The 72,089-nt window shown below is 33.3% G+C and overlaps 1 protein-coding gene and 1 pseudogene across 2 annotated transcripts; one reads left to right on the top strand and one right to left on the bottom strand.

Annotated features, from left to right (window-relative positions):
• Positions 1–34,762: 34,762 nt before the first annotated feature.
• Positions 34,763–65,117, bottom strand: FTSH12 (FTSH protease 12). Of its 2 annotated transcripts, XM_018125173.2 has the most exons (19): positions 64,485–65,117; positions 57,853–58,037; positions 56,814–57,040; positions 56,194–56,471; positions 54,392–54,469; positions 54,061–54,303; positions 53,832–53,972; positions 53,576–53,743; positions 49,630–49,742; positions 49,014–49,230; positions 43,454–43,525; positions 41,373–41,492; positions 40,756–40,872; positions 40,467–40,643; positions 38,670–38,789; positions 38,495–38,569; positions 37,355–37,462; positions 35,833–35,913; positions 34,763–35,470 (listed from the first exon to the last, which is right to left on the bottom strand). In XM_018125173.2, the coding sequence occupies exons 1-19, from the start codon at positions 64,881–64,883 to the stop codon at positions 35,393–35,395; spliced, it is 2,997 nt and encodes a 998-aa protein (XP_017980662.2). In that variant the 5' UTR covers positions 64,884–65,117; the 3' UTR covers positions 34,763–35,392. The 2 variants fall into 2 exon arrangements, with proteins under 2 accessions (XP_017980662.2, XP_088664606.1); XM_088808480.1 differs by lacking the exon at positions 54,061–54,303 and having other exon boundaries at positions 64,485–65,116.
• Positions 59,074–62,235, top strand: LOC148761829 (uncharacterized; annotated as a pseudogene).
• Positions 65,118–72,089: the final 6,972 nt, after the last annotated feature.

Here is a 72,089-nt window from a genome sequence, read left to right as displayed (position 1 = left end):
GTTTTTATCAAAAGATAATAGAGGCCTTATGTTTAAAAGCCTTTTATGTGTACTATAAGATCCTTATAGTAAAAGCCTTATATGTTTACTATAAGATCCAAATTCAAATCCAATTTGACATTGTTACAAAAAGTTAATAATTTGAATTCATCCAATTCAAACTTGAAAATTATTTAAATTCAAAATGACACAAACATAAAATTACATGAACTTAAAAAGATCATAAAAACCTTATTTTTACTTTAGATGAAATTCTGTAACTTGTATCATCCATTTGTCTGCATCATAAAAATCCAAATTATTTGCTAAATATGTTTATATGTGTACTAAATTAGTTAATATGTCCATAAAAATCCAAATTAGTTACTATATATGTTTATATGTTTACTAAATTATTTACTGAATATGTCTGTATTATCCATTTGAAGTTTATATGTTTACTATGCATTCATTTTACTAAATATATTAATTTAATAATCCAATTTTGATTTCTTTATTTATAATTAAATGTGCACTTTGTAACTAGACAAATTTACTTGCAAAATTTTTGAATTTTACCAACTGGACAAACATAACCTTTTTTCTTGTTAATTATTTGGTTACTTTTAGCTTATTATAACTTTACTTTTAATTATTTATTTCTTTATTTTAAATCTTAAGAAAAAATAAACAATAAATAGAAGTATCAAAAGTTGGAATATAAGAGAGTGCAAGGGGTCGATTATTTAAATATAAATTTTAGTTAAAGGGAATTAAAATCTTCATTTAAACTACAAAAGTTTAAAGAAAAGCTTTATATCCAAAAGAGTAATAATCGTGCTAAACTAAAGCTCTTTTTTTTCTTCTTCCCTATTTCCATAGTAAAAAATATAAATAAAAAATAGAAAGAATTGATAATTCTTGTCCATGTAATTGAAATTTCATCTAGTCATGTAGTCCATATTTTACTTTTGCATTTTTTCCATTTGAAATTTAGATGCTAGCAATTAATTGTAATTTAAAATTACTATTTGTATTTCGTTGTATTCCTTTGCTTTAAAGATGTAGTAGCAAGTATTATGATTTTATTAAAATTCATTCTAATATGTTCAACTAAGAAACTTTTGGGAATTTAGGATTCAAATGCAAGAAAAAAGATTTTTAAATGTAAAGGTCTTATTGTTTTTTTTTTTATGTAAAAAATTTAACACCATTAGTTTTTGTGGGAATACAAGTAATGCACAAGAGTTTATATGAGAAAACAAAAAAACCTCAGGGTGTTATGTGAAAAATTATCATACCACAAGGGGTTATGTAGATTAAAGTTAAGAAATATAGGAAATAGCCTTAAAGAGGAAATTTTAGAAGTAAAAATACTATTTTACCTCTTTTTAAATTTGTGAAAACAACAAGAAGTATCGATACTTTGAGTTGAAGTATTGATACTTTAGTTTCTAGGTTTCATGATACTTGTTCTTCAAAATCCTTTTTAAAAGTATTCTAGGCAGCAAGTACTATGAGAATCGATATTCAGCCCAATAATGTAAATTTCATTTCAAAATATACTCATTTTGACACATATCTCTATTATACTCTAAATCAACTTACTAGTTTAAAATGCAAGATTTTTCTAAGATGGAAGTTCAAAATATTATCTTAAACATGAAAACTTTCAAGTTCACTTAAGGATTTACTAAACTAACCTCCTATAAAAGTTGAAATTTCACAGTATTGTGGGCTGTAATATAATTGTTGGGTTGCAATACATTTTTTTGAAATATTTGGCATATGTGCCTTATTACATGATCCCAAGTAGTGAGGTGTTAAGCACTACTCTTGGGTTTTAATACCCTTGTCTAAATTCAGGTGTTAAGCACTACTCTTGAGTTTTAATACCCTTGTCTAAATTCAAGTTCTAAAAGGCTGCATGTCACGACCCAAATCTTAAGCCATGACCGGCATAAGGGCCCAATAGACATAGCCCACTAAGCCCAAGTAAGCCTATCTATATTATCCTACTCATTATTCCATTGAAGTTACTAAAGTCACATTTCATAATTTCGAACCAAAATAATGCTAACCATTTCCAACTCTTAGGGGCATACCAATCCAAATATACAGACATAGTCTAAAATATATATCTTAACAGTTTACATCAGGTTTGTCTATACATATAAAAAGGAAGACTCGATTTTCAGCGGAGAAACTCAGACAAATGTACAATTATTGAATGCTAAGACACCTACCAAGGGTCGAATATATGAAGACACCTCGACCTAGTTACCAGCTGCCTCTTGATCTAAAAACATGAATTTGAAAACGGTGAGTATAAACCCAGTGAGTGAACAAGGAAGGGAACAAGCAACAACAAGGAAAATTTAAAGAAATCATGATGCATTTATCTTTAAAACAATGCAATTTAGTTTAGCTCTTATCAAAACCCCTCATGTAAACCCCAAATGAGTAAATCACTTGATAAAAAGGTCCATGCTCAAAAAAAGATTTGAAGAGTGAAAACCTTAATAGCCTTTATGCAAATTAATTCAAGTAAACGACAGGTCGCTATAGCGAGAATGCCTTTTCGTTGCAGCGAAGTTTGGATTCAAGTCATTAGTCGAACGAGGGTTTCTCAATTGGCCGAGAGTTTCTCACCAAACCTCCTCATTTCAAACTTAACTAATTAATTCCTTAATGTTAGAAGTCCATGCTCAACTATGATACCAAAGAAGTGGAAAATAAGACAACAACCGAACAAAATGAGAAGCAAAAATAGAAAGTTTTTTTGCTGCAGCAAGAATCTATTCTCGCTGCAGTGAAATTTCTGCCATGAAACAGAATGTTTTTTGCTGCAATGAGAATGAATCTCGCTGCAGCAAGAAGCTACAGTAAATTTCTCGCTGCAACGAGATTTCGGCCAGCATTACCCTTCCAAACCCGAAAGTTTCTCGCTGTAGCGAGAAACAAAGCAGCAAGAAAAAGTTTCCTTTCTTTCAAGAAAAAGCCATCCTACTAAAATGTCAAAAATCAACATGAAACGTATAATAATTCCCAAAGTTCAACATGCAAGGTTCACATGTGCAAAACCACATACCATACCCATGAACTTTCTATAACACACATGTAAAACCCGACCCTATAAATACATGTCATGACATACATGCACTGAGTAGCATGTTATTATGCTAGGAAAGCACATAAGAAAAGACGAAACCCGATATCGTACCTAACGGTATACTTAAATTGATTTAACTTCGAACTAGTTCAAATAGGAATTGTAGGATGAAATTTAATATTTTATACTCCAGGAATGACTAAAAATGATTGTTCGGAGTTCGAGGGTTCATTTGGGGTAAAATTAGAAATTTTGATATTCAAGGGCAAAATCGTCATTTTACCACCTAAGATAATAATTTGATCATGGAGTGAAATTTTTGACCAAGATTAACTATTTGGAGTATAATTTAATGATAGGAAGTGAAAAAGTTTAATTCTGGTGATTTTTGGAGTGTAGGGGCAAAATCGTAATGTTGCCACCCACGGACAAAATTTGAGATTTTGAGAGAATTTAGATCAAATTTGACAAATTGGAGAATGGTATGAGTATAAGGGATGAAAAATATGTCTATGGGCAATTTTTCAATTTTTGGGGCAAAAATGTAATTTTTGACTTTTATGGGGGCAAAAGTGTAAATTTCGAAAAATTACTCCACCGAGACTTTGGATGAGTCTGAGAATTTTATCTAAGCTATGAATATATGAGACAAGTGTATGGTGAAAATTTGGAAACAAATGGATGAAATTTTAAAAATGGGCCAATGGGAAAGTGACACGTGGCATTTTTAAAATGAAATAATATTATTTTAATAAAAAGTCAGCCATTTAAACCCAAATTTTGAGTGCTGGCCGGCCATAAGGAAGAACAAGAGAGGAAATAGAGAGGAAAGGAAGAAAAAAAGAAAAACCAAAGAGAAACAAGAAAATTCAAAGAGAAATTCACGGTTTTCGACCGTTTACGCGTCTAATGGTAAGATTTTTCGATTTTAGCTTGATTTCTACCTTTCCTATGCCTTTATTTCCATTTAGCATGCTTGAGGAGAGAGATCAAAAAGTGATATCAAGGGCTGGACGAAATTCTAGGGGAGAGAAATTGAAATTTTTAGGTTTTGATTTTTAGTTAAATTGATAGTTTTAGTTAGTTAAATGTGTTTAGAAATTAAATTGGGCAAGAAATCATTAAATTTTCACAATACCCACTCTTGGCTGGATGCTCAATGCTGTACAATGATGATGAATTGATTTTATTCTAAGGGAAATGAAAAGAAAATGATGAAAAACGATTAAACGTGATAGAAAAACAAAGTAGAAAATTAACCGAGTTAATGTCCCATTTTTGGCTGAATTTTCCAAGGAAGGGAGTGAGCTGATTTTGTTGTTTTTAGAAGGTTATTGGCTGATATTTAATGGTTAGAAATGTTGGAGAGAGAATGGGATGATTTAGAGCTAAAATGGAACGCGTTAGCAATTTATCGGGCAAAGTGCCAAAAATAGGTTAATACCGCGTTTAAGCCGTTTTAGGCTATTGCATTTCATACCATGCATTAGTATAGGATTTAAGTTAATTATATAGTGATTTAGCATCAATGTGATGAATTGTGTAAATTTTTGTAATGTGTCTAGGAGGAGAGCCTTCCGGAAAAGGCAAAGAAGTCATACCCGACGAGTAGTGATCGGGACGCTTAGAAAGCTTTTAGTTTGTACAAACGGTGAGTAAACTTATTATTATTGTAAATTATCTAGAGTTTATTTTTAAATGCCCTTTATGTATTTTATGAAATGAAAACGGGATTTTTGATGTTTTAGGAATAAATGTGATAAATAAAAATATATTGTATTGATTATGAAATTGAGTAATTGGAGGCTGCAAACTGATTTGAAAAATATATATTTTCCTAGGAATGGCTTATGAGAAATGAGTATATGTGGCTATATTTTGTGAGTGCATTTGGAAAAGTTATGTAAGTTGTTTTACTATGCAGGCTGGATAAATAAATAAAAGCCACGTTATACTGTCGAAATTTTATTAAAATTGGTGGGTTAGTCACTACAGTGACGGGTTTCCGTGGATTGCCTATTAGAGGGGCACGGTAAATCCAGTTATATAGTTACTCTGGTTGTAGAGGCGAGGAGGGTAACTCCTGGGGTAGTATTAGAGCTCACTTCACGTCGAACCCCCACGTGAATGTGTAACTCGGCCAACGCCAAGGAACGGCTGGTTTTTAAAAATAAAAATGTGTTTCACGTGTGAATATTTTAACACCCTTGGCGGACTCGGTTAGATGCCTCGGCCAAGGTATCCCCAAGGATTAGTTTTGGCTTGAGCCTTGTTTTAATAAAAGACATAAGCCTTAACAATTGTTTTGGTAAATTACAAATATTTTATGGTTTAAGAAATTAATTGAAAACATTATGAAATGGGTTGAAATTTATTGTTTAAACTTGCCTCTATTTTACTCGCCTTTAGATATTTATGATAATGTCTGTTTACTCATTGGGATTGCAAAATCTCACCCAACTCCTTTCCACCCATTTTAGGTTCAGTATAGACTGTAGATAGCTGATCTCATCGAGGACTACCATTGGATCTGCATTTTTCAAATCGTAGGTTCACAGTCCTCTTTACTTTTGTTTATTCGGGGGCCCTCTTGTTATTGTAAATTAAATTAAATATTTTGGCTTACTGTATTTCAGTATGTATAAATTTATTTAGCTTTTACGCTATAAAAATTATTCACGTATAACTCTATAAATATTGTTTTATAAGAAAATAGAATATTTTCCTTAATATTTCTTTTATTTTCTTATTATATTCAAATAACCGTAATTTCGTTTTAAATGAAGATTTTAGACTTTTAAACTCATTTTGAATATGAATTATGTGTTTTGTACTTGTATATTACGTTTTAGCCAGTTTCAAAATTTTTGAGAAAAAAATGACCAAAATACCCCTGTGTGGCGAAAATTTTATTTTGATTGTTTTTGATCTAAAATAGTATATATTCTCTAAAAACTCGATATTTAACAATGATTGCTCACAGGAAAGGAAAGAAACTGATATGTAAGCCTTGCGGGGTTCCGGTTGGCATTTCGGATAATGAGTGTCAATCGGGACGTCGCGGCGATTGTCATGAGCCTGAGGGAGGTTCTGGGTCGTGACAACACATATATATATATTTATATATATATATATATATATATATATATATATATATATATATATATATATATATTCATCACCATGCACATCATCCCATCATCATCAGCTCATGTGCACTCCCTACTCGCACATAGCTGGGTCAGCATCGGCTTATGCGCACTCCCACTCGTACATAGCCGGGGTCAATATCATCACAGAACAGATATTCGTATATATATATATATATATATCAACAAAATGTAGTAGTGCATGAATCCATAATAGCCACATGTCACAACATAGAGACAATTTATCAAGGGCTTGTTCCCAAGGCACTCATTTTTGAGAAAATTTGGATAAAATCGTTCAAATGTTTTGTGTAAACACATTCACATTCCCAAGGCAATTTTGAAATGCAAGTTCACTCACCAGTATTTTGTTGAGCCTTTAGCCGACTCTAACTTCCTTAATAGTCCAATTGAGGCTGTGGGACTTCGTTGGGACCTATCATGCACAACAACATCACCATTAACCCAACTTGGCATTAATACTATTCCAAAGCTACTTTCTAAATTGGGTTCTACTAGTCATTCTTAACTAGTTTCCAACTACCATTAAATGGCTATTGTTTGCAATACTCTAATCACACTTAAATGAATAACACTCCCAACAAATAAACTCTCACAAATCTAATTAGTAGACATTCTCAACACTTAAAACTCAACTCCAATTTACTACTCACCTTGATAGCTTTCTAACTTTGAAATTCTTTCCTCCAATTTTCCAAGCTGTTATGAGAGTTTTCTCTTTCTCTCTCTACACACCTAGCTAGTGAGAGAAAGTATGGAAGTAGGATTTTTTCAAGGGTTTTAAAGTGAGAGAGTGAAAGAGCACAAAGGTTCTTTGAAAGGGTGGACATAAGCATGAAAATTGGAGCTAGAGAGAGAAAGTTATGGAGGCTTGATATCAAGCTTCTATGGAGGATGAAAGCAATGTGATATGGAGGGAAGAAGAAGGGGAAGAAGCTGCTAGAGAATGTAGAAGCTGCTGGAAGAAAAAGATATTTATAGCCCAAGCTTATCCATTCCACTTGAATTTACAAAAATGCCCTTAGCAAGTTAACTTGTTCTCCTTCGATCCTTGGTGTAATCAATTTACTCTTTTAATATCAAGACAAGGTCCATAATAGTCTAGCAGTACTCGAGTCCACGAAACTTAAAAATTTTGACCTAAAATGAAAAATGACCATTTTGCCTCTACCTCGAGAATCATCATTATTTTTATTTCCTTTGCCATTTTACCCATATTTCATCATTCATTTATGCCTTAGGCCTACTTGGGCCATAATATTATTTAAAAACTTACTTTTAGGGGCTTAATAAGGAAATGTCGAAACTACCCATGGCCCGTGTTATCGCGTCTATGCCTAGTTACGAGCCTATAGAGGTCAAGGTCTCACACTCCAAAAGAATGTTATGATGGTAAGTATGATTTGAATCGTTGAGGGAATATAATTTGATTTAGATTTCAAGCTTGAGATTAAGCTTACTATGATTTTGTGATATGACTTTGTATTTGAACTGGTTTAATAGTTTATTATATGTTAATAATTATGAGAATGAGTTAAGGAATGAATAGACAAAGTAAGGAGGCCAAATTCTGGAAATGTTGGCTTGAAATCTGAAAATTTTGAAGAAAGTATCAATACCCCATGAATGAGGTATCGGTATTTTGCCAATAGAATGCCCTAGGAAACATCCTATGTTATAAGTATTAATACTTTCAAAAAAAAAATTGATACTTGTAAGTCAGTAAACATACTGTTTGGAAATTATTGATACTTTTGAGTAAGGTACTGATGTAGAAGGCATACATATGAGAATTTTAGCCCTTTTGAAGGGTATATGGACACTTTTTGTCATATTACACTGATGCAAACCTCTAAGAGGTTTGGTATGTCTTTGATACTATTGGAATGACACTGAAAATGTCTTTATTACATGATTTATATACAATTCTAATTCTTACTTTAAGAATACATGTTTTGATGAAATTGTGATTTAAGTAAACACTCCTCCCTTTAGCTTGTTTCTCCTCTTCGTGTCTACTCACTAGGTTTTGTAACTCACAAATATAAGTTGCATTTGTTTGAATTATATTCATAGCTTGTTGAGTAGTTCTTAAAAGGGAGGCCACCGTATGTTGTGTTGGTTGGTCCATGGCATGTCAATTGATCTTATCTTTTCTTAGTCCATTCCGTTATCAGAGTTAAACTTTTATTTACATTTATAAATATTGGTTATAATTTACTTTTGGCCAATGTATGGCACATACTTTCTGGTATTGTAAATAAGTATTACTATGTGAATGCTCCTGCCAATTTTGTTATATGTATTTGTCTTACGAGATAATATTTTATTGATTTCAGTGTATGGTGGTTTCATATTAACGTATAATAGTTGTCTATTTCTGTTGCTTGTTATTTAAGGGTTGCTTTGGTCAAGTGGGTTTGCCCATTAGACTTTTTGCACCAGTTATGTCCTTAAAATTGAGATGTGACAAAGTTGGTATTAAAGCCTTAAGTTTGTTTAAGTCTTAGACTTTCTTAATTGTTTCAAGGAAATGTCTAGTCTTTATATGAAATTTTGTTTGTGATATACGTACTGCAGTGTAAATAGAGAACAAGAGACTACATAGATTTCCATATCTATTTAGAACCTCACTTGTATATTTATTTTGAGTTGAGATAGTGTTTGCTCTTGTCTAGGTAAGAGTGTGGCTCAAAACTCAAGCAACAGTTAAGGGCACGGTAGAACAGGATTGTTAGCCTTAAGTTATATTATGTTTGGATTTGACAAAAATCACATGTTATCTTGAATTTAATGTCAAGCATTTGAAATTGTCTCAAATACATTTAATCCACTAAGGTTACATAATTGTTTGAAAAGCCATGCATAATTAAAAAACATCATATAAGCTTTCAAATAATGCATATTCATCAAAGAAAGCAAGAACAAACATGCCTTGAAATGTCATTTGAATGTAGGAACAAGGCAAAGAAGAAATAACTGAAGAGAACTGCCAAAAAGCTAAGGAAACCTTAAAACACAAGTCAAGAATTGATCCTAGAGAAGCTCAAGTCAATCCAAAAGCAAAAAAATGCAAAACTTGAAGAATATAAAACCATATTCGACCTTAGAGTGCCTATAGTCGATCTTGTTCTAGAAAGCTCAAGAAAATGAAAATTTGAACGTACATAGTCGACCTTGGCTCGAGTATAGTTGACCTTTACAAGTTAAAAAGATGAAAAGTTGACTTTGCATAAACATAGTCGACTATAAAGAAGGCATAGTTGTCTATAGCAGTTCAGACTTGCAAAAAACACACTATTGAGAGTTGGATCGAATAAAGGAAGATTATACTCTACTATGGAGCCTTAATTTGAAAAATTTGAAGAACATAGTTGACCCTAGAAGCATTATGGTTAACCTTTAAGCTTCAACAACGGTCAGATTTGATTCAACCTTGTGTCTAACAGCTCCAAACTTCACACCATCTATAAAAAGCCCCATTTAAGTTATTTGAGAGTAAGATTAGACTTAAGCCAAAGCTCTAAACCCTAGAGAGACCTTTAAAAATTTATCCTCACTCTTTAGCTTCATTTTAACCTTCTACCAAGCTTACAAAAGTTGAATATTTACTTCATTATAGTTGATATTTCTTCTCTCACTACACTCAAACTTAAAGTCTTAGCACCCAACTTTTGTAGAGGTATTTTCTTGCTGAAATTTGTACCCCACTGTAAAGGTTCTAGCTTAACTTTGAAAAGCTATTTCTAAAAGTTTGTGGTTGAACTTGTAAAAGTCATTATTGGTGGATTATCACTTGATCTTGTTAAAAAGAAAGAATTCCTTTATGGATTGTGTAAGGTTTATCACTTGATCTCATGAAAAAGCTGGTGTAAATGTTATTGGTTGATCTTGTTAAAAAAACAAAGAATCTTTTTCTTGGAATGGAAATTCCTTGGTTGTCAAAGGAGTGGATATAAGCATCGAAAAGGAGCACAATTATATAATCTTTGTGTCTCTTTTTAATTTTTTGCATTATTATTCATTGCTTATATTTTCCTGAAGAAACTAGTTTTACATTGATTTATTGCTTTTACACTTAAGAAAATATTTTCACTTTATTATTCATAGCTAGCATTTAACTTTAGAAAATATTTTACTTGGGTATATTATTTTTATATTTAGTGATTTATTGTTGAAAACTTGCTTTTAATATTAGAAAATATTTTTGGGTGAAAAAGTTTTGATTTTTATGCTTACTTTTTTTAAAAAGAATTTGTAAATGCCAATTCACCTTCTTTTAGTATATTGCCCTTTGAGACTTCTACACTAACAAGGATGCTCCCGTTGAGTTACCTTTGAGGTCGCATACACCTATTCTCTTGTTGATTTGGAACAAGATTTTAAAATCATTTTATTAAATCATGTTTATTTACACCATTTGTTATTCACTAACTATGTGTTTTAATGTCTTTTGTAAATGGATCATTCCTGCATATTTTAAGTAAACTAGTTGTGTCTCAAATACTCATCCGTTGGCTTGTTCCTCTTCTTATTATTTGCTCACAAAGTCTTGTACTTTTCCCTTTTATCTTTTTTTTTTTTTCAGATTCATAGGTTGCTTGGGTCGTTATTCTTAAGGGGAATTCTCTAACCACACTTTTGGTATATTTTAGCTAGAGGCATTTGTTTTGTAGCCATTAGATATCCTTGTGTAGACGCTTCGTTGTCCATGTCAAGTCTATGTTTTGCATATGTTGTGTATGGTATACATTATGTTATAGCCATAAATTTTTGGAACATGATATAGACTTATAATATGAATTTTATGATATGGATTAGTTCAGCATATATATGTTCATGTCTTTTAGGTTGCTTTTGAGGCTTACTTAGTATAGTGGGCTTTAGACTGCTTAGGCCCTGTCGTTGATCATGGCTTGAAATTTGAGTCAAGGCAAAAGACTAGTTGATATTGCATCACATACCTTCCGTAATGTGTGTGTGTGTGTGAATAGGTATGCACATATATGTTTATGTCTGCTAGGCTGCTTTTGAGGATTGCTTAGGTCTAGTAGGCCTTAGTCTACTTAGGCCTTACTGTCTATCATGGTCGAAAATTTGGGTCATGACAAAAGACTAGTTGATATTACATCAATGCAGTATAATTAAAGTCAAACCATTATGATGCTTTTGAGAGTTATGACATAATTATGAATATAAGATGTAATGTGAGATAATTTAAATATGCTCGATAAAGGATTTGAGACACTAAATCTAATAACAAAAAGGTCTAGGCGATATAATAAACTTTATGGTTAAACTACCTAAAAAGTCCTTGTATTATAATGTTTTTGGCAATTTAGTCCATCTACAAAAAAATTGGTCAATTTAGTCTTTCTACTTTGACATTGTGTGCAGTTGGGTCCTTATGAGTAATTTTGTTCAAATTGATCATTAACAATGCTGACACGCTGTTGATGTGGTAAACGATGCTAACGTGGTGATAACATGTCAGATCAAAATTTTTAGATGAAAAAATTGACCGCACAATTTTTCTTTTTTTTTTCTTCTACCCTTTATCCAAAACTACATTATTTTGATGAGACTATTTAAAATACATTTAGTTCTTTTTCTTTTCCCATTTTGCTATTTCTCCTTGTCCCTCTGGCTCTTCTTTCTCTCTCACTTGCCTTTTTTTCCCAAGACTCTCCCCTCAAACCTAGATTTTGGTCATTGTTGTTGTTGCCACCGATGACATGTTGCCAATTATTGGTTGTCAAAAATTCAAAAAAAAAAAGAAACACCACAAACTCCTTTTTTCACCATATTTCCTTTAATCAAATAGCTTTTTTGAAAATGTATCCCAATTTTCCTAGATAAAAAAAAAATTCCCAAAAAAGAAAATTTCTAGAAAAAAAAAACCCTTGTTCTTTTTTTAGCAAAGAAAAAAAACCATAAAGTTTGAAACCTCATAAGCTAGAAAAGTGGTGACAAAAGCTTTTGGAGTAAGTGACAGGACATAATTAAATTTTGGAGTATGAGGATTACAACGCACTTTATCTAATAAATTGCTTGCCTATTATTTTACATTATTGTTTTTTTAATGTTCTTACTAGTGCTGTGATATTTTGTTGGTTATGATTTTTATTATTGTATAGGGGAGATTAATTTATTTCTGTAAATACCACCATCATTCTTAACTGTATGGGAAAAGTTGTACTAACCTCTGTGTCTAATTGTAGAATGTAAATACTATTTTTTGTGGATTCTAAGAAGGATGGTGTTTTTAATTGTGACTTTTTTTTGTGGAATATCATTGGGATTTTAAGTTGCTATATGCTGAGGCGGGTTGTTGTTTCATTTTGGTTTTCATGGCCATTGAATAGTTGAATGTTGTTTGGCCCAATTTTGTAGGCAACCAAGTTTCCTTTTAGTTTTCCTATGGTTTTCTTTTCATGTATTTCACAACCATGCCAAAACTTGTTTTATTTTCCTAATGAAGTGTTGCCGTTACCATGTTGGGTAGTATTGGAGGATTTTTAATTTCCATTTTCATACATACAATTATGAGGATTATTCTCTTATGTAATTTTTTCTTATTAACCTTTTTCTTTACTTGCACTCCAAGGAACTTTAGGATTAGAAAACTTCCTTTCATAATATTCACACACACACACACACACACACACATATATATATATATATGTCTTCATCTTGTTAATGAAGAGCAGAGTTTTTCTAACTCTATTCTTTTAAGATATTTTATTTTTCATGGTATCAAAGTAAGTTATGTGTAGTACCCCGTACTTTGATATGGTGGCTAATAAGGCTTACGGATGCTAATTGAGGTTAATTACTAAGTTAAAAAGGTGATTTGGAAGTGAACTTGTGAAACCTTAACCTCCATAGACATGTAACTAAGAGTAGATGCGATAACACGGATTAGGGGTAATTTCGTCATTTCTCAGGGTGAGCTCCTGGAAGTAGCTTTCAAATGTTATTGTGGTCTAAATAGACCCAAGAAATAAGTGAATGATGGTAAAATGAATGAAGAAGATAGAATTACTGATAATTTTCATGGTAGGGGTAAAACGGTCATTTTGCATCTCAAGTCAAAATTTTTAAGTTTTTATGAACCCTAGTATTTCTAGACCCTTATGGACCTTGTCTCAGTATCAAAGAAGTAAAAAGATTGTATAAAGGTAATGGAAAGAAAAAAATGACCTTATTAAGGGCATTTTGGTAATTACGTGAGAAAATGGATAACATAAGGCATAAATATCTAAGTTTCTAGCAAGTTCTTCAAATTTCCAACAACTTCTTCTTCCTTTCTCACATTTTCTCACCTTCCATGGAAGCTTGCTTTGAAACTTCCATAGATTTTCTCGAGTTAACCTTGATTTTCATGTTTTTATGCACCCTTTCACAAAGTTCTTTGTGCTCTTTTACTTTTTTACCATAAAACCCTCAAAAGCCTTTCCTTAATTCTTTCTCTCACTAGCTGGACATTATAAAGAGAGAAAGAGAGAAAGGAAGAAAAGCGTGGTTTTGTAATTCAAGCAAGCTAAGGTAAGGATTTTTATGTTTTAAGCTCATGGTTGGTTAAATCTTGGGAGAAATAATGTGTGAATAATTTTGGCAGCTTTATGATTAATGTCTTGAAGGAATATTGGAGTGCAAGTATGGGTCAAGCAACCATAAAGGTAAAAACAAATGATATTTTAAGTGTAGTTAAGGAATCTTGAGAAAATGGGTATTGTTATGTAGTTGACATTTTAAGTGGCATATTATGAGAAATTGTGATTGTTGTGGAAAGGATGGTTAAACTTGATAAATATCCTTAGACAAGATTAATTTATGTGTTGGAGTTATAAATAAGTTGCCGATATCTATAATCAAAGAATTACGCAAGTAAAGGATAAAGGCAACTTTTGTAAAAATGTGTCAAGATATAAGTTAGTTGAATAAGGATTCATGATTGAATGAAAAAGGGAAGTATAAATGACGTACACTAAAGATATTGAATTAGGATTGTTGTTAGGAAGTGCAATAGTAAAGGTAAAGTATTGTGGTGGCGTGTCGAAGGAATTAACGAGCGACAAGCAAGCAGGAATAGCTAGATACGCCTCTAAGCAAATAACGATGTAAAATCTCACTACCGTAAGGTGAGTGAACTTGCATTTCAAAATTTGTTTTAGGAAATGTAAATATATTTGGGTGAAACATTTGAATGATTTTGTATATTCTTTCTTTAAAAATGTGTGCTGGGGAACATGCCCTTGATAAAAATGGCTTGATGTTGTGAAAATGTGAAATATGTAAAATGATGAATCCATGTGTTCCTATATGATGTTGATATATGTACGTTGTGTATTGATAGTTAATATTGTGTAATAAATATAACCGTGCGTGTGCACGATGTGGGAGGATGCACATGCTGGTGTTGACGGGGTGCAAAAGTGTGGATGATGATATTGCTTGTGCAAGATGTGGGGGGATGCACACGATGATGATATCGCTTGTGCATGATGTGGGGGGATGCACAAAGTGATGATATTGCTTGTGCACGATGATTCGGCTATGTGCACGATGATTCGGCTATGTGCACGATGTGGGGGGATGCACATGAGCTAGGTGAGATAGGGTGTCCGGCTATGTGCACGATGTGGGGGGATGCACATGAGTTGGGTGAGATGGGGTGTCTGGCTATGTGCATAATGTGGAGGGATGCACATGAGTTGGGTGAGGTGATGGTGGTGCCTGTGCTTATATATACATATATATATATATATATATATTTACTATATAGAGATGTTTGGATTTAATATGTGATTGCATTGACTGTTGAAAACTTGAGTATTGTCAATGTGTTCAATTTAATGTGCAATATGGCATGAGTGGATTTCTTGGTAGCAGTGAAAGCCCCTTAGATTTTATCTGGGCAAAATTTCGTTGTAGCGAGAATGCCTTTTCGCTGCGATGAGAGTCAATCTATTATGCTTGACTTGGTTGAAGTCTACTAAAGTTTTCACTTCTCAACTTCTTTGTTGTTCATGAGTCTTTCGTCATCAAGTGACTAAACGACTAAGGGTTTGAATGAGGGGTTTTTAAATAGAAATAAACTAAATTGCATTGTTTTGAACTTAAGTGCATCATAATTTCTAAACCTTCCTTAACGTTGCTTGTTCCCTTCCTATGTTCATTCACTGGGTTTATACTCACATTTTTAAACTTCATGTTTTTAGATTCAGAGGTAGTTGGGACCTAGATTGAGTGTCCACGTATGCTTGTCTTCTTGGTAGGTACTATGACATCTCAGTAGTAATACCTTCACTTAAAGTCACTTCGCTGATGGTTAAGAGTCTTTTGTCTGTGTCCATGTATATGTAATGTAAACTACTATGAGTCATGTTATAAATGAAGTATGTATATGTTGGATTGATGATGATGACCTTATGAGACGGCAATGAATGACAGTACCTTGAGATAATACAAATATGAATATTCGGTTGTTACAAGATATTACTGAAACATTCATCGTTGAGAATTACAACACATGGTTTTAAAGATGATGGATGGAAATGAGGAATAGGATCTCATAAAGAGGCTTACATAGGCCTAGTGGGTTATGCCCATTGAGCCCATGCACCAGTCATGGCTCGAAATTTGGGCTGTGACATTACGAACCCTAAGTTTTTTTTAATGCCAAGAGATGATGCTAACAATAACATAGGCAAAAGTATTGAAAATTGGTGTTGAGTGCAAGTACTAATCAAAACAAGTCCATTGATACCACTTCTTCATACTACTTGCATTCATTTGATCATCTAGGCTTGATTTTTATGACACACCCTCTGAGTGAAAGTGGAGATAATTATTTCAAGTGGAGGTGTAGCTTTATAAATGCTCTTGTAGATGCTATATTTTGGCTAACTATAATTCTTGAATTATTGTGCTACAAAATAAGAACAAGTGTGGAATATTTATTTCATATAGTCTGCTACAGTATAGGAACAAGTGTGGAATAGCTATCTCATATGAAGAAGTGAAAGTAACTAAGAATGAGTGATAAGGTTCATAAGTTATCTTCATGTTTGGGATGTTCTAGATAGCTTGGGTTGGTGGCTTAATTATAGAGATAGTTAAGAAGACTTTTTCTTAACCTTTCTTTGAAGTACATGTGCTTTACCCTTTTTGTTCTTTCTTCCAATAGAGTACACGTGATGCACTATCAAGTGCCACTACTCCACTACCCAAAACTTACACCCACTACCCAACTACATGGTTATTCTCTTAATATCTTATAAGCCGTTCTTTAATATGCTTTTTCATGACAAGAACATTCTCTTGTAATTGAATGTGTTTTCCCAACTGCTCCTAAGAAAGTGCTCTGTTTAGTACAAATATGAGAGCCTTGAAGGTTGGGGGCAATGATAATTCTATTTTATAAAATTATTTTATTATTAAATATTAGCTAAGTCCTCAATTTTCAATTATAATTTACTTATTTTTAGTTGTTTTTATAATTAGGTTACTTTTAAGTTAGTTATTTTAATTTTATATTATTCATGTTAATTTGGTTATTATTTATTAGTTTTTATATTTCTTTTGTAGGATTAAAAGTGATTGGGCTTAATTTTGGAAAGTAAGGTGTAGACAGGCCCAAAATCTGCTTGCATATACTTCAGTATTTTGACCATATCTCGAGTTAAAGAACTTCAAATGATGTGATTCTTAGACCAGTGGAAAGCTAAGAGACAGAGCTACAACTTTTATGAAGATCACTTTTCCCAGTTCTGCATCTAAGATAGAGAAAATCGCGTCGGAAAATAGCTAGACGTACTGTGCCGGGAATGGAAATTTGTAAAGATTAACAATTGAATTTTGGGCCCCTTATTATACTTTTAAGCCCAATTAAACCTTAGGTTAGCTTAAGGAACTTTAGGTTAAGTTTATTAGTATAAATAGGATATGTTTAACAACATTAGAAAAAAAAAACCTTTGAGAGATTCAAGAAACTAGAAGTTGAGGCTGAAACTTGGAGATCAAGACGGTAAATATTGTTTTGTTTTATTCCTTAGCTTTTATCGTTCTTGATACCTTCAATGGTTGAATTTTATACAATGTAATTTTATTTTACGATTATGAGTAGTTAAATTTTCTTTTTCTAGGATTGCAATTGAACTCACATGTAGTCTTAAGTTTTTAATCTCTGTCTTACTTATTTTCAATGGGATTTGAATTGTTTATTTCAATTTGTTCTTAATACTTTTAATTGCTTGGCCACCAATTAAATTGATTTAGGAACCTAAACAAACTTGGGAAAGGGAGTTTAGAGTAGGCTAAAATTGGGATAGCATATGATCATATTAATTGATTTGCGTATAGGATAGGGATATACCTATAGGTCATATGTAGCTAGATTAGAGCCTGAACTTAATGAGTCTGTTTTAATTTTAATTCACATAGTGATATAGTGTTTTGATTAAAATAGATATTTTTATAGGACAAGTCGGGAGACCTTTATAAATAATTGAGGACTCTAGGTTAGCAATTCAACCAATTGAAATAAGTTAAGAAAGAGAGGTAAGATTTAGATGAAGTGTGAGGGATATTGTAATCCTAGGCTTGTTTGATATTTTCTCAAGTTATTATTTTGATTTTTCTTGTTGGTTTTAATTTTAGTTTTAATCAATTATTTAATTTTGATTATTTGGATAAGATTAAATTGTTCTAATTTTAGTACTTAGTAAAGTTTTAGATCAATTCCTGTGGGATCGATACCCTGCTTGCTAATATACTATCTATTCGATACGTATACTTGCGTAGTAGGATTTTAATTGATAGGCAATAAGAAAAAATCATAAACTCAGCAGAGACTATCCAATAAATTCTCTTTAACTCTTTTAACTATTCTTTCTACTCAACCCTTTCCATTCACTGTGCTCCGCTACATTTTCCACCTTTTTTATTCCTCACTACTTGCCACTAAAGCACTTACGCTTCAAGGACTGCTCCAGTCTTCCTCTTTGCTGATTCTAGTGCATTCAACTTCACTTATTGCAACATGTCTTCTTCCTTTACTAGAAAAGCCCTTCACATTTTAACGACTCCACTGGGGAAGAGTGATTATAGTAAGTGAAAAAGTTGTCAAAAAATTCTTGCCAAAAAATATGGAGAGTTTTCCCGAAAGTTAAGAAACATCCACTGCTACTTATGTCCAAGAGCTTTTAAAAATGCTCTAAGCTTCCCAATAAATGATACAAGTGCTAGAAGAAAACAACAAATAGATGATGAAGACTATCACATAGTTTGGATCCTCAACTGCCACAACCTCTTAACCTCCATCCCTGCTAATCGAAAATGTCACGAACATGGCCAACAATACAAATGGTAATGGAGGAAATGGAGAAAGTATGACTGACCCATTCCTTAATACCACCAATCCCTCTATTATAGTTGATTCGTTACAGTAAATCCTTCAACTAGTGCTTAGAGCTTTGTCACAAAGGAAGAGTTGGAGAAGTTGCTCGATCAGAAAAACAAGAGTCTCAATTTTTTAGAGTTTGACTAGAAGTTACCCTATCTTGCCAAGGTAACGGCCAAGTCGCATCTCAAGGATTACACTAGCCCAAAATTCAAACAATTCAATGGCAAGGCTGGTGATGCTCGGGAACATTATATGAAGTTTGTGGAAACCTTTGGAGTAGCATGCTTAGATGATGATTTAAAACTGAAGGAGTTTTTGGAGTTCCTTATTGAGAAAGCTTACACTTGGTACGTTAATCTCACTCCTGATTTAGTTGACTTTTGGAACCAAGTATGTAAGATGTCCAAGGAAAATTTCTTTTTCTACTTAAGAAAAAGTTATTCTTGTTGATTTGGGAAAAAAGCATCAAAATTTAAAGATCTCATGAAATACATCCAACACTTTAGAGAAAGGAGGTTGGACATATAAGATTCCCATCATGAGAAAGAGCTAGTCAAAGTCTACATCCAACGTATGTTCAATGAATATATGGTGCATTTGAAAAACTTACCTCTTTCTACTTTTACCATTTTAGTCAAAGTTGTACAGTGGACCAACAATACGAATTTTAGGAAAAAGGGAGCTAAATTGTTTTGAAAGGAAAAATACCCTAATAATAAATCCAATTCAAAGAAAAGGCAAAGAAAAAAGAAACCATTGACCTCATTTACATCCTAGAAGAGACAATCTAAGAAGAAGACAAGAAGAATAGATTGATTCTTCACCACCATTCTCAATCTCACTAAATGGAGTGAGAGTGCTTTTCCATGAATGGATAAAGATGTTCAAGTGAACTTACCCTTCATTTCAAAACCACCAACAATAGAAGAAAAGTCCAATCCAAGGTATTGTGACTATCATCGTACAGTTGGTCATTCACTTGTTAAATGCAGAGATCTATGCAAAAAGTTTTATAAGAGAGTGCAAGCAGGAGAAATAATGGTTGGAAACAACAAGATCAATAACAACTCGTTTCCCGCTCATTCATGATATGTCTATGTTTTCTACTATCGATTATTTCATTATTCAAAATTTAATATTTGCAAAAGAGAAAAGTTATTTTTCAACCTTAAGCTTTATCACTCTTACTTTGGTTGTAATGTATTGTTACACTTGGTCGCAAGCTTTATCACTCATTCTTTAACCATATAATTCATTACTCATATTTCAACTGCTAGCTTTATCGTTATTACTTTGGTTGTAATGTCATTATTGCAATCGGTATTAAGCTTTATCGTTCATTCTTTGACCATATAATTCATCACTAATATTTTAGCTACAAGCTTTAACGCTTATAATTTGGTTGTAATGATATTATGCTATTGGCTGCTAGTTTTATCGCTCATTTCTTAGCCATAGCTTGCTATTCATAAATAGGTCACAGCTTTAAATGCTCATATAAAAAAAAGTGTTATTTTCCTTCATACTAGGTTGAAGATTATTCTCCTAAATGTGAATTTAAGAATCCCTTTTTGGTTGCACATAATGATACATGTGAAAACATTCATATGCTTGGAAAGAGTGAAATATGAAACAGTGTATCTCAATTTACAAGTGAAGAAATAAAACGGACGAAGAAAGCAAAGTAAACATTTACTATGGAAAAGAAGTCTACAAAAGAAGAACAAAAACAAAAAGTTCATAGAGGAGGAGAATCTATCATTCTCAAAATTAGAAAACCTGTCTAATATTTTTTGCAACTTCATTTTTCGATCTTTCACTAAAACCATCTATACGTTCCAAAAGCTCCAAGTGTTGCGATAATACTAGAATACCATGAAAGTCTTCCAAATGAATGTTAAAATCATTAAGTTTACCTTCTATCACTAGAAAAGATAACACATGGAAATAAGAAGCGTTGCAAGTTTATTCGGGACATCCCAAGAGAAAAAGAAGCATTTGAGTTATATTTGGAACACCCTAAGAATAAGAAGCATTACGAGTTGTATTTGGAACATCCCAAGAGAAGAAAAAGCATTATGAGTTATATTCGGAACACCTCAAGAAGAAGAAACATTACAAGTTGTATTTGAAACACTCCAAGAGAAGAAGAAGCAATGTGAGTAATATTCAAAACACCCATAAGAGAAAAAACATTGATGGAATGGCTTCTATCTAGAGCAGTTTCACTAATGATAACCAGTAGACGCACATGGATGACTATCCATTTGTTTTGCATTCATTACTTCCCAAAAGTAATCTTCTCCTCCTTCCCTGAAGACACTATTATCCTAATTTTCAAGTATAGGAGAGTAGCCTTAGTAGGCTTACCATAGCAAACTTTTTAGGTAAAATGAGTCTTGGCCATATGATGACACAACAAAATTCCTATAAACATGAACAATAAAGATAACCAGATAAGTATTCATGCATTATCATTCCTACTTATGCACTATTACGTCCTCTAAATTACAGTAATATGCTATGTTTATCTTTACCCCATGTTTGTTTGTTCATGTCACAACCCAAACCCGAGGGAGGGCCATGATCGGCGCACGAGCCTAATAAGCAAGCCCACTAGACCCAAGCAAGCCTAAGAGTTCAAATCACATTACACATATGCCAAGAGATTTATAATCAAATATTTATAACAAACTCAAACATAATACATTATCCCTGGCAGACAATACATATAAATATTCAAAAGGCCATACATTGGCCATTCAAATCGAGTTCGTATATAACAACCCTTACATATAAGTTCAAATGGCACGTTTGTGTCTACATACATCAAAGCCAACCATATGCGAATGCTCATGATAGACTCAGCGAAGCGACCAAAACAGAGGACCTATTAGATGCCAAAATCGATTTGTCTACAAATGACCTTTGCTAAGTTCCTTCATGGTCTATTTATTTGCACGTGGTACATAAATCGGCAAGCACTATACTACTCAATGAGTGGTGTAGATAACAAAGTCATACATATATTAAACTCATATATATAATATATGAACCATCCATGCACCTAGATGTTTTAGTAAACATTTCCAAATGTAGGGGATATCAACATCCTCAATCTCTCCAAAGATCATCACATATATCAATAAGCTTACCCTTTGAAGAAGATCAAGTCATTTGAATCATTCTCCATGGCACACTCTAGTTGTCAGAGTTTCACATTAGAATCACATCACAATTATTTAAGCCTTCCATGGCTATCTCATGTCAAATGCATATCAAATCAATGAGTGGTAATCCCCTAGACATAGTCAATCACGTTCAACGACCAACCGGGGGAGAATCAAATCACGCACAAGGCAAATCCGCTGGTAGAGAACAAATCATGTGCGTGCCAAAGCAACGGGCAGAAAATAGATCACTCTCAGTGCCAAAGCAGCTAACAAAAAGTCAAAGTCATCGACCTGAGTAATCTTTTGATGGTCGGCATCATACACTACAAGCTAGAATCATAGGTGGAATATCAGCCACTACCCTTGCTTACCACTGTCCTTAATGCACGAACATAATCACAGGGTCTCAGACTCCACTCATCCACATATCAGATCAACGTCCATAATTCATCCGTCGGACGAAACCACAAATCCACAAGTAAAGCTATCCTTCCTTTTATCATTCACATTTCCTCAACAAATCATAAATCATATTCATCGAACTTTAATCATCTCTAAGCTCATTAAGGTTCAAAGGGTCTTTAAGTCTCCAAGGCATCATTAAATCGAATCATCTCAACATATCATTCACCTAGGGTAGTTTACTCCAAGGGGTTCATCATAGCCTCTAGACATCTTAGTCTAGGCACACACATCGTAGACCATCCTTATGGCTCACATCACAGCACAATCAGACAAAATTCACATATATACATATTATACATATATTGTTCTCTAGCTTAGGTTCATTTGTCTAGACTTGTATACAAAATCTAGTACTAGTGTAGTGCATCTTCTATGAGTCATGCATTACATGCATTTTTGTTTAAACCCACTCACAGTTACAATAGGAGGCACTCCCTGTCAAGCTCTGATCCTTAGCCTCCAATCATCATCTAGCTTGCCAATGAGTTGATTTAACTCCATTTTCCCTTTCAAACACACCAAAACATAAAAATGTTAATTTTTCCTAGCTTTCGAAAAGTGCCAACTTTTCACACAATTAACTAAATTCTAGCAATCCAACTATTCAAGCTCAAATCCTTCATCAACAAGCTAAACCCATACCTTAGAAGCTGGATTGCACTAGTCTTAGCTCTAAATTCTTTAATCCAAGCCAAAAAGGAAAATTTACCAAATTTGGAGAAAAGTCAGATTCGAAGTTATTAACCAATTAACTTGGAAAATAATTTGTAAAAATGTTAAATCTTACATCCAGAATGGTTTCCCAAGCTCCAAATAGCTTCAAACGGTTTAGAAATTCAATTTAGAGGGTTAAGGTTTCGAGTTCCTAAAGAGAGAAAGGTAGAATAAAAGCTGAGAGAAAGAAATGGGCGAAATGCCCTTGTGCCTTTTTTTATTTTTGCCTTTTCTCTCTAATGTATTGATAGATTTTGGCAATGTATCAATACATTTGCCCTTATTTTGAATGAATGTATCTATACATAGGGGCAATGTATCGATACATTTCGTGCAGAATAGCCCTGGGTATTTTCTACTTCAAATGTATCGATACATGTTCATCTTTGGCCAAATCTATTGATACATTCTTAGATGTATCGATAGAATATTCTTCCTAGGGCCTTTGTTGTTCATCCTACCAAGAATGTATCGATACATTAGGGTATGTATCGATACTTTTACCCCTGTATGCAGTTCTAAGCTTCCCAAGAACTCCCAAAATCCAAGTTCAACACCCTAAAATCATTCCTTGTTAATATCACACCTCAAATCATTCACTTAACTTAACCCCATACATATATATCCCTAAACATAACATCAAACTTAGATCAAAACATCAAATTATGGGATTTATCACATATTTCCTCAAAGTTTTACCTAAGTGTCAATACATACACTCTCAAGCACTAGGCATACATATCATTTCATCAAAGTCCTTGAGACTTCACATATTTCATACATCATTCTTAGTTTAATTAATTTACATTGAAAATTGGGGGTGTTACAGTTTATTCTTATCTTTATGCCAAACAAAACAAATAAAGAATATATTTGTCGATTTTGTACATGTAAATATACGTATCAAACAAGTAATATAGAGAACAAGTTCAGAATTGTATCCCACATGGATTTGTTCCTAATTGTTCGCTAAGTACTAAAATTAAGGCAGATCAATCTTATTCAAGTAACTCGATTTTGTAGAAAATTAATTAAAACTAAATTAGATCAATAACTAAACTAATTAGCAAAAACTAAAAATTCATTAGATAAAGGCAATAGATTAAAACCTAGGATTATGGATTCATTCAACACTTCATCTGATACCAGTTTCTCTCAATATTTATATTCATGGGTGGTTTTGCTAACCTAAAATCCAAACCTATGCACAAGTCTCCATCGAGATGTTTGCGCAAATGCTTAACTTAATTGGATCACTATATGTCTATAGTATTCAATTAAATAAGGTTCATTATGCTAGTGTTTTAATTTGACTATGTATGGCCTATAGGTGTATTTTATGAGACCTCGACCCCTATTGACCCGTAACTAGCAATAGACGTGATAACATGAACTATGGGTAATTTTGTCATTTCTCCTAGTTAGCCCTTGAAATTTGCTTTCTAATGTTATTAAGGTCCAAGGAAGGCTAAGGAATGAATGGATGAGGATAAGATAATGAAGAAGATACAGATAATTTTCACAGTAGGGGTAAAACGATCATTTTACATCTCGGGTTAAAATTTTTAAGTTTTCATGAACCCGAGTATTTCTAGACCCTTATGGACCTTGTCTCAATGTTAAAGAAGTAAAAAGATTGCATAAAAGCAATGAAAAAAAACAAAATGACATAGTTAAGGGCATTTTGGTAATTTTGCTAGAAATGGATAAACTTAAGCCATAAAAATCTAAGTTTCTAGGATGTTCTTCAAATTTTTAGCACTTCTTCTTCTTCTCCTTCCTCTCCCACGTTCTCTCATGCCCCATGGAAGCTTGCCTTGAATTTCCATAAATTTCCTTGAGTTAACCCCGATTTTTCATGTTTTTGTGTACCCTTTCCCAAAGTTCTTTGTGCTCTTCTACTTTTTCACCATAAAAACCCTTAAAAACCTTTCCTTATTACACTCTCTCACTAGTTGGATGTTCTAGAGAGAGAAAGTGAGATTTTCATGATAGTTTGAAAGCTTTTGGAAAAGAAATTCAATTACAAAGCTACCAAGGTGAGTAGTGAAATTGAGTTGATTTTTTTTTTAAGTTGTTGAGAATGGCTAGTGGCTAGATCGGTGAGTGTTTTGTAGTTGAGGTGGGTTATTCATTGTAGTGTGACTAGAATAGTGAAAATATATAGTCACTTAATGGTAGATGGAAGCTAGTTAAAAACAACCAATAGAACATGATTTAGTGGATAGCTTTTAAAAATATAATTATGCAAATCGGGTTGGTTGTGATGTTGTTGTGATGATAGGTCCTAACGAGGCCCCACAGTTCCATTTGGACCATTAGTGGAGTTTGGAGTCGAGTAAAGATTCAACAAATACCGGTGAGTGAACTTGCACAAAATGTTTTGGGATTAAGGCACATGTGGTTGATTGAGACGTTTTAATTGTTTTTCTATAAAATGCAAGGGAACAAGCCTTTAGTGAAATGTTTTTGGTGATGTGGAACATGATTGTGAGGAATCTCTGTACCTTATATGATGCTGATATGTATATAAAAATATATGATATGTATTGCTAAGTAATTTTGTGTAATTGATGTAACCATGCATGTGCAGAGTGGGCAGTGCATATGCCGGTTGAATGACGATGTTGTGACAACTACAACCATGCATATGCGGAGTGGGCAGTGCATATGCCGGTTGAATGACGATGTTGTGAGACTTACAATTGTGCATGTGCAGAGTGGGCAGTGCACATGTCGGTAATGATGTGCGTGTGGGGAGTGCATGTTGGCTGAGGGAGGTGGTGGTATTCGTGTTTATATATATATACATGCGTAGTAGAAAGTTTATGAATATATTGTAATGTATCAGGTGGTGGTGCAGTGCTGTCACTTTGACAGCAATTTTGACCACCTTCTGATCAGAACTAGGCAAAGTGGTAAACATTAAAGTCGTAGCCCTACCTCTTAGCTTTCTAATGACCTAACAATCATGTCAATTGGACTTCTTTAGTGGGAGATATTCTTGAAAAACCGAAATATATGCAAACCAAGAATGCCTTTTTGCTGCAGCGAGAAACGTGCTGTCAAGTTGCTACCTTGCTTGGTTTTTGATATAATTTTTCTTCACTCTTTTATCTTCATGATTGAGCATGGGTCTTTACAACACTAAGAGTTTATTTACCAATGTTCAAAACAAGGGGTTTAGGGAAGAAATTAAACTAAATTGCATTGTTTTCAAAACAAGTGCATCATTATTTTTAAATTTTCCTTATCAATTGCTTGTTCCCTTCCTATGTTCACTCATTGAGTTCATACTCACAATTTTCAACTTCATGTTTTTAGATTAGGAGGCAATTGGAACCTAGGTCAAGGTGTCCACGTGGACTCGTCTCTTTGATAGGTATCTCGGCATTCAATAGTTGTACCTTCGTCAAGGTCACTCCCGTTGGAAGTCGAGTGTCTTTATGCTATATATAGATAAACGAAATGTAAATTTTTAAGATACTTGTTTTAGACAATATATATATATATATACTTTGAATGGTAACGCCATTATGAGTTGGCGATGGTTAGCACCATTTTTGGGTAATATATATATACATGCGAATATTTGATCATGATAGAATATCATTCAAGTACTTACAGTTGAGATCATGAAATGTGACTTTAGGAATACTCAATAGATTGATGAACAGGTTATATAAATAGGCTTGCTTAGACTTAGTGGCTATGCTCATTGGGTCCATGAGCCGGTCACGGCCCGAAATTTGGGTCGTGACATATTTCCACCCTAATTGCGAATCAGATCACTTAAGTAACGTGAACATACACTATTCAAATCTTAATCCAATCTAAAATCTCTTTGTCAATTCTCAATTAGATTTACAAATCAATTACTTGTTATCCAAACAATCAATAGCATTAAGAACAAATTTGAATAAGCAAAACTATACCCATTCATAGCAAATAAAAGAGAAACTAATATTTAGATTACATGTTGAAATGTACCACGATTCTAGAAAGATAATTTAGCTCATAATAACTAATAAAAACAACATCCAAAGAAATTTAACTATGAATCCAAGTCAAAGAATATAAGAGAAATACAAAAGTAGAGAAAGAAACTAATAGTGGAAACTTTTAATCTCAATGGTCTCGTAAATGCTCTTGTTTTCTTGCTTTGTTCTTGACTTTTTTTCTCCAAAATAGTTGCTTGTCGTCCTCTCTTGAAAACCTTTGAAAACGTCCCTTTAAAAAAGCTTCAAAAGACCTAATTTCCAAAATCCCCATTAAAATTTTATTTATGGAAATCTCTCTGGTACAACGGCTCTGCCTTCCTTGGTACTACGGCGTCATGACCACGAGTGACAATATGATGCCTTGTGGTGTTCTGGCCTTGCTCTCTTCAACGCCGTGGCACTTTACTTTCAGGATCTTGTATGAGGCTTTTCTTTTCACTAGTGTCGCGACCTTGCTTTCCTCAACACTGTAGCCTTGCTTTCCTCAGCATTGCAGCCTTGTTATCCTCAGTGCCACAGTGCTTTGCTCTCTAGATTTTGTATAAGGCTTTAGCGCATCACGGCACTGTAGCCTTGAGCAACTCAAGGCCGTAGCCCTCATTCCTTAGTGTTGCCTTGTGCAAAATTGCAGTAGTCGAACCACTTTCAACATGATTTTCACCTTGATCTAATCCAAACTAAGTGAAGTGATAAATGAAAGTTGTAGCCATGTCTCTTATTTTTCCAATGGATTAAGAATTATATCAATTGGACTTTTGTAGCTTAAGTTTTCCTTGAAATACTACAGCATATATGAATGAAGTCATCACCATATTTGCACTGATTTTTATCAAGTAAGCCTTTCTCGTCAATTTTCCTACAAAAGCAATACGAGAAATCAGTAATAACTATACTTAAAGTAAACTAAAATTAAATAATATAAAATTAAACTAAAATAACTTAAACTACCAAACATATAACAAACTTAACTAAGAGAAACACCTAAAATACTAAAATTTGACCATAAAATCTCAAAGACCTAGCTACTTAAGCCCCCAAAAAATGTGTTAAAATAACTCTATATACTAGAGTTCTCATACATATATATATATATAGCTCCTTTCTAGGAAAGGCTAGCAGCAATAGTAAAAAAAAAAAAAAAATTTCTTTTCTTTCTTATGAAAGCTGCGTTACAACAAATAAAAAATATATATATTGTTGAAAAGCGAACTTGTTCAAAGAAACCGTAAGGAAAAATCTTAGAAGCTTATCGTGAAGTTTTTACAAAACTATTCTCTACTATTTATGATTTTGGGGAATTATTTTCCATATAACAATTTAAATTTTCTTATCAAATCTTTTTCTACATCTCATTGCTTTTCCACATATATCTCTACTTTGCTCTCTTATTTTGAACTTTTCATATTATCATACTTTATTAAAAAAAATTGTAAGGTGTTCAAGTCTAAAATAAGCTCACATCTTACTTGCCCAACCAAAAAAGAAAAAAAAAACCTAGAACAATTCTTTCTCTTACTCAAGTTCACGATAAATAAATAAATAGATAAATATATAAAATGAGATATGAAAAATGGTTTCTTGTAACAAGATCAATGCTTGAGTTCCTTTCCCAAGATTTTTATAATAGTTTGCAAACTACCTTCCTCTTCCACTAATATCTAAGTGTTTCCTAGGGACATTCCAATTGTGGAAATGCACAAGGGTGTTCCAAACATGAAAACGCACAAGGGCATTCCAAGCGTGGAAATGCTCAAGGATGTTGCAAGCGCAAAAATGCCTAGGGACATTCCCAAGTGCATAACACATAATGACAACAAAAAATAATAAAAATAAATAAATGCATAAATTTTCAAGCTTTTCTTGATTTTCATATATATATATATATATATATATATATATATAAGCGTTGCCTTGCTTATTCTATGTACATCTTCTTGTTTTATGAATAAAACTCCTTATAAGAGCTTTTATGTAGGAGCAGAATGTAGATACTCAATTTTGGGTTATTACAATTTCTTGAAGTATTGTGTTATGAAAAAGAAACAAGTGCGGAACAACTATTTCATATGTTATGCTACAGAATAGGAATAAATGTGGAATAGCTATTTCATATGGATAGTGAAAGTAACTCATAATGAGTGGCAAGGTTCATGGATTATCTTCACGTTTGGGATGTTTTAAAGAGCTTGGCTTGAAGGTTTAGATATGAAGATAGTTAAGGATACTTATTCTAACTTTTTCTTAAAGTACATGTGCTTTTGTGAGTCCTTGATTTTTATAGACTCGTAGCTAGAAGTTGACACGATAACACAAACTAGGGATAATTTCGTCATTTTCCTTAGTGAGCTCTTAGAAGTAGGTTTTCTAATATTATTAAGGCCTAAATAGGCCTAAGGAATAAAGGAATGATGAAAATAAGGATAAAATAACGAAGGAAATAGCAATAATGATGATTTCCATAGTAAAGGCAAAATGGTAATTTTTCATCTCGAGTCAAAATTTTTAAGTTTTAGTGAACCCGAGTTTTTTTTTACTACTTTGGACTTTGTCTCAGTGTCAAAGAAGTAAAAAGATTGCACAAAGGATTGGAGGAAGACAAGCTAACTTGTTAAGGGCATTTTCGTAATTTAAGTAAAGTTTGGATAAGCTTTAGCTATAAATATCATTTCTTCCAGCAGCTTCTTCTTCTTCTTCCTCCCATCTCACATTTCTTTCATCCTTCATGAAAGCTTCTCTCAAAGCTTCCATCACCCTCTCAAACTAACCTTAAATTTCATGCTTTTACACACCTTGTTATAAGGCTTTTCACGCTCTTTCACTCTCTCACCTTAAAACCATTAAAAAAAGTCTTACTCCCATACTTTCTCTCACTAGTTAGGTGTTTTAGAGAGAGAGAAAGAGAGACTTTTCATGATAACTTGAGTATTCTTGAGAAGGAATTCAACTACAAATCCACCAAGGTGAGTAATGAATGAGGATTGATTTTAGGTTGTTGATAATGGCTAGTAATTGGAGTTATGAGTTGTTTTATTATTGAGGTTTGTTTATTTATTTCTAGTGTTACTAGAGTAGAGAGAATAGATAGCCATTTAATAGTAGTTGGAAGCTAGTTAGGGATGACTAGTAGAACTTGATTTAAGAAATAGCTTTTAGAATTGTATTTATGTAAATTGGGTTAGTTGTGATGTTGGTGTGTGATAGGTTCCAGCAAGACCTCACATCTTCATTTGGAGTAATAGTCGAAGTTGGAGTCGAGCAAAGATTCAACAAATACCGGTGAGTGAACTTGTATTTCAAAATATCTTTGGGAAATGTAAATGTTTTTAGATGAAACATTTGAATGATTTTATCCAACCTTTCTTTAAAAATATGTGCCAGGGAACAATCCCTTGATAAAATGTTTTGATGTTGTGAAAATGTGAAATGTGTAAAAGGATGAATCCATGTGCTCCTGTATTATGTTGGTATGTATATATATGAATATACATTGTGCATTGATGAATAATGTTGTGTGATGATGTTAAAGTGTGCGAGTAGGGAGTGCACACACGATGATGTTAAAGTGTGCGAATACGGAGTGCACACACGATGATGTTGAAGTGTGTGAGTAGGGAGTGCACACATGATGATGATATTGCATTCAGTTGAGTGTGGCGGGATGGTATGCATGATGATGTATGTATATATATATGTGTGTGTTATAGAAAGTTTATGAAAATATTTGTGATTGTCTTGCATGTTGTCATTGTTAATTGCTCCCAAATTGCTTTTCATTTCAGCAAGAAAATGGCTTTTTGATGTAACAATACCCTTTTTAACTAAATTGCTCTATTTCTCGTTGCAGCGAGAAACTTTCAAGCTAAGAGGGGTTACACTAGCCTGGTTTTCACTGCAATGAGAAATTTTCTAAACATTCTCACTACAACAAGAATGAAATCTCGCTGCAGCGAGAAACTCTCGGGTAGTTCCAAAATCTTGGTGCAATGCTTTCACTTTGATAATGATTTTGACTACATTTCGGTCAGAATTGGGCAAAGTGGTAAACATAAAAGTTGTAGCCCAGTCTCTTGCTTTCTAATGGTCTAAAAATCATGTCAATTGGACTTCTGTAATGGGAGATATTCTTGAAAAACCAAAACCTATGCAAACTAAGAATGTTTCTCGCTGTAGCGAGAAACTTGCTGTCATGCTTGCTACCTTGCTTGATTTTGACATATTTTTCACCCATTTAACTTCATGGATTGATCATGGGTTTTTGCAACACTATGAGGTTGTTAATCAAAGTTTGAAATGAGGGGTTTTTAGAAGAAATTAAATCAATTGCATTGTTTTTGAAACAAGTGCATCATGATTTCCAAGTCCTGCTTATCGATTGCTTGTTCCTTTCTTATGTTCACTCACTGAGTTTTATACTCATGTTTTTAAACTTCATGTTTTCAAAATTAGAGGCAGTTGGGACCTGGATTGAATGTCCACGTATGCTCGTCTTCTTGATAGGTACTATGGCATCTCAGTAGCGGTATCTTCTCTTAAAGTCACTCCGCTGAAGGTTGAGAGTCTTTTGTCTATGTACACGTATATGTAATGTAAACTATTAAGAGTCATGTTATAAATGAAGTATGTATATGTTGGATTGATGATGATGCCCTTATGAAACGGCAATGAATGACAGGACTTTGAGATAATACAAATATGAATATTCGGTTGCTATAAAATATTACTGAAACATTAATCGTTGAGAATTACAACACATGGTTTTAAAGATGATGGATGGAATGAGGAACAGGATCTCATAAAGAGGCTTGCTTGGGCCTAGTGGGCTACCCATGCGCCAATCATAGCCCAGAATTTGGGCTATGATAGCTTTACCCTTTTTTTTTCTTTCTTCCAATAGAGTGCACGTGGTGCACTATCAAGTGTCACTACTCCACTACCCAATTACTTGGTCAGTTTTTTAATATCCCATAAGTTGTTCTTTAACACGCTCTTCCATGACAAGCACGTTCTCTTATAATTGAACATATTCTCCCAACTGCTCTTAAAAAAGTGTGCTTGTTGGGTGCAAATATGAAAGCCTTGGAGGTTGAAGGTAAAATTCCCTCAAAGCTCTTCCTACTATTCTTTTTACTTAACCTTTTCCATCCGTTGTGCTCCACCGTTTTCTCCATCTTTCTTATTCTTCACCACTAGCCACCAAAGCACTTATGCTTCAAGGACTACAATCTTCCTCTCTGTCGCCTCTAGTGTATTATGCTTCACTTATTGCAATATGTCTTCTCTCCCTACTAGAAGAACCCTTTACAACACTTTATTCCAGAAATAAAACTGGTTTTGTGAATGGAATGATTAAAAAACCAAATGTTGATTCTCTAGATTTACAATCATGGATACAATGCAATGCAGTGGTTCTTTCATGTCTTACAAATGCAATAGCTAAGGAGCTTTAAGGTAGTGCTGCTAAGGTTGAAATTGTGAGAGAAATATAAGTAAATTTAGAAGAAGGATTTACTCAAAGCATTGAACCAAGGGTTTATGAGTTGGAGCATGCCATAGCTCTTTTACAATAAGATAAATCCTTGATCTCGTGCTATTACGGTAAATTAAAAAGCATTTAGGGTGAGTTGCAAGGTCTCAATCTGATCTCGTTATGCAAATGTGGATGTACCTATGGTGCGGTGAAAAGAATGCGATCTATCAATGAGGAAGAAAAGGTTTTTTTTAATTTTTTATGGGACTTGATGAAGTGTATTCAACTTTCTAGTCACATATATTGAGTGTTGACCCATTGCCAAATCTTGGAAAAGCTTATACCATTGCAACATAGGAAGAAAAGTAACGTTTGGTTGTTGCAACTTTTGCAACTATTATTGAAGCTACTACCCTGTTGACTAAAGAAAATGAATTGTGACAAAAGAAGAACGATGATGGGAGTTGTGGCCGATTTCCATCTTGTATCCACTATGAGAAGACAAACCATAGTAAAGAGAATTGTTACAAGGTGATTGGTTATCCAAATTGGCACAACTTTGGAAGGAGGAGCGGCAAATAGAGTGGTGATCAATTGCGTTCCCGAGGAAATCAATGGGATGACGGTGCTATGACAAGCATGTCTCTAGAAGTTGCTTATGTTGCCACCATGGATGGAGTTAGATCACCAATTCCAAGTTTGACTTCTACGTAGCATCAACAGCTACTAACTCTACTAGATAATCATGGAGCATCAACAGCAAACATGACAGCCTCCAATAGGTAGTTTTTTGTAAAGCATATTTATGAAACGAAAGCTTCTTCTACTTTTCAAATATATATATATGAACAACTTTAACTATGAAATTCTGAGACAAAAAATAAGAAAGAAAGTATGAAGCGAAAATGCTGCATAAATAGAGAACAATCAACAGAAAATGAAGAAAGTCTTGGTTTCCCATATTATTTCTTAATATTTTTTGTTTTTTGAAAATTAAAAGATTTTGTTGCTTAACAGGGAACGAAAAGTTCCTCGGATCATTACAATAGCAAGACCTGCCTTAGGTTGCTATGTACATTACACATATCATCCCAAAAATAGAGGCATTAGCCTCGGCAGTTCAAATGAAAATGATCACCTCAATGTCCAAAATATTCACAGCAACCATCTATATACATTCAGAACAAAAATCAGAACTTAAGAGTAAATTTTATTTTTTGGGATTTTTTTTATATTTAGGAAAATTGGATAAATTTTAAAAAATTATGATTTTTTGGAATTTTGAAAATTGGATAAATTTTTTTTAAAAAAAGAGTTCTATGATTTTTTTTTTTTGAAATTTTGGACCATCGAAAACATCGACTATTGATAGTAATGCTGGCTAGAATTTGAGTTTGGGGGGCAAACTTGGGAGAGAGAAAAAAAATGGAAAAAAAGAACTAAATATGTTTTAAATAGAAAGAATTAAAAAAGAAAAGTCACATAGCCAATTTTTATACTTAAAAAAATTTAATTTGACATGTCAACACCATGTTAGCATCGTTTGCCACGTCAACATCATTAACAATCAATTTGAATGAAATTAATTACACCCAATATCAAAGTAAAATGATTAAATTGATCCGTTTTTTAGTAAAATGATTAAATTGATGAAAATACTCTAAATTTTATTCTCAAGGATTAGTGTCTCCATCTTGGCTTGAATGAGTTCCTATTGTAGAGGTTCTGAATTCAAGTATACTCAGTGGTCAACTGTTTAAGAGAGTGGTAGTATGACTTCCCCATCATGCTTAAGTGAGAGATTTTGGACTTCTGGATAACATCCTATTTTACCAAGTCTGTTAAAAGATAAAGATTTACCCTTTTTTATCTTGATAAATTTAAGTTACCATGATTATATGATGATTAAGTTATCAAGATTATCTAATATTCGTCTCACCAAATTATTTGACAAAAGATTTTATAAATAGATTTGAAGCTTTTTACCCAACAAGAACAGTAAAGGAGAACAATCTGAAAAGTAATGTACAACAAAAACTCTACTTAAAAAAGAAAAGAGAAAAACTCTTTCTTCTCCCATCATTATGTTGAAGGTTTTGCACTATGAAATACGGGATTACTGTTCGATTCTGTAACAATTTCCCGTTGTGGATTTTCGGAAACAGAGAAGCCTGTAAATAGTGAAGCTACCAGCTTAGTTCTAAAGTAATGGATCAACAAGTATTCAATCCCCTGCCCACCATCCTGAGGGAGAAAGGGACAGAAAGCAACATGGCTCAAAAACAATATATTTCTTATTTAAAGACCCGAGACTTAGTACAGGTTCTCTTTTTCTTTTTCTGCATGTAAGCCACCATGAAGAATAAGACTCACAACTAAATCTGAATGCAAAATTGACAAACCTTTCAGCAAAAGCACAGTTTACAATTCAGGAAAACAAAAGAATACAACAAAGCTACAGTAAATGAATCCATTACGTATGATGCTTGCCTCATTGCCAACCATAGATACATTCCTGGATTTCCTTCCATAGTTAAACGAACTGCTTGGAGCTGGCTAACCAATGAATATCGAGATCTTCAAATCAATTCTAGCAATCAAGATTCTAATTTGTTGAAAAATCTTAACAGGAATACCTCTAGCATTTATGAAAGCTTCAATGAACTTCAGGAGAATTATTCAATCATGACTATGAACAACCTAATTCGCAAGCCTTCACAACAGAGAAAGTAAACAGGCCTCTTTTTATGTAATAACTCAAGCAACCATCAAAATCCCCATGTCAGGTAATACAATTATGAAAATTTGGGGGGTGAAGCAGGATTTCTGGCCTATTAATGCCCAACAACCAAAGCAACCATAATACTTGCATGCCAGGATTTGTCACCGAAATTTAGGACCATTAACATCTATGAAGGGGAGCAGGATATATGTCCACAGGTTGATATCGTAAGTGATCATTACGAGGCAATGGTCCCTCCTGTGAAATTTAACAAGAAAGTTCATTAGGTGATGTCAAATTTGATTCAACACAAGGCAAAGAAGATTTAACAAGACAAGTTAGCCAAAGGGACAAGCAACTTGTGACAGAAAGAGGAACAAAAATACATAAAGAACTATGCCATGCAATCCCAAATGATACAGCAAGGGATAGCCAGTTTAATTAGCCTACATGGGCAGATGTTGAATGTCCATACAAAGCCTGCATCTCACGTGCTAAAAGAACTAATATCACATAAAACTATTTCCAACAGTTAGAAGGTCCTCAATTTATTTTCCTTTTTCCTTATTTTCTCAAATCTGTAATGTTTTATACAGTTGTTAAAATGAATATAAAAATACCTCATCCAAGTTGATCTGGAATGGCTTGACAAAATCCTCAAACATCACTGGAGAGAGTCCCTTCATTTTCTCTTCAACTTCCTATGGGAAGAAACATCTCAAGATGCTTAGCAGGGCACATAACAAAAAATCTAAAGCCAAGTTATAAGAGTTCTATAGGTGATACAGCAGCCCATGACAGATGCTAAATAATATAGAATTTTACTCAGGGATCGACATAATGTCTCAATCTTATTCTGTTCACGTCATAATCTAATAATCATGGTCCACTAGACTAGTCAGTTTATTTGGAAAGAATTCCCTTCTTGTGAGGGCTGGCCTTTACCATTTGGTAAAATTGGTATAGTTTCAACTTTCAACATGCTGTACAGCATCGTTTGGTATATGCTTCTGAGAGCATTTTGAGATCTCCTTCTACATTTACCTAGTTTTCTCATACTCTAATTTTTTAAGCTAATTCATTTTAAAGAAGGAATGGACTTCCCTTCTGTAATCTCCAAGATTTGAAAGAAAATAATACAAGAGAAAGCAAAAATCATGTACAAAATATCAAAAATAACAGCTACATGTAATGATACATCCAAATTGTCTAAATAGCAGTCGTGGTTAGTGAAATTCCGATAAATAAACTGCAGAAGCATTGGTCTTCCTTTTGACAAGGAGTGGCTGGTCACTTTAATTTAAACGCCACACTCTGACCAAATCAACTGCAAAAGTTCAGCAATCATTTTCAACAGGAACCTAGTAAGTATTGACCAAAGGCCAATTTATTTTCACAAGTAACAGAAAATTTTAATGTTTATTGACGATGGACATGTGCTTGAAATAAAGCACCAAGGCACTTGACAGTCAGAAAGATCGAAGTACTGTAATAGGCCAATTTATTTTCACAAGTAGGATTGTAAAACCGTTGTCAATTGGTGGAATATCAATTAAATACAAAGATAACAGTTGTCACTGTGGGTATAGGAATTAGCTATAGTGGAAATATGTGTGTTGATCTCAGGAGGGCTACAAGACACAATGAAGAATGATAAGTCTCATCTCAAGAAGTGTTTTAGTACCAGATCTTACTAGCCGTAACAGAACATGATTATTATTAGTAATGTACCCACACACCATTTTTCTCCTCACCTTTCCTAATATAATTCTTATAATCTTACTTTGCTTTCTGCTTTAAGTGCTGTATGTTGTTTTCATACAGTTAATTTTCAGGGATAGGATGTCAAGAGCCTCTTACACTTTAAGAATAGGCAACCTTGGCATTTTCCATGATTATAAGATGAATATGTAACTAGTGAACTGCATCTATGGATTAGCAGTTTCTGTAAAACTTTAAAAGGCAATAAAAGAGACCAAAAGAAAAGTATAGAGGATAGGACACAACAACCGAGGTGATTGAAGGGCTGAACTGAATATGATTTATGCTAGAGGTTGGTCCCAAATTATCAGTGACAACAAATCAGAGGAAATATCTGAAATTAATTAAACTAATATATTAAATAGGTGTTTGTAAGCATACCAATCCTGTTATCCTCGACTCTTCCAACAGTTCCTTTGCAATCATATCCAGTATGTGCCTGTTGTCTTTCAAAGCATTTATTGCAAGCTCTTCTGTCTCTTCAATGTACTGCATGAACACCAAGAATCATAATTTCATTCAAAGTTAAAAGGTCAGAAAATTAAACATGTATTTCATCTTTATACTTCGAAAGGAAAAGAAAAAACCATTTCTTGAGTGTTAGCAAACAAAAATTGTGTAAGACACTCACAGATACCATAGAGGCGTGCACCTCTTTCGCTGTATTTTCTTCAACCATCTATGAAAATGTGGACCAGTACCAAACACAGGAAAGAGAAAATTTAACTAAGGTATAGAACATCTATTTTGAAGTGAAACCAATTTGTTGGTAAAACAAGGCCTTTTTGCTATTACGTAGCAAAATGCAGTTTTTTATGTTAAGAATTTCATAATATGAAAGTTGGTTTTATATGTCACAACTCCATCTTTCATATCAATTTCAAACAGGTCATCAGGTACTTAAATGATCAAAGTACAGAGAAAGTTACTATTGGTCCAATGGGAATATCACAGCGGCAAAATTGTTTTGCAAATTCTACCTAGTTTCAGCAGGGACATTCTTTCTTCCTCTTTCTTATATAAATATAGGTGTGCATGTGTGTGTGTGTGTAGATAATATGAATGTATGGCTATGGCTCAATTCAAGTCAAATAGCTTGCTCAGTGCTTCAAACTACTTCATGACACTTAAACAGATGAATACATAAACAAATGCAGTATATAATTATGAGGTTGCTGTCACATGCTCATCTCTGTGCATGCATATGACAAAACCAATTGATCTTGCAGTGAGGAATCTTTTTTGGCTGCAAAGTAGTAAAATCTAAGACTACCATGGAGGATAATATCAGGTCTGTCAACTAACTAAATATTTAAGAAAAGGTCTTAAAAACTTCTCTTCTTTGTATGGCTTAAATAAAAAGATGTTTTCACCATATTTTTTTATTCATAGATGGAAATCAGATTATAAAGAAACAGATATTTGTACCTTCTATGCAGGCAGTAGCACCTATTACTGATAGACTCTACTTTGTCACAATAGCATAAAACAGTCATACAAGATAGAGCAAGCTAAACTTACCCTTGTCAACTCTCGAGTAAATAGCTCAGATACTTCAAGCGTCATATTGGCAGGAATTACATGAGGGTCATCCCACTAAAATAATAAAGGAAAAGGACAAAAATAATTACTTTAGAAAAATTAGGAAAACTTGTTCAAAATTTTTTTATTAAAATTTCCAACTAGGAAGTCATACCCTATATTTTATTAATTCACCATCTGGGCTATCTGGTCGATCTAACAGTCCCACTCTTTTCGTTAGTTGAGTAAGCCCTAGCCTTGCGTTTTGTGGACTGATCACCATTTCCCTTGCAATCTGAAGAGACACATTGAGTGAGGAAAACAAGAGTTGAAGGGTATTTTTCTTATTACAAACAAAGATATAGACCATTGTAAAATTAAGATAATCTGAAATGCATTTAGTTTAGATACTTCCAACCCAAAAAAAGAGAAATATGATGCTAAAATAAGGTGCATCTAGAAATACAAATCAAGACATTTGTAATTATATGAAACCAAAAGACAAACATGGTTGGTTGACACATGGCATTTTTAATATTTCTTTTATTTTTCCTGCATTTTTTAGTACTAAAGGCATTTCTAATATGTTCTCTTATATTATTTAAAATTTTTTCGGCAAGTAGGAAATGAGGAGATAGGAAATAGGAGATAGGAGAGAGAAGAGCTATAGTGAGAGAGAAGAAAAGAAAATGAGGAAATATGTAAGAAAAATGGAGAATAACGAAGTTAAAACTAAAAACATTGGGTTAAAGGTGAAAAACAAAAAAACATGATCAAAAACATTATTAATACTTATTTTTCTTATTTTCCCTTATATTCCATTTTCATTCCTCCTTTATTGTTTCTTTTCTTTTTTCTTTTTAATTATTTAAAAAAACATTTATGATTTGTAATAAATTGAAAAGAAAAAAAAGACTAAAAATTGATTTGATCAATCAATTTGTGTTTATTTTTTTTATTTGTCTTCACAAAAATTAGAACTTCTACACATAGCATAGAGAAAATAGAGATATGTTTATCTGTCTTACTAAAAGTAATTTTACACCTGCTGCAACATGAGGGCCCTTTACTAGTATGATGCTACAAAGGTGCATCTAGAAATACAAATCAATACACTCTTATTAAAAGCTCAGCTGATACTTCATAGAAATGATTTCCAGGAGCCTAAAACAAAGTGAAAAGTGTACTCTTATTATCTAAAGGTTATTTGCAAAAATGTAAAAAGCCATGAGGCTAACAATGCCCTAGGGCCACAAAAAAAAAAGAAAAGGACTGAAAGCAATCAGACATTCTCTACATTGTTCTTAACAGAAGAATACATGCCTGTTCTTGTTTAATGTGATCTAGTTCTCACTTGGGGCATTCTTGAGTACTGCATGTGGACCAATGTTCATGCAACTAGACAAGCTTCTAACAAGATTTTAACATAATAAGCTATGAATGGTATTGGTACTAAAATATGAGAAAAACATATTCAGAAAAGAGTTAGAGCATGAAATCTCCATTTGCTCCATTTCCATAACACTCTCTCATTACAGTGCATGGTGGAAAAGGTAAACTTGAACATGAGCCTTAGATATCAGATATTGGTCTATTTGAGCTCTTAGGCAACAATATGGCAGCACGTATCTCAACTAGCTTCTCAGCTCACATTAGTGTGAACCAGTGCAAGAGAAAAGATATGAAGCCATATTAACAATTAATGTGTTTGAAAATCCTGTTTAACTTCTGAAAACATTTCAGAAATTTCTGCGAACAGTCTTTTTTCTGATTCCTTCTGAAATAAACCAAACAAGTGATGACAACATTCTCAAACCAAATCATTAAATGCCAAAAGTTCCTCAAGGTTTCACAGAGTACAGTAGCACGCTAGGGGGGTGGACAGACTAACTGGACAAGAGTTATATTTCTTAATTTTCCTCTAAGTAAGCAATTTATTTAAATTATGGTATCAAAAAGTAACTGCAATCACCTTTGTTATCTTTTCCAGATCATCCCTTCCACCATCACTTATGTCATCACCAAACACAAGAAGCTCAGCACAACGTCCACCATGAGCTACCACCATTTGCATTTTCATGTAGCCAAATGTTGTATAACCTTGGTCTACCATGTCCTCACGGGGGTAGAATACAGATATTGCAGTTTCCTACTCATGTTGGGATTAATAAAAGCGAAAATAATGATAAATGGAAAATACAAATGGTAAAGACCATTAGAAAATATCAAATAGAAACCAATTGCTCATATCAGATGTGTACCTTGCCACCGGGCAGGAGCTGAGAAAATGCATGCCAATCAAATCGTGGAAACAAGTGAGCTAAAACAATGTGACCAGCTTCATGAACAGCTAGAAGTCTCTTCTTTTCAAAAGATACCTATATTAAATCAACTCAAAAAGTCAGAAAAAAAAATAAGCTACAGACTCTTTAGTCCATAGTGTCAGCTTCCCTTCGTTTTCAAATGCCCAATAAAAAATGGTAGAAATACCTAAAAGGGCAATACTAGTTATTCCACATGTTTCTATTACTCTCCACCAAATTAATATCCTAAGAAGAATTTTATCCTAAGAAGAATTTTGATGAAGTTCAATTTTTTTTTTTCATATTACCGCTGCAGACCTCTAGAGCTATGCAGTATTAGGCTTCTAGGAGAAGATTTCTCCTGAAATTTCATAACTACTAACCATCTACATGTAGATGCAACTTTAGAATGGAAGATATAAAATTTAGTAACCATCTACATTTAGACGCAACTTTAGAATGGAAGATATAAAATTCATACTTCTTAAAGTTTGTGGCCCATTACAATATACAACAAAGAAATTTCATAATCAGTCTGATAGCACCATTTGTGAATGATAAACTTCAGCACTTACACTTGCTTCACATTTCTGTTGCTCTTCCTCCGTAAGGAGTACACCCATACCTTCAAGCAATTGTTTGTCTAACACATCAATAATATCTTGCTGGAAGATCTTGGAATGTCCTTTTCTCACCTGCAGTAAGATATGTACTTAAATGTAACAGAAACTCAAGAGCTTAAGAAAACCATTCAACAAAAAACTTCTGCTGAAATTGCATGAGAAACCACCACAGTTTAGTCCAAAGTTTTTCAAACAAGCTTGAGGGCTAAGAAGCATGGACATAGACAAATGACAATGATAAGATATGACATGGACACAGCTACACAAATTAGGACTTGGACCAGGTCACTGACACGATATGCCACATATAAATATTTTTCTCTGTGTGTGTATTATTTAAAATTTTACGATTAGTTTGACAAAAAAGGGAAAAAAATATACAATAATGTTTTTTTGTAGAAATAATATACATAATTGAGTATGTCTTTGTTAACAAATTCTTAAGGTAAATTTATTATCATGTAACCATTTGCCATTGGGTTGATAATCTTCAAATATATCCAACCTAATAGCTTTGTTCATCTAAGTCTTTAGCCCAATACGCTTGAAATCTTTTAACCAAAAGCTCAGTTGATCGAAAACTTTCAAAACCTAGTACGTACTATTTAAACTCATTATTTCTTTCACAGCAGCTGCCACAAGCTGCAACTCAACATCATGGCATCAGCTTCTACTCCCTTATTGCATCATCTACATTTTGTTCATCTCTAATCTGAACCTCAGCTACAACGATTTGACACTTGAGGCAAAACCAAGGCATGATTAAACAGTTGTTGCAATTTCTCTCTCTTCTCTTCTGTCTCTTGCAGTAAATATGGTGGCAACAACTATTTGTTGCTTCACTAGCACATCCATCGCATGTCTGTTGTGCATTTGTCTCATGTCAAGAATAATAATTTTGGCATATGTGGTAGTAAGTATCTGACATGTATCCAGCCATGTCATACATTTAACCATATTTGTCATGGATATGTGCATAAAGCCATGCAATGCTTCATAACTTCAGATACAGACAAACTAGAAAAACCTAGATTACCAAACTTACCTATTCCAGTGTCCAGGTTTATGATTCGCAGGATTCAAACAACATTAATGTTAAAGACTATGATTAGACCTGACAATTTGTATTTTCATGTTTTAAACGTGTCAGACACGATTTGACATGAAACACGTTAAGGTTAAACACGAACACGACATGAATAATATTCATGTCTGAAATCTGAAACACGTACATGTATACGTTTAATAACCGTATAACATGACAAAACAAGATTAACATGTTTATTAAACGTGTCAATATAGGACACAACACGATTAATAACACGATTAACATGTTTAATACGATTAAATAAAATTTTATTATTTAATTTAAAATCAATAATCATAAAAACAATTATAACAAAACAAAATAATAATAACATTAAATATAATAAAATTTAACATAAATAAAACACATAAAATTCATTATCATATAAAATGATAAAATCCATCATTAACATCTAACCTTAAAATGCTAATAATATCTGAAATGATCCAAAATGATAACAAAGCAAAATTTCAAAATTAGGGTTTGGGCATGGCATAATGACATTACTAATACAAATTTCTAGGCAACTACAGAGAATGGACAGGTTAAACATAATCCGCTGAAATAGCATTTTCTTTTTTGTGCTAAACATTGAAAGGATGGGGATTGTTGGTTTGGAAAGAATCTATGTTTTCTGCATGATTTATATTTGGAGTTGGTTGAACTGCAAAACCTGGAAAGACAACAGATCACTTTAAGGAGGTTATGAAAAAAGTTAATTTCTCATTTATGTTGCACACACAAGGACGATAATAGGCACCGATAGTAACACAACCAGTATGACATGCTCAACAGTTAAGCATCTACTGACATGAAAATAGCTATATCTCAAAGAGAGCTGCTATGATGGCTTGAAGCATACCTGAGACTAGACAAAAAATGTAGACTTCATCTGAAATATATAAGAATGCATTTATTATTGGATATAAGACCAATGAATACTTACTGACATTATTGCTGCTTCATTAACAAGATTTCGAATATCTGCCCCAGAAAAACCAACAGTGCGAAACACAAGCTGCAGCATTGGATAAGAGGAGACAACAGTTAGCCCAAAACCAAATTTCATCCATTCAAACTCAAACAGTTAGTGTGTCTATCAGAAACCAGAAGAAAATTCATGTCATATTGTGCATGTCACTGCATCAAAAAGGGCCGCAATCAAGTTCTCTAAGGAAACAACTCTAATCCTACATTTAAAACTCACATTCCTTTTTTTTTTTCTCATTATCTCCTGAAATACTGTTTGCACATTAACAGCTAACACATTTTCTCTCCTCCTTTTTACATGTATTTTAAAATGTTGATTACTTAAGATTATTTGTCTATTTAATCCTTATTACCAGTGTGTGGGTTGTGCAAATGGCTGGGCACCTAATAATGGGGTTCGTTTCAAGACTAATAATGTAAAACAAGAAGACAGCACCACATAATTACTTAAACTTAGTTGCCAATTCCTTTTTGATCAGCTGAAAGTCAGTAACCAAGGTCCATCAGATAAGGATCATTTACACTGTGATTATTGCTGGAAGCCAAGGCATACAAAGGAAACTTGTTGAAAGCTGAATGGCTGATCAACTAGCGGTCGTGGAGGTAAACAGATGGGCTCAACAAGACCACAAGCAAACCTTTCCGAAACAATAGAAATACCTAGAGAGACAACTAATACTGGGAGTCTTTCCAATGAAGACAAACCCTAAGGCGTCTTTTGTCTCAACTTGATTCTCAATCGACCACAGTTGCTTCCAATTTTGTCAAAACAGGTACTGCTTTTCTTGTCTAGATTCTGAAGCAAACACACATATGACAGGCTCTTCCAATAAATTCTCAACTTATTCTCCGTGTTTAGACAATAATAAAGTCCATATAGCAGATGGATCTTTAGCCTCTATATCTAGAATAGGTTCTGGTAAACGTACTCCCACCATTAATTTATCTTCAATCCTTCATATTCCTAGTTTTCCTATTAACCTTTTATTTTTTAGCTCAATTACAAAAGTGTTTGATTGCAAAATTGAATTCTTTCCTACTCATTGTGTTTTTCAGGACCTAAAAACAAGAACGATTGGCTTTGGTAGACTGCAAGATGGCTTGTATTTACTACAAGAAGGTTGCAGTACCTTGATTTCTGGTATAACCTGAGCCCTGCAGGAGAATCTATAAATGTTAATGATGCTAGGGCATTGTGAAGGCACCTGGCGTTATGAAGACACCAATCGTGGCAAGGTTGGAAACCCCACTAAGGTGAATCACTAATCTTGGCAAGGGAAGAAAACCACACTAAGGTGAAGAATAGCAGTAATCCCACTTTGGTTGGCCAAGCCAAAGATACTAAAACATCTTGCTCTTTTAAAAAGAGTCTAGAGAAATAAGCACTCTTGCTTAAGAAATATTTTTTATTAATTCTCAACTTGAATGTGAATAAAAACTAAGCCTAAGGGTCCTATTTGTAGTATTATAGGCCCACATCTCAATAAAACTCTACTTCAAGTTGTCTAATACAGCTACAGTAATTAACAAGAGATTTAAATAAAATAGGTGTTCTATTCCTAAATTAAACATTTTTTTTTTAAAGTTATTGTTTATTTCAGAGCAGAGGGTACCAAAGGTTCACCTCTGGAGGAAGTACATACTTGATTAAGGTCTGTTATTCACCTACTTGGGAATAACAGTCCTTAATCCTCACAGCACCAGCAATCAAGGACCTTTCTAGAAAGCAAAAACAAAAGCATATCCCGCCACCATCCTAACATATCAGGTGAGCAGGGTCAATAATATACACAGCATTCCAACTCTACACAACCCAAGCAACCTAACAAACTAATGAAGTAGCCACATAGAACAAGCCTACCCCAAAACGCCTAGATCCCCCAGGTGGCTGCATCAAAAAAGAGCTCCTAAGCCATAAATCTCCTAAATTAAACATGACTAGCCTAAAGTCCTAGTACAAGTAAATTAAATAAAAGGAAAAATTCTATCATGCCTATAATTCATAAATAATAATAATCTAATAATATACTACTATATCAGTTAACCAAGAAATAATCCAGTGGCATAGATGATTAGGACACCCATCTTTTTCTATTTTAGAAAGATTATATCCTAGTTTGTTTAAACTATGCAAGTTGGATTTATTATTTAGTGATGCTTGTGAATTGCTAAACACACCAGACATTCTTATCCTTTAATTAATAATAAGAGTTCAATTCCTTTTATGACTATTCATTCTGATTTATGGAGACCTAACCGAACATTTTCTCTATCCAATTACAGATGGTTTGTTACTTTTATCGATTGTTGTACTAGATTAACTTGGATTTATTTGATGAAAGTAAATAATGAGGTTTTTTCTTGTTTGCACTATTTCACAAAACAATTTGTACACAATTTGATGCCAAGGTTAAGATTTTGAGAACCGACAATGGTACATAATACATGGATGGTGTGCTTACAATGGGATATTGCACCAAACTAGCTGTGTTGACACCAATGCACAAAATGGAGTGTCTGAAAGGAATAGGAGGCATTTATTAGAAGTGGCTTCATCTCTCATGCTTACTATGAATGTTCCAAAGGTTTACCGGGGTGATGCAGTACTTTCAGCCGCACACTTTATTAACAGAATGTCCCTAAAAACACTTAATTTTAAGAGTCCTTTGGAAGTTCTACAAGGTAGCAATTCATACACTATTCCTCCAAAAATTTTTGAATGTGGGTTTTGTTCACAAGCAAAATGTAGGTAAATTAGAACCTGGGGCCCTTAAATGTGTGTTTGTTGGCTATTATGCAACTCAAAAGGGATATAAGTGTTTTCATCCACCCTTAAGAAAGTACTTTGTGAGTATGGATGTTATCTTTAGGGAGTCTGAGCCTTACTTTTGTACACCTCAATTTAGTCAAAATCCTAGTGATGACAAGGAATAACCTAAAATTGGACGATTGGATAGGCTAAATTTAAAAACCTACACACGACGGGATAAGACAAATAAAGCCATAAAACATGTAATACCTAGTCAAACGCCATCTTTAAGTTCAAATCTTGAAAATACATGGGATGAGTCTCCTTTAACTTTTGATTGCCATAATTCTAATTCCATTGCTAATGATCTTGATGTTCCTATTGCTATCAGAAGGAGTCAGAGCTTGTACTAAACATTCTATTTCTAACTTTGTTTCCTATGATTCTTTGTCTCCCTCCTAAAGAGCATTTGTATTATCTGTTTCTTCTATTTCTATTACACAGGGTTGGCAAGAAGCATATCATGATCCAAAATAGAAAGAGGCAATGGTTGAAGAGATGAAGACTTTGGCAAAAAATGAGATTTGGGAACTTGTTACTTCCTCATTAGGAAAAAAACCAGTTTGATGCAAATGAGTGTTTAAAGTGAAACATAAGGCAGATGGTTTAGTAGAAAGGTACAAAACTAGACTAGTGGCAAATGGCTTCACCCAGACCTAGTGGGTGGACTATCAAGAAACTTTTGCTCCTATTGAAAAAATGAATACTATCAGAATCATGTTATCATCTGCAACTAACCTTGATTGGGACCTACAACAATTTAATGTCAAGAATGCCTTCCTATATGGAGACTTGGAGGAAGAGGTGTATCTGGAAATTCCTCTAAGAGTTGATGATTAGAAGATTAAAGGGAAGGCTTGTAGATTAAAGAAGGCATTATATGGTTTGAAGCAATCATTTAGGGCATGGTTTGATAGGTTCAGTAAGGGCATGATCTCATTTGGATATCATCAAAGCAATACTGATCATACCTTGTTTATTAAACACTGTAATGGTAAAATCACACTACTTATTGTTTATGTCGAAGATACAGTTGTGACTGGGGATGATAAGGAGGAGATTGCCCGGCTCAGGAAACTTTTAGCTTAAGAGTTTGAGATTAAGGATTTGGGTAAGTTACGATATTTCCTTCAAATAGAGGTTGCCAGATCAAATAAGGGAATCTTTATTTCTCAAAGGAAATATATTTTGGATCTCTTGAAGAAACCAATATGTTGGGATGCAAACATGCTGACTCTCCGATTGAAGCTAATCACAAATTACAAGCAGGAGTTGGTGAGTCAATTGATTTAGGCCAATATCAGAGGTTGGTTGGGAGATTGATTTACCTCTCACACACCAGACTAGACATAGCTGATGCCGTAAGTTTGGTAAGTCAATATACGAATGACCCTCGGGATTCTCATCTAGAGGCTGTTTTCTGCGTTTTAAGATACCTGACATCTGCACTTGGAAAAGGATTGCTCTTCTTTAAGCATGGTCACCTAAAGAAAAAAGCTTTTACAGATGCAGATTGGGCTAGATCTCCTGATGATAGGAGGTCAATGTCTGGTTATTGCACATTTATAGGTGGAAATTTAGTTACTTGGAGGAGCAAAAAACCAAAATGTGGTAGCTCGGTCAAATGCAGGTGTAGAATATAAAGCTATGGCTCAGGGTGTTTGTGACTATGGCTGCAGAAAGTAATGGAAGAATTGCAATTGTCAAAAAGGAAATGTCTATCCATGTTCTGTGATAACATGGCTGCTATTAGTATAGCTCACAATTCGGTTCAACATGATCGAACAAAACTTATAGAGATTGACCAGCATTTCATAAAAGAAAAAATAATAGATGGTTTTTTGCATATTTCTCATGTGACCTGAGAAAAACAAGTAGCTGATGCGTTTACTAAGGGACTTAGCATCAGACAATTTCATACTTAAGTTTGCAAGTTGAGCATGTGTGACATCTATAGACCAACTTGAGGGGGAGTGTTGACTGGTGGAGGATTTTTAAGAAAAATTATTATATATTGTATCAATATCTAATTATTAGGGCCTAATATCGTGCTTTCTATATTTGTGATAACTTCCTGTTTTAGGGTTAACAATGTGCGTGTGTGTATACGCTGCTGTAAATATTTTCATGACAGAGAATAAAAAACTCTCTTGGTTTTTTCCTCTGAACACAAGGAGTTCACTGTTTTGATTCTCTGATATCCACAACTGATTTTCAATTTATTTATTTATAATTTTATTCTGCATGCAGATAACAAAAGCATATCTCCCAAGAAACTAAGCACTCCTGTGCTTGGAAACAAAAAGAACATCAATACCCTGCATGAGTGGCCTACATATCATAGCAGTATGATAACTATCGAGAGAGATACTCTGACCCAAACTAAATTTCTCTACATTTGAATGCATTAAAGAGGAAAAAAAATCCAAGAGATGATTACTACAGTCCTACAATTTTATTTTACAATATAGAGAATGATAAAAAAAATTCTGAAAAGCAACATAAGTGTGAGATGCAATAATGATGATGATAAGCAAATACATTAATTTACCAGCATCAGACTTTTTGTCCCTTTATATTCTATAGTTGTATAATACATGAAAATACAGTTAACATGATTTTGAGAAAGTTTAAGAAACACAAGAATAGAAACAGTCACAACCCAAAATACATAGACACATGCTCAAATTACGATGAATCAACTCACCTTTTCAAAGTTCACATCTTCAGCTAGCTGCTTTCCTACACTATGCACACCAAATATCTGCACCCGTTGCTTTGCATCTGGCAAGCCAATGTACAAACGACGATCAATGCGCCCGGGGCGAACAAATTCAAGGTCCAATTCATCTGGCCTATTGGTGGCACAGATGAATATCACCGCTTGTCTGAGTGAAAACCGATCAACACCAGTTTTTTCCTTCCTACAGCATGTCAAGCTGAATAAGAAAACAATGGAGTTGAACAGAAATATGGTTTGACTCTGCAAAGTCAAGAAAACAACAAACTATGGAGCTCCTTTCACTGCTTCAAAATATTGCCATTTCAGAATTCAAACTGCAAGTTGACCAGATGCTCCAGTACAGTACCAAAAAGAGAGTAGTTTAACATTGTTCATGGAGTAAACAAGAAAAATTAGCAAAAAAAGGTGAAAAGAGAAGAGAATTGTGAGCTCAAAAGCTTGGGGGGGTGGGGGGGGGGGGGGGGGGGGGGGGGGCGCGGAGAGGAAGATAATTGATTATTATTTTACTAATGGAAGTTTGCCTCAAGTCGTTATGGGAGCAAATACTACATTATGCATTGAGGTAAACTACTATACTTACTCCCCATCAAGCTGAGCAATGAGAGCTTCAAATGTTGCCCTTCTGCGTGGATCCTTTCTTGCATGCCTTCCAGCAATGGCATCGATTTCATCAACAAATACAAATGCAGGTGCCTGCACCAAAGGATATGTATGTAATTCTCATAAGAGAAGGACAACTGGAAGATACACAGTAAGATAATCAACAAGTGTTAAAGAAAATTAGAATGACATTGCTGGTAATAGCCTCTGGAACTTGAAAGTTGAAAATAAATGCCAATGCTGTCAGCACTCAGCAAGAAAAAATTGTATATATATGGAGAATAAATTTCAATGTAGCATTTGGTTTCATTCACCCATCATTAGAAATTTGCTGCTGAACTAAAGGCATATAACAATCACAACAACAGGAGAATTAGATTATTTTAAATATTTTCAATGGAACCTTTTGAAATGCAAGTGCTCATGGACCATAAAGAATCAGGAAGATGATTGATTGATACTTTAAAGAGAAATATAAAAACAACCTTCTGACCATTACTCCTTGGGCTAATATATGAGAGACAAAAGAAAAATTATAAACTTTTAAGGGAGGTTGGTCAGCCAACTTTGATTGATGACACTACCTCAAAAGCACCTGTCATTGGTATTGAAGTCCTCTCCTCTCCATTAATAAAATTAAAGGCTCTTCCATGGCCAAGGGGATATGATATAGAGACTAATATGGTATTAAAAGGAGGTTCCTGAACTAGCTTTCTAACCAATCTTAGGAGATTTGATTGTCAAAATGCTCAAGAAATTGAGTCCCGGAAGAAGTAACAACAGTGGGGCACAGGTACAGGCTGGCTTGCACTCACCTTTTCCATGAAAGGGACTTTCAGGAACCAGAAGTAAACTAGACAACATGCTTACTAATAAATATCAAAGATGTATGGAAATATTGGCCATTGTTCAGATTATTCATCAGCATGACTGCTATTTATTCAACAACAAACAGAAACACTAACACATAGAAAATCAAGTACAAACAAGAAAGAAACATTATCAAGATTCAGTTATTAAGAAGTAATTGGATGCATAGCATTCTAAAGAAGACTTGTAGCCGAGTAAAATTTTTATCTTTGGGGATTAAATTAGAATTTTAGTCATCACAGAGACATGCACATTTTAAGTAGGAATACTATAATTTTGTTTTTTCCTTTTCTTTTAAGTTATGATTTCTAGTGGAGTCATGTCAATCAATTATAAATAATGAAAAAATAATATCTCAACTAAAACAAAAAATTACTAATTGTTAAGGAACTTTCTTATCTCTTATTTAAGGACTCCTTTTGGTAAAACAAGCTCACCAAGCTCTGAGTTGTTGATCTTCATTCTGGTTTTCTCATGAACTCAAGTCTGTTTTCCGAGCCTTGTAAGACCTGTAGCTTCTATCTGGTTCTCTTCATTATTACTATGAAAATAACTATTATTGCAGGGTGGAAATTGATACTAATATGCTTAAGGGAATTTGGTTGAATCAATTCTGGTTGCAACGGTGGCACAAGTTACAACAGACAGGGTTGGTTGGTGTCATAATGGAAGTAACGTGGCCTGTTTTTGTCTGCTGAGGTTCTTTTGTTTGAATGTGTTCAAGGAGTCAGTAGGCGGTGGTTTCTATTGTTTGATCTTCTGTGATTAGTTGTGTCAGAACAGTAGCTGTTTTTGTGTTTGCATTTGTTCTGATAGTTTATAGATGTGGCAGAGATCTTGTAAATAGGTGTTGGCTCTGTTTCTCTTTTCGTCCTGATGATGATGGCCTGATTTTGGGATGGTATGCTAATGTCTTCATAGCATCCTAAAATCAGATTCTACTTTTGTTTATCTCCAAGGATACTCATCCCTTTTTTCAGTAAGGAAATGTGCTTAACTTTAAAAAAAAAAAAAAAGAGGACTCTTGTTGGTAGAAAGCAGTAAACTTTTATTATTATCAATAAATTTAATCTAGTCTTTGCTGCAATCTCAGACTCCCATCCGTAGGAACTGAGACGCTGTTTTATTAACTTGATTTAGGCCTTTGAATCACCATATGAATGGCTACATCAGAATTAGAGCACAAAATGGTCCCCATACAGGGGTTTATCCTTGAAATTATTTATTAGCACTGCTCTGGGGCAGTAATAATAATAATAATAACTATCAATAAAATTTAATCTAGTCCTTGCTGCAATCTCCAACTCTTTTTGGTAGGAAATGAGATGCTGTTTCATTAACTTGATTTAGAGCTTTGAATAATTAGAGCACAAAATGGTCCTCGTACAGGGGTTTTTTTTTTTTTTTTGGATTTGGGGGAAAGGAAATTCGAGTCTTGCTTTTTAAGCAAGAAAATCATGCACCAACCAATAAGCCTAATGCTTAGGTGCTGGACCCTGTACAAGGGTTTATCCTTGAAATTATTTATTATGCACTTCTCTGGGGCTGTAATAATAATAATAACTAACATGTTTGCTCGTAACATAATTAAAAACTTATCAAACAAAAATATTACATTTAATGATATATTAATGCATTCTTGCAGTTGCAGGTATGTATATAATACATATGGATGAAAGTAACAAAATAGTTCATAACAAAAGTATGGGTTGATGACAAGATGATGTAGGTTCTCGTTGTGATGACAATGATGATGAGTTATAATAAAAATGAAAACTAGTCACGGTTGGAATTGGTTATGATACTACGTTGCAGGGGCAGCCACGGACTACAGGGCAATGATGGTGGTAATTAAAAGTGTCAGGTTGCCTGCTATGGATATGATGGTGTTTGTCCCAAATCGGTAGAACCAGAGTATCACTAATGGTAGTCCTAGAAGGGTGAGGTGACAATCATGGTGTTTAATAAAAATGAAAACTAGTCACAGTTGGGATTGATTATGATACTAAGTTGCAGGGGCAGCCATGGACTACAGGGCAATGATGGTGGTAATTAAAAGTGTCAGGTTGCCTGCTATGGATGTGATGGTGTTTGTCCCAAATCAGTAGAACCAGAGTATCACTAATGGTAGTCCTACGAGGGTGAGGTGACAATCATAATGTTTAATAACTAGAGTAAGATAAAATCTGCTGGTTGTGTGATAATGAGCAGTTGAGATGATGGGCACGAGAAAGGTGGCAGAGCCATGGAGGTGTTGAAAACTTGGAAGTCACTCCCAATGGTGGTACTCATGGAAAGGTAGTAATCATAAAATACTAGTAGAATGCCATATCTTACCAAAAAAAATTTGTTAATTGTTTTCTCTTGTTTCTACTTCTTATGAAAATATAAAGATAACTTTCTTGTTCTTTCCACATTTACTAAAACTTTTTCTTAGATTTCAAAAACTAAAACATCAAATCGGTCTTCTAGTTTTTTATTTTCTTTCATTTTATATTTAATTTGAATAGAAAAATGAAAAAGAAAAAGAAAAAAAGGACAACAATAGCAGACAATCCCTGTATTCATCAATTGTTCTAATTATCAGTAGAAAGAATCATTAATTTTGGCGAAAAAAAGTGAAATGACTTGTTGTTTGCCCCAAACAGTTGACTTTTACTCACCACTCTATTTCTTAAGCATTTTAACAGCTATTAATGGAGACAATAAAGAGCGAAAACTTGAAGGAGCTATTTTTGGACTGCGCCTGAAATTCAGCATATTTAAGTTTCACAAAAATTTAAAGAGAAACTTTACTTCAATAAAATATCCAAAACACACTTGGAATTATATTTGTGAAAACATAACCTAATCATTTTTATGACTTAGGTGAGTAAAGTATTTCAAAAGCACTACACTACCAGATTTGCAAAAGCATAAAATAAATGAGCTCCAACTTGTCAAAGCTTAAATAAATGAGCACTGAATAAATTCTCAATCTACCAGTGATAATCGATTTACAAAATTTTTAAACAAAAAGAGAAGAGGGAGGCAAGGGAAGAGAGGAGAGTGCTTACATTTCTTCTTGCTATAGAAAACATCTCATTGATCCTAGCTGCACCACTTTTTTCACTATCTGTAAACTCAGCACCAGAAGCAAAAACAAAAGGCAGCCCACTTTCCTTCGCTAGTGTTCGTGCAAAAAGTGTTTTTCCTGTCCCAGGAGGTCCAGAGAGAAGAACACCCTGTCATCACATAACCATGACATGCTTACGTTATAGTCCAATCAATACTTGAGGACTGAGAAAACATCTATTGAGTATAAAAGTTTACCCGAACAAACTGAACACCTTTTTCATAGTATTGCATGGGATTTCCCATATAAATCATCAGCTCATCGAGAAGATCCCAAACATCACCCCCTAATACCACTTCTTTATACATGGATTTTGTTTCACCAACATCTCCAACAGGCTGATTAAGTACAGAATGCAATAACAATTTAATAACAGGCAGAATTTGACAGCGGGGCAGAAACAACAGCCAAATTTGAAACTTTTACCAGTATGAAGTTTTCTGCATAAGCCATATCAAATAGTTGGTTATACTTTTTGTAAAGAAAACGCTTAGAGGTGACATGAAGAAGCATTGCAGACTCCCTAATAAGCCATAAAACTAATATTCCAGGCACCAATGCAATCACAACTTTCAGAAAGTAATGGATCTGTCGCTTCTGAAGGAGGTCTACTTCAACTCCAGAACTTGAGATAATCTCAAATAAGTAAGGATCAAGGGGAATATCGACCTACCAAATAATCACAGCAACAAGAAATTTTATGGAAAGGATGTACACGACTCTGTTTCAGCAAAAAGGAATGAAACATTATACTTACAACATATTCTAATGGAAAACCTTCTTTCATTGTTACATACAATCTTTTCAAGTCCTCTGTGAAAACAACAGCAGCAACCTGTTTTAAAAAGAATGCATGATCACAAACTTCCTCCATAGCCATTTTGGTGCCCCACAAATATCATATAGTAGTAATTGCCTTCAGAACAAATATAATGTATTGACACATGTTTAAACCTCTGAATTTTGCATCAGAATATTTCCAGTCCTTTCTTTTATGTTGTATTTGCACCATTTCTAAAGTTAAGAGGAATAATATAAATCCATCTAAGTCCTTTGCCCTAAATAGAATATATAATGCAAACATGCTTATGAATATCAGTGTGCAAGTGCAAGCACATGCGTGATGCTCATGTTTTGATGCATACATGACCCAAGCCAAACATGTCTACATGTATACAAATATATGTGTTCACACACGCACACACAACATACATAAAGTTTGCAGATAATGCACCAGTTAGCACTCTGTTTTTCTTAGAAAAGTGGTACATACTGGTACCATGTATTTTGGTAGACCATTGCAGGTTTATTGGTACATATATGTACACACACAAACATATAGGTTGTTGGTACCATACCAGTCAAAGTTTTGGTCTTCTTAGAAAAGTGATGCATACGGGTATGGATATATTACGGTGTACAATTTAACATTTATCAGAATATATAATTATAAAAATTACAAATACATTTGTTCATATGCATAACAATAGAAGCAATTAATTTAATTTAAGTTACATAATTCATAATAATTTTAATAATATTAATACTAGAGCAAATATAAATGATAACACTCTTTGATTATAACAATATCAACATGTAAATTTGACATAATATCAGGTTCCTTTAAAATTAAAAAAACTAAATTTCGTAAAACAAAGTAATTAATTAATAATCCACCAAACAAAACCTTACTTCTCACTTAGTGAAACACAACATTCAGGTGAAGACATTTAATTTATTTAATAGGCAAACAGCCAGCCCATTCAAATAACTACTCACCTAGAAGATAAAATTGGAAATGAAAAATATTGAAGCTTTTACTTTCTAGTATAACAAAACCATAAAATGCTCATCTTAAAGACAGAACGTTAAGCTCTGGTTTTCAATAAGCACAAAAGGTTAAAACAACTCTATTTTTCCTTGTGAGTACTGGTATTTCCACAGTAACAGTTTTTATGGTGGTACTCTTTCCTTCCTCATGGGCTTTCATTTTGCAAATCTCTCTCTAACAGCACCTTAGCTCTCTGAAAAGAAAATTGAAGCATTCTTCTCTCTCTACAACACAAATCCTCTCTCTCTCTCTCTCTCTAACTGCATATTTGTTGGTGTTTGTCTTTTCGTGTGATAAGCTGGCGGTTCCAAGTGATTTTATGAGATTTGTAGCAATAGGTTTTGAAATGAAAAAAAATAAGAGAGAGAGAGATTCATGCTGACTGAAACATAATATTTCAACCAGTGAAAACATGCCAGTACATCGAAATAAACATACGGTTATATAAAGCAAAATGGAATGTACCAGCCGGTACCCCTGATCCCTAACACCTATTATATAATAAATAAACAGATAGACAGATAGATAGATAGATAGATAGATATATACATGACACACATGTTCATTTTGTGGGTACACTATGAAATTTACCAATTGAATACAAAATAAACTTGACCTAATAAGGTAAAAAGAATGAAAAAAAAATATTGGGCAATGCAATGCCAAAAATTGCTAGGTATTTCCTCAAAAGCAGAGAAGATTAGAAACAAGATTGTACACCAACTTACCTCAGAGCATTCAAGTTTTTGAAGAAAATAAGCGTAAGGGAGTTTAGGACGATAGCGCCACCATCTCTTAGATATCCATAGAGCTCTAGTTCCCTCTGTTTCTGTTACATTTTCAACTACATCCTTGCGAAGGCTGTTTTCCACCTCTTTCATGTCAAATTCAACTACATACTTGGCATTTATGGAATCTAATTGCTCAGATAACTTTTCCTTTCTGAGGATCGCCTTCCATGCTTGAAGCCTTTCACGCCATGTTCCCATACTTTCTGGAACTTCACCTACCAGAGCAAACACAATAAAACAGGCCGTCAAGAAACACAAAGGTCAGAATATTAAATCATTAGCCAAATCCCCCACAAACCTATGTGACTTTACAAAGATACCAGTTGTCATATATTAACTTCAAGTTATATACCTGCCATGCAGAAAATACCGAAGCAGAAAGCAAGTCATTGCTCATGTAATGGAGATAAACTGAATTACTACTAGAATACAACCTTTGCAATTAAAAAGAAAATATTCAAACTAAAATGCAAGATAACTATTTTGTATGGATAAAAAAATAACAAAGCTGGCATTTGATGCTTGACAGTTATGTACATGCATGCACATTAACTGACCTGAGATGCCCAAGTCTTTACTTAACTCATCCTTTTCCTCTGCATTTAATCTTGCATCACTGTCAATAATTTGTTTCACTTTCTCTTTAGAAGGCTCTGGATCGTCATCCCATGCATTTTCTCCAACATAAGAACTATCATGAATAAGCATTCCATTAGGTCCTTCAATGAACTTTTTCAATTTAAGGCCTTTGGGTATTGTCTTCCTCCATAAACTCTTCTTAAACCTGCAACAACATGAATAATGGAGAATATAAGAATTCAAGTTGGACAGCCATGCTGTCAAATCTCTTCATTGGTTTCAAGATTTTTAATGTTTGTACCACGAGAAAGCATTCAAGTTAACAAAGTTCACGGACAAAGAAACGAGAAACGCGTAGATACAACAACATATTATCTATAGGCAAAAAATATACTTCATAATAAACCAGCAATAAACTTACATAATAAGAAGCAAGCTACTTGTTTCTCAAAAATATTAGACACTAGACAAAAATTATTAGGAATAGTTTGACTACATGCAGAAGAAACCACTTGCATTCCCTTAACAAATTCAGCAGATTTATGCACAAAACATTCTTTCTTTTTACCACAACAAATCACATCACTTACGAGTATCCAGACCTTTATTCAGATAATCTATGTGCCTTGTCAGAAATTAGATTCATAGACAGATATTTACCAAAATTCTTTATTTTCACAAGATCAATAATTTAGAAAATCTCTTCAAACACATGAAATGAATCAACACTTCAAATTCAAGAATATAAATAAACAATAAGCAACAATGTCTAAAAGGTCTAAAACAAATAAAAGCGACAATTTAATTATATTTTATTTCAATGACTTACCTCTAACATATGCATTGAAAGTTGTGAAAATTATATAGGAGGTAATTAATCTTTCATTCAACATGAACCTAGATTCTGATTGATAAATCATGCAGCACTACACAACTAGATAGTTATGTCTGATACATTATTAGAATATAAAGTAATCAGTAAACTGCATATGCAAGTAATAAAAGAAATGCATTTACTTTCTAATATTACTAGGAGAGGGTTCAGGAATCAATGCCTCCATATAAGCCTCTGTTAATTCTTTTCTTTCTCTACCTAGTTGAGGAGCTCGCACGGCAGCATACAGTTTTTGACAAGAAATTATTGCAACAAAAATATAGAGGATCAATGCAGTAACCCGTTTGGGCTCCCAATTCTTGAAATCCTGAGAATAATTAACCAATTATCAGCTTCACAATAATGAAATGATCAAGAAAAAAATTAGAAACGCAGAAAGCCAAACCAATTTGGGTTCATATGAATGAGCTATATCCTGCAATTCAATCTTTTGAGTAGGCCATACAATAACCATGAAAGAGCAAGATTATGCAGATAGGCATTCTGACCAACATTAGTAAGTCTTATTTAAAGATTCTTACAATACTTTTAAGTTGATTTATTTCCACACAAATTTTTTATTTTTTAATTTAAAATTAAAAACCAGAAGATGTTCTGAAATTTGTCAAGTTTGTTCTCCAACTGTATTTGACATTTTACACATTATTCTAACTTTATATAAGAGGTCCAACAGTTGTTTGGCAGGAACTTAAAATTTTTCGAACATGGAAAAAATTCTATGTAGAAGTACGATTGATAAGGCTAGTGTTTGAAAAACATAACTGAGGCATACCTCAAGGAACGGTGGTGAAAATGCCTAGAAGCCTATTTATTAAAGTTTGTAATTAAAAGGTGTACACCTTATCCAATAATGTGCATGCTTTCTAGTAACATGTTAGCCTTTTGTGCTTTATTTTGTTAAGGGTACATCTTATTGGTTCAAAAAAGACTGATAGATCTTTACTAGGCAGGGACCCACTTCCAAACTCTAAAGAAGCAAAATGGATTGTAGAGACTAAATGTATCTTTTCATGGATCAAATGTGGCTTATTTAGTTTTGTCGGATAGTTAGGCTCGATGGTTATTAAAGTCAAGCCAAGGAATTGGTTCTTGATTTTTAGGAAATAGTTTCTGATTTTATTGTTTAGATATTTTCAGTTTTTCAGAATAAGAAGATTCCTTAACTTAAGGGATCTTTTCTGGTGCCTAGAATAAGGGGATTCAATAACAGATTCTGTTGTTATGTTTTCTCCTATATATTGCAGTTGTTATTCAGCAGAATGAGATAAGTTGAATCAAGTTCTTTTATAAACTTATATGGTATCAGAGCAAGGCTCTTGACTTTTTTTATGGCCAAATCGGCCATGACTGGGGCAAGAAGAACCACGGATTCTTCTGATGCAACAAACAGAGCAGACTATTTTTCCTAACATCTTTCTAGTTAACCTCCCACAAACTGAACGGCAAAAACTACCTAGAATGAGCTCAGTCTGTGAAGCTGGCAATTGATGGCAAGGGAAAGCTTGGGCATCTCAGATGTTTTATTTGAAAACAAAATTGTGGAAATCTAAACTAGGGGAACGTGAAGTTACTATATATTATAATGAGATAGTTTCCCTTTCGCAAGAATTGGATCAATGTTACAATGATGAATGGGATTGTCCTATTGATAGTGTGAAAATCATGAAGAAATAGGAGAATGACCATATGTACTTGTTTTTGGCAAGTCTCAATCATGATTTTGATGAAGTTGGGTCTAGGATCCTTGGAAAAAAAACGTCTACGATCACTTCGTAAAGCTTTTTTTGAGATTAGAACATAAGAGACTAGAAGAAAGGTTATTTTGAACAACCAAGAAGCAAAACCTGGGACAAATATTCAAAATTGAGCCCTAGTTTCAAGGGGTATTAAATCCAACAATGACAGAAAGAAAAAACCTTGGTGCCATCACTGCAAGAAGCCATGGCATACAAAGGAAACCTATTGGAAGATTCACGGGAAACCTCCAAACTAGAAAAAGAAAACAAGGGGCAAAAACCTAGCATTTCAAGCCTACCATGAAGAGAACTGCAGACAGCAAGTCGCCCCAGAAGCATCTCCATTCACAAAGGAACAACTAGAGCACTTGCACAAGTTTTTCCAATCTCCACAGTTCTTAAATTCCTCTTGTTCCTTGGCCCAAAAAGGTAAATTTGTTACTACCCTTCTTAGTGTCAATTCTTCTAATAAAACCACCTTTTGGATCGTAGATTCTAGAGCAACTGATCATATGACAAGTCACTCCAACCTTTTTGCCACTTACACTCCTTGTGCAGGGAACAAAAATATCAAGATTGCCGATGGGTCTCTCTCGGCAATAGCTGGCACAGGATCCATTGTTATATCTCCATCCATAACTCTGCATAAAGTTCATGTACCTAAATTGTCTTGTAATCCTTTATCCATCAGTAAGTTAACTAAAGATCTCATTTGTCAAGCTAATTTGTATCCCTCTCGGTGTAAGTTTCAAGAAATGGTCTCGTGGAAGACAATTGGCAATGCTAAAGAAAGCGGAGGTCTCCATTTGTTTGAATTTGAACCTGATTCGGGAAAACAAGTTAAAAGTACATGTTTTCAATCTGTTTCTGTTCCTAGTGATTTTATGCTGCGGCATTATAGATTAGGACATCCAAGTTTTTATTATTTAAAACACTTGTTTCCTAGTTTATTTAAAAACAAAAGTCCATCTTCATTTCAATGTGAGATTTGAGAATTAGCCAAGCATCATCGTTCATGTTTTCCTCCAGAACTATATCAGACATCAAAACCATTTATGTTAATCCACAGTGATGTTTGGAGACCATCTTGGGTTTCAAGACCTTTTGGCAAAAAATGGTTTGTTAGCTTTTTTGATAATATTGTGAGGGTAAGTTGGGTGTATTTGCTAAAGGAAAAATATAAAATAGAAAAGGTTTTCAAAATCGTTTATGCCATGGGGCAAACACAATTTCAAGAAAAAATAAAACTTTTTAGAAGTGACAATGGCAAAGAATATTTTAACAAAGTCCTAGGCGATTTTTTTTTAAAAAAAGGCAAAACACACCTAAGTTCTTGTAATGACACTCCTCAACAAAATGGCATAGCTAAAAGAAAAAAACAAACAATTTTTAGAGGTTACTAGAGCATTGTTGTTTACAAATAAGGTTCCTAAGTATTTTCAGGGCGAAGCTATTTTAGCTGCTACATATCTTATAAATCGCATGCCTACAAAGATCTTAAGCTTTCAAACACCTCTAAGTGTTTTTAAAAAGAGCTTTCCTATATCTAAGTGGTCTTCTGACTTGTCTTTAAAAGTGTTTGGATGTACTGCCTTTGTTCATGTTAATGATCAAAACCATGAGAAATTAGATCCACGAGACGGAAATGTGTTTTTGTAGGTTATGCTCCAACTCATAAAGGATACAAATGTTATGATCCTAGTTCCAAAAGATGTTTGTCACAATGGATGTCACCTTTTTTGAGTCTAAACTATTTTTTTACACTCATCTTTAGGGGGAGACACATATTGAAGATTTGGAATATTTTGATGTTTTTCAACCCAAATATACCATTCAATCCAAAAACACCACATCTGATGGGCCAAATTTTTTTATAAACACCAAACTAGTGTTTTAACTAATGAAAACTCAAGTCCAAATTCTATAGGGTCATCTCATAATTTTGATAGGAACAGCAATGGAGAAACAAGAAGTATGAAAGAACTTCTTATTTTATTCACAGAGAAAACAAAGTCAAAGCAATGAGATTAATGCCTCTCAGCACTGTCAAGAGTTAGAACCACAGACTAATCAAAACTCCACTGAAATTCCAGGTAACCTTCATACTTTACCTAACTCCCAGTGAATTCACTCCGAGTATAGTATGTTCGACCTTGATATTCCCATTGCTAATCGTAAGGGAGTCAGAACTTGTACGAAGTATCCCATGTCAAATTTTGTGTCTTACAAAAATCTGTCACTTACCTTCTCTTTGTTTACCTCACAGTTGTCTTGTGTAGAGATTCCAAAGACTGCAGGATGCTTTATAGGTCCCTAAGAGGAAGATGGCTATTCTTGACGAAATGAAGGTCCTTGAGAAGAACAAGACATAGGAGGCAATAGATCTTACAAAAAGAGAAAAAGACAGTTGGCTGCAAATGGGTACTCACAACTAAGTACAAGTCAGATGGATCCCTTGAGCGATACAAGGCACGCTTGGTGGCTAAAGGTTTCACTCAAACATATGGTATTGAGTACCTTGAAACCTTTGCACTAGTGGTGAAGTTAAACACAGTGAGAGTACTTCTGTCAATTGTAGCCAATCTTGACTGGCCTCTACAACAGCTAGAGGTGAAGAATGCAGTTCTTAATGGTGACTTGGAGGAGGAATTTTACATGGATCCACCACCGGGCTTTGAAAGGAAGTTTGGGTCAAAGGTATGCAAACTAAAAAAGTCTCTACACGAGTTAAAACAGTCACCAAGATCTTGGTTTGAGAGGTTCACCTAGTTTGTAAAAGGCAAAAGATACATTCAGGTACAGACAAATCCCACCATGTTCACAAAGTATTCAACTAATGGGAAGATAGCTATTCTCATAGTGTATGTGGATGACTTGGAATTTTTAGCAGCAAAAGGCTCCAAGTTTCATTTAACTTTTTTATCTAATCAAAACTTTACCCTTTCATTATCAAAATCACACACCCAATTACCACTTCAAGCCCTAAATTTACAAGTTTTTCCCACTAAATAATCAACCTTTTTGCTATTTTATTCAAACAACACCCATTCCCCACCCTCCTCAACTAAATATTAAAAAGAGAAAAAAGAAATTCTAGCAGAAACATGAACATGGAACTGCACCCCCTTGACACCCTGATATAAATCCACAAGCGTCCTCTCCTTCCCTAGTTAAAATTTTAAGTATTTATGTTAATCAAGGTTCTGGAGTAATGAGTTCATCCATATTGTGTGATTGAAGTCAGACATACAGCATTCATGGTGGAAACAAAAAAGGGGCAGATTTACAAGACCCAAGCATTCATTTATGGGATATGTTGAGTTAGGTTCCACTCAGAACTTATGCAGAGCTACTATTTATAGTGTAATAGTGAGGCATCGTCCACAAGCCCATGGCTCTGCTCATGGTTGAATTAAAATATTCTTTGGGCTCTTGAATTCATGTTATTTAGATTACAATGTGTCACATATTAGGCCTTCTTTTACTCTTTGGTAAAGATTTATCTTTATTAGGGTCAAATTACACCAGCTCACTTTGTACAGGCTTTCTATTGAAGAACATAAGAATCTATCAGTAGCTTGGTGGTGCAAACCATAGGAGGAGTGATACTTTCTTTCCTTATGAGATATTCAAGCCTATTTGTACAAGGCCAAAAAATATTCCATTCCTTTGTTGTCTTCATCATCTTCGCTAATCATTAAGAAAAGCTTCAATAGGGATTCTTGACTCCCAAGCCTTGCTTCCCATCAAATCCCCCAAATGTTTCCTTGCAATCCTAAGGCGAATTCAATTACCAAGTTCCCCTTTATCATCCTCCATCATTATGATAAGGTTCATGAGTGAGATTTCTAGATTCCAATCATGACTTCAAATTAGAAAAAGAAACTATAAAACAAATATGCTTGAAATAATTTAATGAAACAAAAGGAAAATCTAACAACATAACCTCAAGAAAGCAGTTCTTTCTTGTCAGAATATGTTCACACAGTAAAATCATAATTCATCCCTTCCAACTCAAAAATATACCCTTTTTCTTTTCTTTTGATTTGTACATAGGGCCAATACTCATGGTTTTTATTGGATCAGCTTGTATATAACGAATGCTTTCTCCATGATCTTGCATGGTCCAACTCTGTCCCATTTCTAAGAGCTTCTTTAATTGAATCTAAAAGATTTTTCTCCATTTATTAGACCATAATGTTCTGAAAGAAGAAACAGCATTTACCTTCAACTTTGCATGAATTTCAGCATTTCAGATTAAGAAACGCTATCTTAGACAACTAGTCTGTTTCTGGTGGTTTAAACCTCTATTTCTGTTATACTGAGAAGGAATGATCTGTTAATAGTGGAAATCACATTGGGCGCAACTAATATCTCATCAGATTGGTTCAAACAAAAAAAAACATGTTACTATCGAACTCAGTTGGAAGCAAAGGGTACCTATAGCCAAAACCATATTTGATAAGAACATGTAACACGGCAGTGAGTTATGTTTCAATCATTCTCAAAGCACATTGAAGAAGAAATGGAAGCCTTACTGAAAAAAGATAAAACACCAAAAGGCATTGGCTCTTTTTCATAATGGGCCAACTGGGAAAGGCTTATCCTTTTTTCAGAAGTCAGAATATACAGTAACAGAAAGAAAATGCAACTGGACCTGGACACATCTATCCTGTGTTTCACACAGAAACTGAAGTTTCATTTCAACTTCATACTTCATGTAATTCTAAGAATGTTGTCATTTAGTATGAATTTCATTTTTCATTATCCCCTATCCTGTCTACAGATACAAAACTCTAAAAATCCACAAAAGTCAAACATCCAAGAACAGACTTGAACTAAGCCGTTGGCTGTTCAATCTAATTAATGCAGATATCGATCAATACCAGCCATTCATTTCCAAAACTTTGAAAGTGTAATACCAAAATTAATTTCAGCATTTGCTACGTTAGTATTCCATTCATTTTCAATCACTCAAAAACTTAAAAATAAAAATGAAATAACCCAAAAAAGCTTACCTTCCAGCGCTCCCACCGGTTCCAGCTAACAAACTCGGGAACCAACTCAGTCCACAACCGAGTGAACTCACCCTCGCCCTTCCTGAACCCTTCCTTAACTCGTCCCACCAGCTCATCTACCCTTACATTCGCCTCATCCAAATTAAACCCTGTTTCCTTCTTAACCGACTCCCCAAATTTGGACCAGAACCGCTCCGACCCAAGCCGGAAAGAGCGAGCAAGGCTGAACCAAGAGAAGCCATTGGAGCCAGACCCGCCGGGATTCGCAGAGGAAGAAGCTCGGATTTTGAGCCTGCGCCTTGTGGGGACTTGAAAGAAAGTGAGATTTTGAGGGGTTTGAGTGATTGGTATGGAAGAAAAGATAGGAGGGTTCAGTCTGATGGGGATTGCAACCTCCATTTTTGTTGCTCACGAAAGAATTTGAAGCGAGGTTCCTAGGACTGTGCTTTATAGGAGGGGGTTTTTGAGGGGTTTATCCCAGTGTTGGGAGTAAATGGCACACGTGCGTTGCGCACGTCTGTTTTGCGCTTCACTTGCATAATACTGGATTGTCGCCCCTGCCATGGTGGGGTAAACTATCATCCTTCAAATTTGTTTCACTAGTCTAAACTATATGTCGGTGGTTCTTATCTACATAGCTTCTCCACATTTAACACCTATACCTTATATTTTATTAGGTTTAAAGGGCATTTTTTAGTTTATAATTCTTTTCGTTTCTCTCATCAATCGCCCGGTGCTTTTGCTTTTCACTTTGTTTTTGCTCTACATGTATCTCAATAGTCAGCGCCCTCCTCACTTGATCCGCCAATTAACCATTCTCTCACCAGTGATCGTCTAGGGTTTTTTTTTTTTCTTTTGTTTCCGCTATCAATTGTTGTGACAATTACGTGTCTTTGCTAGTGATCCTTTTCACATGTGGTTTTTGTGTTGCTTTTCTCTATCGACTTAATGGCAATTCTTTTGTTTCTTGACTGAGTGGGGTTCTTATCTTTGTTTTGTCACTTTATATTTTCAATGGATGGTGAAATGTTTTCTATCAGCAGCGAGTTTTTTCTCATGCCTACCTTTCTTTCTGTAGGTCATTATGTTTTTTACAAGGCTTTTCACTTTTAGCTCCTTCATTTTTTATTTTTATTTTCCTCATAATATTTGTGCTCATATCTATTTTGATGTTGGTGTTGGTGTTTATTTTGTTCTTAGGGATTTGGTGAGTTGAACTTTTGCTTCGTGGGGTTCAAAGGTGGTTCCCTATTGATATTTAATACTTTTTGAACCTCTTGCTATTACTTTTGAGGCTTTCTATGATCAAGATCCTTTTAGATTTGAAGTTTGGAAATCATGCAGTCTTTGAGACTTTTGATGTTTTTATGTTATAATTGTTTTTGTAGATTTTAGCTTTGCAACTCTTAGTATGTATGGTGTGAGCATGATAATTTATCATTGTAGATACTATGTTTGAAGTCATTTGAAGAAGGATAAGGATTAAGCACAAGAAGTAGAAGGAAAAGAGTGAAATTCCTCTGTTTCTTATTCTTATTTTTGTATTTTAAATCCTTAACGAATAATTTTGCGCAAATATGTTATGTGGGAAACAAAACATGGGAAATTGAACTCTAATTTTCATGTAAAAACAGGACAAAAGCTAATTTTCTTTGCAAGCTTGATCTTTATTTACCTAAAAACAGCTAAGGGCCAAAACCAGTGATAGCTTTCGTAACTGGTGGAGCTTCGATAATTGGGTGAATGATTTGTTGTATTTTGACAATGTATATTTGGACGGGTCATAGAAATTCTTGATGTACATGCACATAGCTCCCTTTTAGTTTTATTGGAAGATTAAAACTTCTATTTTATTGTGTGATTCCTTTTTTGATATATACTTGCTAATTTATCCTTGATCTGTTTCATGAATTTTTTTTTCCTTGATAGAGTTATAAAGCATGGGGTTCTTTTTTAGGTCAACAGTTGTCAGAAAAAGACACCATTCTAAAGTTCTTGGTGGGCCAATCGTTTGTCTATTTGGGCATGTTTGGGCATGCAATGATCTTATAATACAATTTCATTACCTTATTTTCACTTAGTCTCACCTCAAACTTCTTGTGAATGCCATTAGGTACGATGAAAAATATATAAATATATGATAATTAGATAGTTCATATTTACTAAAAAAAATAATTGATAATTATGAAGAGGCAATGCTTGGACCTACATTTTAGATGGGGCATATAATAAGAGAAGAGAATATGATGGCTATGTAGGAGATCCTCATCCTCTTTTGTGAGCTTATTGTTGTCCATCTTTTTATCATCAAGACTCAAAGGTTGATACTTTAACTTTTTGCCTTCTTTTTAAATTTTCCCTAATTCTTAAATATTTTGAATTTGCATTCCAATTACTTTGGTTCTAAATCAATTTGGCAGGCAGAAATTTGAAATGCAGGTAAGTGGGCGATGTCAACTTTACATCAAAATTTAGTTTGGATGATGGGGTCGAATTTTTGTACAAAGGGTCTGGAGCAAGGGCGGACCTACCTTAGAGGGAGTAGAGTCACATGACACCACTCATTTACCAAAATTGTTTACTTGTTATACTATTAACTTAAAGTTTTATGTAGTTAATATAGTAATCAATCCATTAATTTTTTTACAATTGTGTAAGAAGTGGGGTCAAAGATTCCAAGTGAGAATAGATTTATCAAAAGTAATTTATATATTAATATATAAATACTATATGGAAAGACAAAATTTTCCTTTTATAACTCCCTGTCCAAAAATTCAAGTCCTATTCTTTTCAATTCTTATTGTGTTTTTCACTATCTTAAAGTAACTCATCTAGGCTTCAATTGTAAGTAATTTTCAATCTAAATAAATTAAGTTCTTAAATACATCATTTCTAAATTTTTTTGATTAATTTAATAGTTTGGGTTCATAATTATAATCTAGCTAATAGACCATAGTTTTGCATGTCAAATAATATCTTGAATTTATGAGTCTTTTATTTATTTATTTTGTAGATATATTATTTGATTATTTGATTTTTTTATTTAACTTTATGTGGTTTGTGGATGGTTATACTTAGTTTTGATCAATGGATATAAATTTGTTGAATTGTTAGTCATTTAACTTGATAATTTACTATGCAAGATTATATTTTATTTAATTCCAATAATTTAGTTTATGCTAATGAGAAATGAATAGTAATTTTTACCAAGTTTTCAGATAAATTTTTCTTGAAAAGATATTTTAAAATACAAAAAATTATCTCACAAAACTTAAGTCTTGGCCAACAACAACATAATTCTACTAATAATGATACTCAACAATCTTCTAAGCAAAATCGTATAGAATTTGATCTAGGTACTCTTTCGGTAGATCTTGGATTGAGGAATTTTTTTTTTAATTATTAGTTGTTATTTTAGTTATGACACCACTTAAAAAGTTTTCTGAATCCACCCCTAGTTTGGAGCTTGAGTGATAGGTGCTATATTTGTTCTTCCATTACATTGAAATATTATAGAATACATTCCTCACTATAATACTAATAATTTTGGGTTTCTTATAATTTATTCTACTTTTCATTTTGCAAATAGATAAGGCTAATAGGGAAATCTCTACTTCAAATTCAATTCACCAAAGGAGATGTTCGTCCTTGTCACAAGGCAAGGATTCTTCAAGTAGTATAGCTTGCAAATTTTGGGTTTTTAGATGCTATATTTGTTCATCCATTATACTAAACTATTGTAGAATACATTGTGAATTGTAGTTAGGAAAGCATTCTTTTATTTTATTATTCTTTGGTTTTCAGTATAAGATTTTCCTATATTTTGTTTTCTAATATCACATTTCCTTTGAAATTTTCTTTGTTATTATCTTTTAGAACTAGAAGTAATGATCTTAGCTATTCATGCTTATTATTCGTTTTTTGTGAATGAAGATTGTTCATAATTGAAAAAATCAAACAAAAAAGAGATCAAGTTTTCAAGTTATTGCAATTTGTATTTTTATAATTTAAAAAATTTTAATTTTTTATATCTTCGCAAAACATAAATTTACTTTATATATGTATATGAATGTGTGTGGATAAAATATTCATATATATATATATATATTCATATTTTAATTGATGTAATGAAATTCTTGGGTTTTCATATGTTATTTGTAACATATTATTACTGTAAACCCTAAAAAAGGAGGGTAATAAATATAAAATGCAAATAGGGGCAATAACCTTTATAAAATTTCATTTAAATGTTGTGTTCATATTTGATTTCTTTTAGTTATTGTTTTTTAAAATAAGATATGAGAAAGTAAACGAAGGTAATGAGATTTAGTACTTACCGCATTTTACCTATATATAATTTCATTTAAATGTTTTGTTTATTATTTGATGGAGATAGTTTTTGTTTTAACTTTTGTGAATAAGATTCTTTATATTCCCAACTTATACTGTTAGTTATTTGAAATGAAGGGTCGAAATCAACCCAAACTTGCAAGATGAACCCACACTTGTTCACAGTTTTTTTTTTGTTAATTTTTCAATTTCATTTTTCAAATATTAGTTGAATTGTCATTATTTTTAGTTATTGATTTTGCTTTTGTGATCAAAATGACTTATTGAGTTGATAGATTCTCACAAACTTCAAGTTATAATTTGGAGACTTCATTTTCCTAAATTTCAATGATACGAAATTTGCATTAATTGCTTTTATTTTGTTTGTTTGGCCACAAGGGGAAGATTTGTCTTGGTTCAAGTAAGGGTGTTGAAATCTTTTCCTTTAAGTAAACGGGAGTTTATTATTTAGTCTAAATTATTACAAATAATTTCATTTTTGTGGATTGAATATTAACTTCCTTATAAATAAATACCTTCATTTTAATCTTTTCAAACAATCTACAAAAATATCAATAACTTCAATTTTTTATTCAATTTCTTATACAATTGTTTATAAAATTTTAAACACTTGTTGCATAGCACAAGTGCTCTTCTAGTTTTTCATAAATCTAATGATCATTTACAACATAAAAGTGATAAATTTTTTTTTTATCATCACACAATATAGAATGATCCTATCAAATTCTAAAAATAAAAAAGAAATATATTATGCAGTGAATAATGTATTTTTAATATTTTAAAATATAAAATCAGATGATTTTAATTTATTGTAAATTATAAAACTTTTATAGCAATATTTGTAAGAAAAGAAAGAAAGAGAGTGGTAAATTGTTTGTTAAATAAATAGATTGAATTTTGATATAAATGTAACAATAATTTTAATTTATTATTGATCTTGTCCATTCTAACATTCTCCTATTTTAACAATATCCATATGTCCACATAGCATTTTTCTTTATTTATTGATCTTAAAAATGGCCAAACCAACATCATCCAACTAAAATACACTTATCCTTTAAACTCATGTACATGTAACGATGCCAAAAGTAGTAAAATTGTACAAATTATTTTATTCTAATTTGAAATTATGTAATTTTGAATTCTAGAATGTGTGTTAAACATGCTAAGCCCATTCATCTTTTGATTATGAATGGCTTCATTTTGTATTATAGTATTTATGATCAAAAAATCCTAACAAAAGCTTATTTGTCTCTTTTTTTTTCTTCTTTCTAAAAGATTAGTCACTGTCATTTTCTTCTTCTATGTCTAAAATCAAACTCTTCATTGTTTGTTTTCTAGCTCTTGTTTTTTTTCTTTTTTGAAAATATTATTTCTTATTTATTGTTTTTTTCGTCCAAATCAAAGTTTTCTTTGATTTATTTTTTAGTTCTTGTTTTCTTTTGATTTTTGGGTTTAGGGTTTTTTATAAAGGCACAGTTTTCTCTTCGTTTTCCAAGCACAAAATATCAACAAAACATATGAAAATTTTAGATTTGATACTTTTAATTTAGTTTTTATTACAGGTTTTTTTTTCCTTTTTTCCAAAACAAATTTTCTCTACTTCTTCTTAAAAGGCTGTTTTTTTCCCAAGTTAAGCTATCGATAAAATATTCAAAGACGTATGATGTGATATTTCTACTTAATTCATCGTCTTCAATGGACATTAAACTGATATATTTATTCGCATTGACTTAACAAAAAGTTCATAGTTATGAGTGAAATAAAGTTCATGATTCGTTGTTGTATTTTAGTTAGCGAAAAAAGTTGATGAGTTAAAGTTTGTTGATATCGAAGGAAATATTTACAAAAGTATGTATGCACGAAAGTAAATGTAGTTTCAAACACAAAGCGGAATACTATTTTATTTGATTTGATAGTATAAGCTCAATTTTATTTGATTTGAAAGTAATTGTAGTTTTAAACACACCGTCCTATTTATAATATGGGAAGTGAAAATACACTTTTATCCTTTTTTTTGTGAAAACGACATCATTTATTGATAGATTGAGGCTATCTATTGATAGATGAGCTTTAGAACCCTTTTTGGAAGCTTTCTGCTTGCCATCTGTCGATAGATGGGAGCCATCTGTCGATAGATCTGACCATCTATAGATAGATCTGCTCATTTTTCCATAGATGTTCTTTAGGGTAGCTTTGATAAACCCTTTCTAGGTTGTATCTATTTATAAATGAAGAACATCTATCGATAGATTGGGTCTATAAAGCAAAAATAAATCTTAAAAACATGTCCAATTAAACTCTTTTTAACACCAAACTTTGTAAGTCATTTTAATGCATCAAAACATGAATTTTTTCTAAGATCAAAACTTACTTTTGAACATTCCAAACACAAAAATCATTTCAAAACATTACACTATGAAATTTTCTATTTACAAAACTAAATTTCAAGCTTTCAAAACACAATTTGACTTGCTTATCTAAGGATTTCTAACTTAGCAAATCTCATATTAGGATGAGGTTTCACAATTATTAAGTAAATAGAGAATATAATTTCAATGTTAACTTCATCTAAATGAGCAAAAACCAATAAAAATAATAAAATAGTAGAATAAGCATAAAATATAAATCAATAATAAAAGAACATATTTGAAGATAGTTTTTCAATATTAAAAAAATAATAATAATAGTAAAAGAACATAATGCAGTTTGTTGATTAAGCAAAAGAAACCATCGCTAATCATACACATACACGGAGATGAAGGCACGTGAAAAAAAAACACACATTCATGGTCAAGGCAAATATGAAATTACTACTTTTATGATGTGAATAGAAAAAATCCCCCTTTTTTTGTGTTAAAACCAATTGTAAGATTTTCAATTTATATTTTTTATTATTCCATATTTGCAAAGTGTTTCCTGCTATGGCTCTAATGTATATAATATAATATAATAAATACTTAATTTAATATTGTATATTTTTATTCCTTATAATTCCTTAACTCGGACTAAAGTTTGTGAAGAAGGCATGCTCAATTGAAAAAACAAAGAAAAATTGTAGCAAAATATATGCCTTACGAACAACATTCACAGTCAATAACATGTTTCTATACAATATGACCACTTAAACCTCACCTAATGTCCTAAATCTTGGTTGAATAAACAATCCTTTCACTCAAGTTCACTGCAAAGGGAATTCACAAAGAATCAAGAAGAGAGTAGTTGAAAAATATAAACCAATAAATATAGATAATA

The sequence above is a fragment of the Theobroma cacao genome, chromosome 7 (assembly GCF_053813885.1).
Source record: "Theobroma cacao isolate CCN51 chromosome 7, ASM5381388v1, whole genome shotgun sequence".
In the NCBI taxonomy this organism is placed as follows: Eukaryota; Viridiplantae; Streptophyta; class Magnoliopsida; order Malvales; family Malvaceae; genus Theobroma; species Theobroma cacao.
This window is presented reverse-complemented; position numbering and strand designations above follow the sequence as displayed.

Excerpts from the sequence above, each read along its gene's own strand:
- FTSH12 (XM_018125173.2), bottom strand. The coding sequence starts at position 64,883 with ATGGAGGTTGCAATCCCCATCAGACTGAACCCTCCTATCTTTTCTTCC. Across the intron at positions 53,973-54,060 it reads ATGCAGAAAACTTCATACTG|CCTGTTGGAGATGTTGGTGA; the intron begins GTAAAAGTTTCA and ends GTACTTAATCAG. Across the intron at positions 49,743-53,575 it reads TTTCTATAGCAAGAAGAAAT|GCACCTGCATTTGTATTTGT; the intron begins GTAAGCACTCTC and ends CCTTTGGTGCAG.